This window comes from Garra rufa, chromosome 8 (assembly GCF_049309525.1).
Source record: "Garra rufa chromosome 8, GarRuf1.0, whole genome shotgun sequence".
Lineage (NCBI taxonomy): Eukaryota > Metazoa > Chordata > Actinopteri > Cypriniformes > Cyprinidae > Garra > Garra rufa.
In genome coordinates this window covers 39,025,381-39,097,469 of record NC_133368.1, presented here as the reverse complement: position 1 = coordinate 39,097,469, position 72,089 = coordinate 39,025,381, and the positions used below count along the sequence as shown (strand labels likewise).

Genomic DNA, 72,089 nt, shown 5'->3' with positions numbered 1-72,089 from the left:
TCACTAGTATGATTTTAGCATGACTAGCATGACTAGCAAGTGACTAGCACGATTCTAGCATGACTAGCAAGTCACTAGCATGATTTTAGCATGACTAGCATGTCACTAGCATGATTCTAGCATGACTAGCAAGTCACTAACACGATTCTAGCATGACTAGCAAGTCACTAGCATGATTTTAGCATTACTAGCAAGTCACTAACACGATTCTAGCATGACTAGCAAGTCACTAGCATGATTTTAGCATGACTAGCATGTCACTAGCATGATTCTAGCATGACTAGCAAGTCACTAGCATGATTCTAGCATGACTAGCAAGTCACTAACACGATTCTAGCATGACTAGCAAGTCACTAACACGATTCTAGCATGACTAGCATGTCACTATCATGATTTTAGCATGACTAGCATGTCACTAGCACAATTCTAGCATGACTAGCAAGTCACTAGCACAATTCTAGCATGACTAGCAAGTCACTAGCATGATTACTAGCATGACTAGCAAGTCACTAGCATGATTTTAACATATATAGCAAGTCGCTAGCATGATTTTAGCATGACTAGCAAGTCGCTAGCATGATTTTAGGATGATACTAGCATGACTAACAAGTTACTAGCATGATCCTAGCACGACTAGCAAGTCACTAGCATGATTTTAGCATGACTAGCAAGTCGCTAGCATGATTTTAGCATGACTAGCAAGTTGCTAGCATGATTTGAGCATGATTAGCATACTGTTAGCATGACTTAGATAGAAAGATAGATGAGCTTGAATGAGTTTGAATGGATTAGAAATATAGTTTATAGAAGGGAAGCTTGATTGAGTCTCAAAGGATTCTGGGAGTTTAAATTTGAATTTTGACAGTTGGAGTTTGAAAAGTCTTGGCTCATTTGAACATTCCGTCAATGTAAGTCAATGAGATTTTATCCCAGTTTTAATCGGGATTTTTAGGAAAACCGTAAGCCTGATTAGTTAGAAAAGATATAGCAACTCGAGTCTGACCAGTCTGAAGATCTGGGCTAAGTTTGGAGTTTGAAGAGTTAAAGCTCTAGGAGGAGATACAGTCAGAAATTTAGGATAGGAAGAAGAATAATAATAACTAGATAAAAAAGTTCGTCAAGACAAACTTTGAAGTTGGCTTGAGAAAGTCTGACCAGATAGTTTAAAATAATTTTTAAAGTTTGTAAAAGTTTTAAAAGTTTGACTTTCAGTCTGAAATAGTTTGAAGTTTTCAGCAGTTTTAAAGCTTGAAGATTGAACATATAGATAGATAGATAGATAGATAGATAGATAGATAGATAGATAGATAGATAGATAGATAGATAGATAGATAGATAGATAGATAGATAGATAGATAGATAAAAAAAGTTTGAAAAGTTTAATAAAGTTTAAAGAAGTAAAAAAAAGGTTTAAAGTAGTTTAAAAAGTTTAAAGAAGTTTAAAGAAGTTTAAAGTTTAAAAAGTTTAAAGAAGTTTTAAAAGTTTAAAAAGTTTAAAGAAGTTTAAAAAGTTTAAAAGTATAAAGTTTTGAAAGTTTAAAAGCAAGTCGCTAGTATGCTTCTAACATGTATCTAGCATGACTAGCATGTTTGCTAGAATGACTAACCAGTTGCTAAGGTACCCAGGGTGGTTGCTAGGGTGTTGCTATGCGGTTGCTAATGTACCCGAGGTTGTTGCTAGGGTGTTGCTATGCGGTTGCTAGGGTACCCATGGTGGTTGCTGAGGTGTTGCTATGCGGTTGCTAGGGTACCCATGGTGGTTGCTAAGGTGTTGCTATGCAGTTTCCATGGTAACTGGGGTGGTTGCTAAGGTGTTGCTATGTGGTTGCTAAGGTACCTAGGGTGGTTGCTAAGGTGTTGCTATGCGGTTGCTAGGGTACCTGGGGTGGTTGCTAAGGTGTTGCTATGCGGTTGCTAGGGTACCCGGAGTGGTTGCTAAGGTGTTGCTATGCAGTTGCTATGGTACCCGGGGTGGTTGCTAAGGTGTTGCTATGTGGTTGCTAAGGTACCTAGGGTGGTTGCTAAGGTGTTGCTATGTGGTTGCTAAGGTACCTAGGGTGGTTGCTAAGGTGTTGCTATGTGGTTGCTAAGGTACCTAGGGTGGTTGCTAAGGTGTTGCTATGCGGTTGCTAAGGTACCGGGGTGGTTGCTAAGGTGTTGCTATGTGGTTGCTAAGGTACATAGGGTGGTTGCTAAGGTGTTGCTATGCGGTTGCTAAGGTACCGGGGTGGTTGCTAAGGTGTTGCTATGTGGTTGCTAGGGTACCCAGGGTGGTTGCTAAGGTGTTGCTATGCGGTTGCTAGGGTACCTGGGGTGGTTGCTAAGGTGTTGCTATGCGGTTGCTAAGGTACCTAGGGTGGTTGCTAAGGTGTTGCTATGCGGATACTAGGGTACCCAGGGTGGTTACTAGCATGTTTCTAGCATGTTGCTGGCATGATTAGCTAGTTGCTAGCATGATTTTAGCATGACTAGCAAGTCGCTAGCATTATTTTAACATGATTAGCAAGTCGCTAGCATGATTTTAGCATGACTAGCAAGTCGCTAGCATGATTTTAGCATGACTAGCAAGTCGCTAGCAAGATTTTACCATGACTAGCAAGTCGCTAGCATGATTTTAGCATGACTAGCAAGTCGCTAGCAAGATTTCAGCATGACTAGCAAGTCGTTAGCATGATTTCAGCATGACTAGCAAGTTACAAGCATGATCCTAGCATGACTAGCAAGTCACTAGCATGATTCTAGCATGACTAGCAAGTTACTAGCATGATTTTAGCATGACTAGCATGTCACTAGCATGATTTTAACATGACTAGCAAGTCACTAGCATGATTTTAACATGACTAGCAAGTCGCTAGCATGTCACTAACATGATTTTAGCATGACTAGCAAGTCACTAGCATGATTTTAGCAAGACTAGCAAGTCACTAGCATGATTCTAGTATGACTAGCAAGTCTCTAGCATGATTTTAGCATGACTAGCAAGTCACTAGCATGATTCTAGCATGACTAGCAAGTTACTAGCATGATTTTAGGATGACTAGCAAGTCACTAACATGATTTTAGCATGATTAGCATATTGTTTGCATGACTTAGAAAGATAGATGAGTTTGAATGAGTTTGAATGGATTAGAAATATAGTACATAGAAGGGAAGCTTGATTGAGTCTCAAAGGATTCTGGCAGTTTAAATTTGAATTTTGACAGTTGGAGTTGAACATTCCATCAATGTAAGTCAATGAGATTTTTTTCCCAGGTTTAATCGGGAATTTTAGGAAAACCGTAAGTCCGATCAGTTAGAAAAGATATAGCATATCGAGTCTGACCAGTCTGAAGATCTGGGCTGAGTTTGGAGTTTGTAGAGTTAAAGCTCTAGGAGGAGTAGCAGTCAGAAATTTTATATAGGAAGAAGAAGAATAATAATAATAATAATAAGAATAAGTTTAAATAGAATATCAGTAAGTTGGCTTTCTCAAGCCAACTTAATAATAAGAATAAGTTTAAATAGAATATCAGTAAGTTGGCTCTCTCAAGCCAACTTAATAATAATAACTAGATATGTACATTTCCTGAAGAAAATGTGAGTGGTGCTTGCAGTGGCAAAACTCGGCCCTCGGTTGCTAGGGTGATGTAATTGGTTGCTAGGGTGTGGCTATGAAGGTCACTACATATAGGCCGAGTCCAAACCCACAAACCTCTATGACTTTCTGATCCAAAGATATATCACAAATTGTATGGCAATGTTAGTCTATAGGAGATTTTGCCCAAATTTCTCACCCGCTTTACGATAATCATAAGCCCGATCGCTTCAAAAAGTCATAGCACACCTCTCCTCAATGAGCCGGTCGATTTGAGACGTCATTCATGGGTCTATGACAAACGGTGTGGGACGAGTTACCCTCCGAAGTTCCTATGGGCCTGCATGAACATTCTGCCAATGAAAGTCTATGGGATATTTTTGGCTACTTTTTTGTGTGCTGTTTGAACATCGTAGGTCCGATCGCTTAGAATAGTCATAGCACACCTCTCCTCAATAAGCCGCAACATTTGACATCTCATTCATGTGTCTACGGCAAACGGTGCCGAACAAATTACGCACCGAAGGTCCTATGGGCCTGTGTGTGTGTGTTAGAAAGTGACAGCTGAGATTCAAATTCACACACATTCTGCTATTGTAAATCAATGGGATTTTTAGCCCGCTTTTTCCTTCGCTGTGTGAACATCGTAGGTCCGATCGCTTAGAAAGGTCATAGCACACCTCTCCTCAATTAGCCGGTCGATTTGAGACCTCATTCATGAATCTACGACAAATAGTGTGGGAGGAGTTACGCGCCGAAGTTTTGTCAGGGCGAACAGTAATAGTAATACTAGATATGTACATTTCCTGAAGAAAATGTGAGTGGTGCTTGCAGTGGCAAAACTCGGCCCTCGGTTGCTAGGGTGATGTAATTGGCTGTTATGGTGTGGCTATGAAGGTCAATACTTATATGCCCAGTCAAAAGAGCCCACCCACAAGCCCCTATGAGTTTCTGATCCAAAGATATGATCTCACAAGTTTTATGGCAATGTTAAGCCTATAGGTGATTTTGCCCAATTTCTGAACTGCTGTATGATAATCGTACGCCCGATCGCTTCAAAAAGTCATAGCACACCTCTAATACTAGAGATTTACATTTCCTGAAGAAAATGTGAGTGGTGGCACTCGGTTGCAAGGTGATGTAAAGTGACTGCTAGGGCGGTGACTATGAAGTTATTGAGTATTTATTGGCTACTTGATAGGCCGAGTCAAAAGAACCCACTCACAAGCCTTCAAGACTTTCTGATTCAAAGATATTAATTTTTGAGAAAGCTGTATTAGGCGCATTGAAGATGATGAAGAGTAACAACACAACCAAAAATTTAGTGAGTAAATTACTTAAGAATCTCATATTCTTATAGTACATTATACATTAAATGCTTCTCAGATTTCTGCATCATGTCCAATTCACAGCATGCAGTTATGTCCCAATCAATACAGCTGCCAAATCGAAAACAAATGCTTTTAGCCTTATTCATTATGTGATCATATGAAAATTGTTTAAATTAGACATAAAGGTTATTCTTCTACACTATCGCCAATTCTACTTTTTCTTACACAGAGCTGTCTGTAAAAAAAAAAAAAGAATTTAGAAGAATTTAGCCTAAATCTTTATTTTAAAAAAATTACATCCTGAAGGTTGTGAATACATGTGGCAGAGCATACCTTACTTACCTTAAAATAAATGTTTTTTTATTTATTTTAATTATTCCTTTTCTTAATGTGTGTATTTACCTTGTCCACTCTTTATTAAATTCTTTGCCTTAATTTTGTAGTATTGTCTGTGAATGAATTACTGATAAAATGGCACACAATGTAATGTCAGTCAACTCTTCAATAGTATTACGAAAATAATGTTACAAAGAGACATGATGGATAAATCAGTATTTTCACAATTTATTTTTGGCTACATTCGCCATGGGGAAAATGGCTGAGGTAAAGTAAAGTTTGGTAGAATAGGATAAGGAAAGAAAGAGAGGAGGAAGAGCTGTGGCAGAAATTCAGTGTGATGACTTCCTTTGTATAAAAGAAAAAAAAAAGAAAAAAAGAAAAAAAAAACAATGTTCATCAAAGGCCACATAAAGTATAAAAATCCTGGACATATTTGATGCCACAACTTTGTGAAGAAAGTTCAAATTCAGCAGTTCAAAGCCTACTGGATTTGATCTTTCAAACACTGGGCAATGTTTTTTAAAAATATATCATTTCCCAAAGGGGTCAAATGAACTTGATCGTGCAAAAAATGACCAGGATCGCTATGCTTTATCTGACAATGATGCACAATGCCTCCACCAATAGAAAATACAAAGGAAGCCATCACACTGTTTATAAAGCGCCGGGCTTTGTCCATTTTTTGGGGGTGTGCAGACCTCCACTGGCATCGCTGGGTGATGGCAGAGAAGATGACTTTCATCTGCGGGAACTTCCTGTGGAGGTCTTGCAAGTCCTTCTTGATTACTGCGACCAGCTTCACACTCTTGATGTTTCCGAGGTCATTTCCGCCACAGTGAATCAAGAGGACATCTGGCACAGCTCTTCCTCCAAGGCACTGATGGAAGTAGGGGAGGAGGTTTCTCCAAACCATGCCTCCGTAGCCAAACCACCGGACGTGGGCATCTAGACCAAGATTGGTCCCGGTTGTCTCCCTCGCACGTTTTTCCCCACGGCGAATGTAGCTGTCCCCAATAATGTATATTGTGGGTCCTGTTGATTATAAAATAATATTAATAAAAACAGTATTACCTTTCTAAGAAATTTTATGATGATGTGTTTTTTTTTTTCATATTTTACAAATCTATGGTATGCTTTATGTTAGGAATACTCAAAAGTTTCATTTCGTCTGTGTTTTTTTTTCTTAGTTTTGTGATATTTAATGTAGTTTTCTATACTTTCTTCTTAATACATAATTTTACATCCAATGATTTTTAAGCACACGTTTTCATTGCCACATCACCGGTACTTTATTTTGAAGTAATGACTTGGAACCTGATGTACATAAAACACTGAAATACTCCAGAATTCAAAGGTGTTGTTAAGGTCAGCCGGAATGCTTCAAGTAAAAAACTTTATGAAGCTCTTTTCAATTGATATTAGTGATGTAGCAGCACTTTTTTTTAAATCACACATTAAACCATAATAGATTAAACCTTCTTAATAATAGACATATGCAGTTGTGGTTGTTTCTGAATGGATTAAATATAGCTGGGACAACAAATAACTAATACAACTTATGTTTGCTTATATCATTCTTAAATTAACAGTTACTTGTACTTACTTTTGGCCTCTGTGGACGTAACGTTAATTGATGATGCCATTTCTTCTCCTAAAATAAAGATAACAAAAATTAAACCAACAAGCCACTCAAATATATTTAGTTTAAATGAGAAAAATTAATTCATGTGCTCGCTGTAAACTGTATGATTTTTTGTATCAAATTAGCCTGCATGAACTAAAGATCGTTTGCTATCCCACACATTGTGGTAAACTAATGTTTATTTTAAATAATAAAAAAAATAGCGTATACCATAGTCTTTTTTTTAATATCTACTATTTCATTTCTTTTTTTTTCTTTTGTTCACCAGCCACTTACTTGTATTTATTTCGGGATAAACGTGCTGTTAATCAGTGGTGTCATGAGAAATCCAGTCCCCACCCAGAATCAAGTGTCCATTAGGACCCAGAGTGATCTTACTGGTTCAATTGACCATATGCACGAATTACTTCCTTGTTTACTCAAGCCAGCTAAGTCATTTCCGGTCAACTGTACTGTGGCGTAATATGAGCGCACTTTGTTCGTTTTCTCTACATAATACATTCACAATCGAAGAAAAGTGTTGTTTGTCTAAGAGGAACAAACGTCCATGTACACCGTTTCAAGAATGAAAAATGCCAGTTTAAAAAAATACGGGAGTAAATCGGCTAAATATGCGCGAGTCATTGCTATGATTGACAGTAATAACCAGACCAAACAAATGACAAGCTGATGTCAAAAAAGAGCTTAAATGATTCAGACTAATTTCACAGTAACAGAACTACAGCAGTAGCAAGTTTGTGTTGGTTAAATATAGGCTATTAAATAGCTTTTACAGTTCAAGATAAAACTTAAAAGATGTAGTTATTAAATTTTATAAAATATTTCAAATTCATATTGATTCATATTGAGTGCATTATTTAATCATTATACCATCAATAATACTACAATTTATTATACTAGTAATTTTATAATAAATCAAAAAGCAAGACGTCTTGAAAAATATATAGGGATTTTAAAAGTCAGCTTCACAATAAATAATCCTCTGCTGCCATCTATTGGTTATATGGGTAATTCCATAAATAGACGTTGTTTTCCGTGAAAAGCCATTTTTTTCCGATGCCGTTTTTATGAATGAAAAGTGAGTCCCTGAAGTACATTTTATTTCACAGCTGTAGAGTTAGAAAATAAAAAAGGCTTTAAAATATTGCAAGATTTTAAAAATGTGTTCATGACTATGAAGGCAAGTTAGTGATTATCTAGAATACGATTAAGATGTCCTTGAAGAGAAGTATCGCTAGCTAGTTAACGTTAGCTTAAACAGGTTATGATAGTGTTTAGCTGTCAGCATTTAAATGTACAACTATGCAGAATTGCAGATACAGAGAGTAGGGGATTGCCAGGCTCCGCATTTAAATGTTGTTAAATAATATGAATCTGAATGTTCTTGCCGCTAACATTGTTTATAATGTTGCAATTATAATTTTTCTCAGTTTCTGATAAGAACGAGGCAGTAGATGAGTCTCAATAGTGTCCACCTAATATATAGCACATAGAATATGAGCTTCAGCGGAAGTTTACGAGCTGGCTTATCTTTATGCGGAAGTTCTAAAGAACGCTGCGTGCATAAGGTCAATTGACTTCTAATTGGTATTATTTTTAGCGCCTGATTAGAATTCCTGCAAAACCACGTTATATTTTATATAGTAAAAAATGCATTATAATGAATAGAATATACATTTAACATAAGTACAATGGATGTATTATAAATAAATGAGCATTTATTAAATCTTTCATATCGTCTCCTAACTGAAAAGACATTTACAGAAGCTGTCAGACGGCTGATGGGACTCTCTGAACGGCAGCGCGAACATCTCGGTGACGCGGTGACCATCTCACATTATAGATCACGATCCAGGTCATTTATATAGGGTTTTAAACAACGAAGCAGACTAATTCACACATATTTGTGAATCGGAATATCAGATAGTTCACGACATGGTAAGCATGTGTGTGAGTATTCTGAATAAAAAAGGAAAAACGGATTAAAAGCGATCTTTTATACAGTGTAATTGTGTCTGTGTTGTACCAAGTGACAAGCTTGTGGCGTCGCCATGGAAACAATAATGACGAACGACTAAAATAATGTTCGCTTAAAAAATCACTCCCTGCGGTATGCCAGAATATTTTAAATTTACCACTGAAAGGGTTAAAAAAAAAGCTTGCCAGATGGCAGCATCGAAGCCGGGTCGACCACTTCATAGAGACTAGTACGGGCGTCTTAATCCTAACCCCACAAACACTCCGTTATCGGATTTTCGTTTAACTTATAATTAATCAATAAAAAATAAATACATACATCAATAGTTTTAACAATATTTTACTGAAAATTGTCAGTCACTCACTGCTATATCAAGTGATGAGAGGTCCACTAAGGTCCCCTGGTAAACAAACCTGGTTCTCCAAAATGCTCCAGAGACTTGGGAAAGAAGGCATGAGATAGAGCCAGCTCCTGGATGTCATGGTCTTGAGATTGGTGGAGTCTCAAAAGTTCACAAAAGTCTGTGAACAGGTTCCATAGTGAAAGTGTGATTCTATTAACTGTACAATCATGTAGAAACATTTATCTTTTCTTTATATATTGAGCACAAAGTGAAAGTAAAGCGGACGTTTGTTCAGATGAGACAAGGCAGGTTATAAAAATGTAATGTTGCTTAATTTAGAACCACAAACCTGCATAACACTTGTATTATTTCTGCCATAGAATGACAGACTAAATATAGCATGTGCAGTACTAGCATGCAGTTCAACATGAGTGACATATAAGCAGTGAATGATCTTCCTCTTAGCTATAAAAGCAATCCAAGAAGTGAAAACTCAAATGATTAATGACAACCTCTCCAGATCAAATAAGAGTGTGATTTTTTCAGGTTTAGAGACTAAAGTTTGCTTATTGGATATTCAGACATATTGTGGTCTTGAAGTAGATAAGTACACAAAGTTAATTTGCACAATTAATAATAAAACAATAAATAAATGTACACTTAATGTGGTCTTCATTTAGAGACATGTATAAACCTTATTTAAAATTTAGTTCTTACCATCTCAATGTACCATTCAATAAAGACAAACAGGCTTGATTTGCCAATTCACCTAAAATGTTTATTAAAATTATTAAAAAAAGCACCTGTTGTGCCAAATCCTGTCCACCAATCCTGATCCCAGTCACACATCTAGATCCTAAAGTGTTTTATTGACTACCAGTAAACATTATTTCAGTGAAGTCATTTAAATATTATACCCTTATTGTATTACCACTATTAAAATTATAAAAGTGAAAACCGAAATATTACTGTTGCAATGCGACAATTGTACTGTCTAATATAAAATATGAATATATCACCATTTTACTTTACAGAATTATAAAATAAATTTATGTTACTCAATATATAATAAAATATAACTAAGCTTTAAATCGTAAAACACTTATTTTAAACATCATGTTTATAATTATATATATATATATATATATAGAGAGAGAGAGAGAGACAGTTACATATAAATTAATAAAGATATATACATAGTCACATAAATGTAAATACATGCAGATGCTCAGATAGATACACATTATATTATTATTATAGAATTATAGAATTGCAGCTGGTTTAGTTTTGATAATCGCCATAACATGGTTCATTTTTAATTTTTAATAATTGTGCAGTCCTATATTTAATTTAATACTAATTAATTATTTACACAATTTTAATCAACTAAAAACCCCTGTTTTGGAAGCCCTAGTTGGAAAGGACCCGAGAAAGAGACAGGATCTGGCACAACACCCCCAGTGAGCAAGCCAATGGCGACAGTGGCAAGGAAAAAACTCCATAAAGTCAGGAGGTAAAAACCTTGAGAGGAACCCGACTCAACAAAGGGGGACACCCATCCTCCTCTGGCATGGCGCAGACATTGCAAAAACACATTAATTTAACCTAATATATGGAATATTAATATATTTAAAAATAAGCCAATTATGTAAATCAATTGACCTAATATATGAAATATTAATATATTTAGAAATTAAACCAATTATGTTGTATGGTCAAATAATTTCTAAACATATTAAGATTAACTGGTCATTAACTGGTCATCCGATTATTAGATGAGGATCGCCCCTCATCTAGTCACTGGATCTGACTCGTCTTGCAGGCTGGATGTCCTGTGATAGAGGAAGTATAACAGATGTGATACCGTTAGTAAATATATTTGAATTGTTTTGACTCATCAAGACTTACGAAAAACAAAGTTTGAAAGACAGGTGTGATTTGTGTTCCAGGAGAACCGTTTACACTTTAAAATTCTAAGATCAGAGTATAATAAAAATGGACTGAAACACTAGATTTTACTAGAAGTATTTATGAACTTACATCAGTGCTTTAGTATGCTTATTTCTCTGCTTCTTCTGTCTTCAGCATTGGCCTTACTCCTGTCTTCAGTGCCATCAACTACTGATCCCATCCTGTAAATAATAAATGAATAATGGGATCATTATCATACACAAATACTAATAAACTAGTAAATAAAAGTAAATTCACAACTTAACTCTACAGAAAGACACTACTAATTTTTATGTAGTCACAAAACAATCTTCCAAACTTCTAAACCAATTCTAATCTTATGCTTACCACAGATGCCGGTATTCAGATGCTGTCATCATTAGTGTTGTAGCACACTTGATCTTCTCAGGCATTCTGACTTCAACTGCACAACTGCTGGAAAACATCAACATCAAAATGAGATTAGGATTAACATTTTCCTACAAATGTGGTTATGATGTGCAGTAGTACAGTGATTGAATCAAAATGTTTAAACACTTAGCTTGGATGGTATATTGCAGAGTAGCATCCAGTCTTGGACAGGACTGCTATTGTCTCTTCCTGCAACTTTACAGAAGGGCACATATTAATGACAGAATAACAGTGAACTGCATATAATACGTTTAGTACAGATTGTCGAACAAATTCAAGTTAAAACTTCTAATATAATATTGTCTTACTACCTCCCCCTTTACCTTGCTATCTTCATGTTAGTGCTGTTACTCACTTACTGCTTCCCTGGAGCTCACTGTATCTTGTCTATCGCTGGTGCTGCTGCCAGTGTCCTCCCTGAAGCTGCCAGTCTACTTCTATCTTCGTCCTTCCTGCAGCTGTAGGTACTGCTCTTGTATCCTGGTAGCTCAGCGCCACAAAACCTCAAGACGACCATACGTCTCACCACAACTCAACCATACGAGCCAACCCGTTGGCTAAGGCTGTTCTGAGCCCACTGGCACCGTTAATGAATGCACAGTGCCACGGTTCCGTATGGCCTAACACCAAAACTCAACCATACACGCCAACCCGTTGGCTAAGGCTGTTCTGAGCCCACTGGCACCGTTAATGAATGCACAGTGCCACGGTTCCGTATGGCCTAACACCAAAACTCAACCATACACGCCAACCCGTTGGCTAAGGCTGTCGGAAAGCCCAACCCGCACCGTTAATGCATGCTTGGTCCCAACGGTTCTGTATGGCATAACACAAACACAACCATGCAAGCCAACCCGTTGGCATTACACTGCAAAACATTTCCCAACGACAACCAAAACAAAACCACCTATGTCAAACGCAAAACACAGTACACAGGATTGTGGTAACTGTGGTAGCTCTGTATAACACCCGACTGAAGGCAGAGGTCCGGATTCGAAATGAAGATATGATCGAGTAGTGTGTGTTTGTCCGTCGTCGCTGTTGTAATCAGTTGAGTGTACCCTCGAGCTTCAAACAACTCCAGAATAGGTTTTTTCCCAGTGTGCAGGAGGTCCTCATTAAAGTCTCCACAGATGATGACAAGGTCGTCGTGTGCGAGGTCAAGATAATCCAGCATACCCTTCAGGTTAGTCAAAAAATCACCAATGTTGTACTGTGGCGGCCTATACACAGCTACGATGGCTGCCTTTATTGGCGAATCTAATTTGATGACAACGAACTCCAGATCGGTCACATTTTGTATATATTGCCGGGGCTGAGCTGGAATGTGCTCCTTGCAATATATTGCGACTCCACCTCCGTTCTTCTTCCCAATGTCTTGATGCGTGGAGTAGGAGACGTGTCTGTTGCGGGTAAATAGGTTATATCCGTCCAATTGGAGATCCGATGAAGTAGACGATCCGGACAGGTGTGTTTCCGTCAGACAGAGAATATCCGCGTGACGCAGCTCATGATGCCATCTGATGTCCTCAATGTGGGGTCCAAGTCCTTCTGTGTTGTGGTGAATGATGGTGAGGGTATGTTCCTGCCTGTTCTCCCTAACGTGCCGCAGAAGTGGCATAATTTCTTCGACTGGTGCTGTCCTCATGGCCTGCAAAGAGGCTGTGATTTCAGGATTTGCATATATCTTCTTCTCGTCGAAGTCTGTGATGTGTAATCCATGTAGGGAAGTGGTTCTGCTAAGGGCAACGTAGGCCATTCCTGGCTCAAAAATCTTCTTCAAGGACACTACTGCAGACTGCATCGTCATGCCTTGAACTTTGTGGGCTGTGCAGGCGTAAGCTAACTTGATGGGAAACTGACGACGAACCGCTCCTTTCCTCAGAGTCTCTTCGGATCTCTCGATGTAGACCAAGACGTCTTCTTCACCTCCTACTTTTTTGCGGTGTTTCTGGCCGGCGTTTGGATTGTCGAGTTGAAGGCCTAGCATCTCCACTGTGGCGAATCCATCCTTCTGTTTGGTGACGATGTTTGCAATCCTGCCAAAACATCCGTTGACGATTCCGTCTTCTACGTCCAGATTCCTGGTCACCATTACACGAACTCCCACGGCAACTTCTATGGTGTCAAGTAAGTTGTCCTTTTTTCCAGTGGCGGGTTTGCGTAGTCTCTTCATCCCTCCTGTTGTGGGGTCTTTCCTGTAGTCTTCGGCATCAATTGTTATGATGTCAGTGTAAAGGGCCTGCACAGTCTCGGTATTGAACTTGAGGACTTCTTTGTTGGTGGCGAATATGTGCAGAGCTTCACGCGGACAGTCTTCTGAATTTTTCACAGCTTGGAGTAACAAAGCTCTATCGTCTTCCCTGAGAGGTTCGTCCTTCGGCTTTGCTCGCAGTCTGTTCAACAGCTGAGCGAAAGCGAGGTCTTCTTTCTGGCGCATGATCTCTGTCAGGGTGACGATTTGAAAATTGTCCTTCCAGAAGTCCAGCACATCCTCTTCAAACACGCACAGCGGTTTGGCTTTACCTGTCGGGGGCAGCTGATAATAATCCCCTACGGCGAGACAAGAGATCCCTCCAAAAGGCTTCTTGCTGCCTTTGATCTGCTGAAATCTCCAGTTGATGTAAGCAAACATGTCCTTTGAGATCATGGATACCTCGTCGATGATAAGGATCTCCACGTCGCGTAAAGCTGCTCTCACTTCATCAAGGGAGTTTCCAAGTCCCTGGTATGGTGGCTTCAGACTCCGTGGCAGCTTTAAAAGGGAATGCAGCGTTTTACCGGAGATGTTGAATGCTGCCGTTCCAGTAAAAGCAGACAACAGCACCGTAGGCACTGAGAGATCCCCTTCTTCCCGGAGTCGAGGGAGTTGTCGCAGAATCTTGGTTGCCTCCGCGTGTACGCACTTGATGACGTGTGACTTCCCACAGCCAGCACCGCCTGACAAAAAGTAAAAAAACTGCTCTGGATTGTGACCCCACACACGCTTCTGACACCACTGGCGGACAGCGTAAAAAATGGCTGCCTGCGTCTCGTTTAGACTCCTGAACATCCTCCTGACAAATTCAGCAGTCATCTGTGGTGCCTCTATCTGTGGTACGACTCCGTCTCCATCTCCACGAAGAATCTGGTATTCCGGGACATCGTCTTGTTCATCTTCTTCTGGATCGACGTCTTCTCGTTCCGCTATGCACTCCAGGCGATCTACGTCAACTTCAGGCGCAAAGGCGGTCCAAGCATTCTCAGGTGGTCCTTCCCGCTGCAGCTGTTCGAATGCTTGATCCACCTCTTTGCTGTGTTTTTCATAGTTCTCCTGGTGTGCTTTGACTATGGCGCAGACAGGCATCAGGAGCCCGGGGTGTGCCGGGAGTTCAACAAACGCACCTTTGTAAAACTCCTGATAAGTTGGATATCGCTGGGGTTTCAGCTGTTCGTTGAAGCGATGTGGCACATAAAGTTTCACCAGTCTTCCGTAATGCTTTTCCGGTTGCTTCTCCTCCGAAAACCGAGCATACCTGATGATCGCAGCCTTACCAACAGTCCTCTTCTGAATGAAGCCCATACCGTTGAGCAGTCGGAGGACATTCTTTCCTTGAGTTTGCCGACCATACACAACACGGTAATTGGAGACGAAGTCCGCCAGACACATCATCTCGAACTCCAGTGTTTGAGGCCTTGCTCTGTATTTGTCTATCATACCTGACATCCAGACATCCTCTGAATCAGGATCTTTGTTGTGCAGGGCACTAAGGGGCAAACTCATCTTCAGGGCGTCGTCATCCGTCGGTATAAACACAACGTTTCGCGAACACTTCTTCATTGGTAAGCTGCATGTTCTTGCCACAGACTCCTGAGCGCTCACCTGCCTGTGTTTGGAATAGGCCTGCATTATGTTCTTCATTTCGTCCTCTTCGTTCACGTTGCTTTCGCGAACACCCTTGATGACGCTCTTCAGGAAATCATTCATTTCGTGCTCTGGCTTGGAAATGTAAGACAGCATGTACATGATACAGCTGTAAGAGTCCAGAACAAACTGAATGTCCATGTTGGCGTTCCATGCCCTCAGCAGATCTGGGTTGTATCCATTCACCCAAGCCTCCTTTGGATCACGCTTCAGCAAAATCACACTCGAAGTGCTCAATGCCTCAACGTAACCATTGTAATCCTTCATGGACAGATTACATTTGGCCAGCAGGTCTGACAAGCTGTCAAAGGAGGCCTGGGGATCATTTAACAAATCCCACACCGGCTTGAGTTTCTTCCTCGCGTCGTTTATCGCTTTTCGGACAGCTTCCTGTCTTGCCTTCTTTCCGTCTGGGCGGTTTGGGTCTTCGTCCTCCTCTTCCTCAGGACGCGGTGGTCGTGGACGGGTGATGGTGGTCTCAGAGACGGGGAGTTTAGGGAACCCATACCTACACAACAGGTTTCCTTTCTTGCAAGATTTGGAGTGCTTCCTGCTGTGAAGTTGAACTTCGGTGACGATTTTATGAAGCTCGGGGTCGGTGGTAGGGTCCGGCAACTGGCAGGAAACGTAACGGTCAATGAAGTCACACACTTCTTTATCAGACTGATTTTCGAACTCTGGCGCCCCCTTCACCCAGGCCAGCAGATGAATATGAGGGCTTCCTCTGGCTTGAAACTCGACTCGATAAAAGTAATCCTCGACTTCACCGATGGGTTGAGCAGGTGACAAAAGCAGATGAGTCATTAACGCATCCACCCGTTTCTCAAACATCCGCATGACGGTGACGGGGTTGCTTCGAAGGATTTCACATTTCGTCGTCCAGTCAAGCTCCGAAAAGTCAACCTCTTCACCTTGCTGAGCCTTGATTGCCGTTATCACTTCCGGCCATCTCATTTCGGCTGCACTAAAAGTGCAAAAAAAAGTTGGAGTCCCCAACTGCCGGATCATGGCCTGTAGATCTCTCAACGTTTTCTCCCAGTAAGATGGAGTGCCCCTCAAGGGTTGCATGAACCTTGTGGCGTCACGGCTGTGGACCAGCCTTTCGACCTCACGATCGTCCTGAAGAAGCTTGTTGGAGATCCTACGTCCATCTCTCGTAACGGGTTTGCCTTTTCGCAACTGGATAGACATGCTGTTTCTAGCCATGTGCGTTTCAGTGACAAACTGTGCAAAGAAGAGATAACTCTGGTCTTTGGCGAAACGAGTATCCACGCAGAACAGTCTAGCATTGAAGTACATGCTCGGTGACAATGCAACTTGTCGCGCCTCATCAATTGTGTTCTGTCCAGTGCAAAATTGGACAGGGAAAGACATGGCTTCCAACTTTGGAATCCGGAAAAATCCGACTGGCTTTTTCCCTTGAGCAGGCGCAATGCTGAAAATTCCCTCGCCGTACGACAGCAAGTCCTGTCCAATGTCAAGTGGCTGCATGCATGTGTCCAGAGTGAGTCCAGGCCTGAGTTCATCCTTTTCCTCAGTGCTGACATTCTGGTCATCCTGTTCAGAGGCAACAACTTCCTGTTTCTCCGCTGTGTCATCCAGCTCATCATCAGGGACAAGTTCAAATGTGGCAGCTTCACTTATCACAATGTCCCTGTACTCTGAATGCGTAGCTTTCAGTTTCCTTAAAGCGGCTAGCACATTATGCATATTCACCGTATGGAAGTGTTGGTATCCTTTGAACTTGATGTGCCTTTTCAGCTTTACCTGTAGAAGCTGGGACTCACTGCTAGGCCGTGGCAGACAGTTGACTGTTTGCTCCACCTCAGAGGGAACACACACAACAGCACCATGCACTGCTCTTTGCTGTCCTTTGGGCAATGCAACTATTTTTGCAAAGGGAACAATCCTGGCAATTAGCTGTCGCTCAAGCACGTTCAGTTCGAGTAGTTCTGCAGGGATGGGAGGCAATTCAAGTTTGTTTGCCACTGCAATAGAGGGCATAAATCCTCTCTTCAGATGAGTGTCACAAGTGTGGCAGATCCATTCCTGTCTTCTCTCTCCTGGAACTGCACAAGGAACTGTGCAGGCACTGTCACAAGCATGAACATATTTTCCGGTTAAGCAAGAGGCTGCAACAAGAACATTCTTGACGTATTGTGTTCTATTGCACACCTTGACTTGATTCGGAAAAAGAGTCCTGTGACACACTGTGCAGACGTAAGTTGGACCATGAGCAACTTGACACCGAAATGCAGATATGGCCTTTTGTACCAAGCTGTTGGACATGTCAGAATTGGGTGTGTCCTGGTTGGAAAGAATATATGGCCTGTATTTTCTTTTTATCCCTAATGCACATCTCAGCTTGTGAAGAATGTGGAATCCAGCATCAGCGAGACACCTCTGTTTCTTCTGGAGAGTACAAAGTAGAATGTGATGTGACCTAAAGTCTGCATCACTTGTGTATCTTCTGGCCATGTAGTCTTTCATTTTCTTCTGGAAAGGAGCATCAGTGTGGTACCTCCTGACCATGTAGTCCTTCATTTTCTTCTGGAAAGGAGCATCAGTGTGGTACCTCCTGACCATGTAGTCCTTCTTCTTCTTCTGGAAAAACGCATCTGTGTGGTACCTCCTGACCATGTAGTCCTTCTTCTTCTTCTGGAAAAAACCATCAGTGTGGTACCTCCTGACCATGTACTCCTTCTTCTTCTTCTGGAAAAAAGCATCAGTGTGGTACCTCCTGACCATGTAGTCCTTCTTCTTTTTCTGGAAAAAAGCATCAGAGTGGTACCTCCTGACCATGTAGTCCTTCTTCTTCTTCTGGAAAAATGCATCAGTGTGGTACCTCTTGACCATGCATTCCTTCATTTTCTTCTGGAAAACAGCATCAGTGTGGTACCTCTTGACCATGCATTCCTTCATTTTCTTCTGAAAATCAGCATCAGTGTGGTACCTCCTAACAAAGTAGTGCCTCTTTTTGTTTCTGACAACAAGATCTTGATTACACTTCTTGGAGACATGCATTTTCTTCATTCGAAACTGCAAACTGGTGGCATACTTCTCTTTCTCATATTCCCTTCTTTTTTGTTCTCGAATTTCAAAATGTGGAGTTGTGTTCTCAGGTCCTGTACACTGTTTAGCCATTTTACGCATTTCTTTTTTTCTTCGCTGTTTGCTTGTTTTGATGACATTTATGACACCTCTGTTTTTGTCTTGTGCAGAAACAAGATTTTCAGCGATCTGGATTCCAGCATTTCTTTGTGGATTGGGCAGAGATGATGTTACTTGTGAGAGTGACTCACAAGCTGAAGATGACATGGTTCTCTCTGACTGTTGCTCCATTTCAAATGAAACAGGCATGAATTCATAGCCAGCTTGATCACCATGACACTGAAAAAGATAAAGTAGTCTGTGAATCATGTAATTCAGATTGGTGAAAGTTTGCATAACTGCAGTTCCATCAGGATGTGGCAAACCTTCAGCAGTTCTGGAATGTGAATCAAAATATCCATATCTTCCAGATCTGTCTCTAAATACAGCAATACACTCTGGAGGAACCATAAGAAGTGCATGGCTGACATCTGTTGAGAGACACTGAAGTCGTTCATTAAGAGGAATCCACCAGCCTTCCATTTCAGGAGTTCCTCTGGCTCTCAAGTATCCCCTTAACACTTCTGACTTTTGGATGTTGTAGGTGTAGTTAGAAGTTGTGATGCTTACAGGTACTTCATCCATGCTTAGATGATCCTGTTCAAATCTTTCTTCAGCAATAAGTTGCATTTTAATGCCGACATATAAAGCATCACCCTCCTCTAGCACTCTGTCAAGATCAGGCTGTTTGAACAAAGTTCCCTCACTGTGGTAAGCAAGGAATGTCAGAGCTATACATGTGCATTGATGATTTCTTGAGAAAACATCATACCTAGTATCACTCTGGCAATGAGATGCCTGCAAAGATATAATTCTAGGCATGCTGTTGCCACCATCTGCCTGTCTATCAGAATATTGAGCAACATCTTTACTGTCACTTGCCAGTCCTGCCAGGTCTACCTTCATCCAACGAACTTTTTGAGCCTGAGATCTCCTTCCTTTCCGAGGCATCCTTTAAAAGAACAAGAGGAAATACAAGAAAATAAACATGAAACACAAGATAAAATAATGCACGACATATCTGTACAAACCATTAATTAGAGATAAATAATTTGGTCAAAGAGTTGGGAATTCTCCAACTCCGCTAGCAATTTAACAATAGGAATTGTGTAAATGAGATGCTCTCTCTGCAAAGATGCTCTGAAAACACCATCATATGCTGCATGTATGTAAACAAACCAGTGCTAATCATCTGTTCTGTTTTGTTTTCAATAATATTAATAATAATAATATGCAGTTGATGTGATGTGAAATGATTTCTTAAATAAATGTTTAGCAAACAACTGTCACCTTTGCTTCATTATGAGTACGAACAGAATCTCACAGTCAACAAGTGATGTCTTCAAAACTCATCTTACACAGGATATTTTAAAATAATAGTCACTTACTTCACAAAATGCGGACGCAATACAACCTGCAAAGTATTCTCAAGAAAAAAAAAACAAGTTGGTTAATTGACAAGAAAAAGAACAACTTACAAATACAGTTATTTTTGTTTTTTTTTCAATGAAAAGAACAGTAGAAGATAAAATAAACTGAATCTGGTGTTAATACGAACAAACTTTTTTCCCAAAAAAAAAAGAACAGTAGCAGATTAAACTAATTATTAACCTAGCAGTAAAATTAACGTTTAAAAGAACAGTAATATTTGAACTCAAATTGTAAAATTAGTATTTAAATTTTTTTTTTTTTTTTTTTTTTTTTTTTTTTGTAGGTAGGGGTTGGGGTAGGGGGACGGGGGGGTTAGGACAAAAAATACAGATGAACTGCTGCTTGGAAAAGGAAATCCAAAACCTGAAAAAGAAAGACATATTAGGCAACTATAAAGATAATCAGATTGAAAAGAAAAATACAGAGCATGATTAAGGCCTTTTGCACACTAACCAGGTGTTCAGCTGCAGAGAAAAATGTAGGTCGTGCCCCGAATAAATGGTCTGCAACACAAAAACAAACAAACAAACACACAGGTAAAGATAAATACCTTTCTATGTGAAATTAGATCAATATTCAACATCTAATTAAAAAAAATCAATATACAAAGGCATCCATACGTTCAGACTTTCAATATAAATGAATTACATACTGAAACCTAAAGCTGACATCTATCACCCCCATTTTTGAACATAGTGCACTTTCATGTCTATCCAAACTTAAACACAAATACATTCTGTAATATGAATTAGCAGTACAATCTCCATTGTAATACAATGTCAAATTTTAAAATGGGTTTCAAAAGATGAACCATTTTAAACTTTTATTTGATATATAATTTACTTTGTTCATCTTCGGAATAGGGATGCTCATATTGACCGTTTAACCGTTAACCGTCAGTAAGAATTTAATCTGATTATTACTATCAGTTAAACGGTTAAAAAATAATAATAATAATAATAATATATATATAAGTTTGCTGCATGGTGAAAGAAAAAATAATGTTTACTCGCGGGCGCGTGTAAAAGTGCGGCTGTCCAGACATATTTCGTTGAGTAAGCACCTGCTTTACCTTCTCTTAGTTTGTGTAACTCGTGTAAGTAGCCTATGCAACACGATGGCAATGGCGATATTGGGTTATCAGAGAGTGAATCCATGAATAAATGTATTCAAATTCTGAATTAATTATAGTCTAAAAAGTGTGCGCTCCACTTACAATCACTGGAAAGCTGTCACTCATACATTACTGTAGTTAATCACAATCTCACAAAGTTAATAAAAAGTAATAAAATAACCTTTACTCTGTACAATGAATCTCTTATTTACATCATGTCTACACTTTCTTTGTTTTAATGAGAGAGTTCGTGGAGGTATAGAATTCAGCAGAACTGAAACCGGCACTTTGAGTGGTGAGAGGATCGTAACATAGCCGCCTCTGATTGGCCATTGCTATAATGTAATCAACAGAAATGTCTGTGATTGGCTATTGAACGCTGTGAAAACACGTTTCTCCACATATGACTAGTGGATGAAAAGACCCGAACCGCAAATTGAAAGGATTTTTGTGAAGTGTTTTTGTCACGGATCTAAGAGTTAACAGACAGCGTCCCAGTCTATCCGTGTAGTGTCCACATGTTAAAAACGGAGGTATAAGCTGGCCTGCTATATGTTTTTATGTCCGACGAGAAGAACAAGACCGGTACCTTTCTTCAAAGCGCATAGAAGGATTCAGTGTGTTTTAGTTTTGTCATCTTAATTAGGTAGTTATTTAATTTATACATATTTAGTGTAGGCCTATTTATATTATTCTTTTTTTTTTTCATTCTGATTTTCTCTGTTCTCAGAAGAGCTGCTCATGCGTGATAATTTGAGCATATGAATGCAGTTTTTGTTGTTGCTCTGTATGCTGCTGTTTGCACGTTAAAATAAAACATTTGCTTGTATTTTTATGTATCATCACAGATACTCGTGCATTCTATTTTTATTTTAAACTAATGTATTATTCTAATTTTATCAGTTAACGGTTAATGATCGGATAACGAGCAGCGGTTGTCGGTCAGGAAAATTAACCGAAATGAGCATCCCTACTTCGGAACATAAATAATATTTTTTATGAAATCCAAGAGCTCTCTGGCCCTCTCTGAGAAAGGGTACTACCACATTCAAAGCCCAGAAAAGTACCAAGAACACAAACAAAATAGTCCACATCAGTGGTTCGACCGTAATTTTATGAAGCTACAAGAATACCTTTTGTGTGATTAAAAACAAAACTAAAATAATGACTTTATTCAACAATTCTTCTGCTCTGAGTCAGCCTAGCGCCATATTGTAGAGTATCACAGTGCACATGCTTTCCTCTAAACATAAACAAAGCGTGGGGCACATGTGTTCTACGTCAGCAGTATGTATTGTTTACATCCAAGGAAAGTGCGCTCATGCATCATGATACTCTCCAAGATAGTGTTAGGCTGACGAAGGCGATGTGAAATAAAGTTGTTATTTTAGTTATCTTTGTGCATAAAAAGTATTCTCGTGGCTTCATAAAATTGCTTCACCACTGATGTCACATGGGCTATACATGACTGACATTCCCCACTTTACAGAATTCCACAATTATGTGAAATGGAGAATACTGTATGCCCCAATGATTAATATTGCTTTGTCACATGTTTATATTTTAGCCATAACAAAAAACCTACCAGATATTGTGCAGTGGAGAGTTGTAGTGCTCGTAATGCTGTAATATGAAAAGAAAAATAAAACATCAGGCATAACTTGTTCAAATCTGTTGACCCTATAAGCTACAACTACTGTCAAGTTTCCCAATTACCTTCATTAAAATGTCACTCAGTTCTCTGATAACAATAAAAGATTTCACATTTTCTTGAACATGCATAGTGCACCTTTAAATGTTTTAAAACCAAATAATGCAACAAACCTCAAGAATTGCTCAGGAGATAAAGCTCAATGATCAATCTAAAGAAAGAAAGAAAGAAAAAAATAATAATTGAATGTTTGATAATGGGAATGACAACTACAACTTTTAGTACAGTCATGGACAAAATTATTGGCACCCTTGGTAAATATGGGCAAAGAAGGCTGTAAAAATAAATCTGCGTTGTTTCTTCCATTTGCATGAAAAACAGCTTTGATTCCCCCCCCCCCCCTGCATGCCTGATGAGGTTTGAGAATATATGGCAAGTGATATTAGACTATTCCTCCATACAGAATTTCTCCAGATCCTTCAAATGTTGGTGCTCACTCTTCTTCAGTTTATCCCGCTGATTTTCCATAGGATTCAGGTCAGGGGATGGTTATGGCAGAATATTGATTTTGTGTTCAGTGACCAGTTTTTGTGTTGTTTTTGATGTTTGTTTTGAATCAATGTTGTGATGGAAGATCTAACCATGACCCATTATAATATTTCTAACTGAGCAAGTCAGTTTTACCTTTTTTTATCTGTTGGTATTTGATATAAAACATGATGGCATGTATCTGAACAATATGTCTAGGACCTTTGGTTTAAAATTAGGTCCACAAAAAAGAACATCTGGTCATATATTTAAATGTGGACATGGGGCACTTTTTTATCCCTGTGTGCACCAAAACCTTTAATGTGTTCTAGCTCCAAAATAAAATAAAAATTCTCATTTCATATGGCAATAAAAGCCAGTCCTGGCTGAAGTTCCAGTATGGTAAATTAATACGGTGGAGTTTGTTTTTGCATGAGAGCAGATTATTTGTTTCTTGAACAGTGTCTGAAATGACTTGTTGTGATGGAGGTGCAGTTTTCCTTTATTTTTATTTTTTTCCTGATACTAAAATTCAACTGATTTCTGCAATTTTCCATCTGTGATCTTTGAAGAGTATTTGGGCACTTAAATTGTTCTCTTTGCTGCACATTAAGATAATATTGACACACATCATGTTTCAAGCAGATTTTTAACATCTCCAGTCCATAAAAACTTCTTAATTATTTCCCTGATTTTGGAAATGAGATTATTTAATGTTTTAAGTATTTTCTTAAAGCCACTTTGTATTGTGTAAAGATCAACAATCTTTTGCTGTACATCAGAAGTATATTCTTTGGTTTTACCCATTGTGATGAATGATTAGGTTGGTTTGGGCTTTGTGTTACTAAAATTTATTCATCTGTGCACCAAGACATCATGACTGGACAACATCATGTTTCCAGTCACCTTGGTGTGCTAAGAAATAGGAAATTTCAATGGAAATATATTTAGGAGATAATTTACTCATAAGAATTTCTAAGGGTGCCAATAATTGTGGCCAGGGTGTATTTGAGAAAAACCTTTTTTCATAAAGTTATATTCCACCTCACTTTAAATTGTTTAACTTTAATGAAATGTTTGAATTTTGCATAATTTTTGACTAGAAGAGCTAAAGGAGAAACAATGCAGATTTATTTTTACAGCCTTCTTTGCCCATATTTACCAAGGGTGCCAATAATTTTGTCCATGACTGTATACCTCTTCTATGTCTTAAACTAGACATGCTAAATATAAATATGCTGTCTATGTCCAAATATATGTTTGTGGCACATTTTATATATACTTTTAGGCACATATATAATTAATAAACATAAAAAAATTATCAGGACACAAAAAAACTTAGATAACACCACATCTACACAACATAGAGGAAACCGCAGCAATAATTACAAACATTTAAGGCAACTAAAACAAATTACACACTGGAGGCCAAAACATTAAAATATTTAAGAACATTTTATTTATTTATTAAAAAAAAAAAAAAAAAACTTACTCACCAAAGCTGCATTCATTTGATAACAATAAAAACTGTAATATTGTAAATTATTATTACAGCTTTAAATTTAAATTTTATTATAATTTTAAACCTAATTTATTTTGGTGATGGCAAACTGAATTATAATTTGCCACTGGCCATTATTAAATTTGTCAGTATATTGTTATTATCAATGTTGAAAACAGTTGTGCTGCTTCATATTTTTGAGAAACTGTGAATCATATTTATTAACTTTGGGTTATTGATGCCTTTATTCAGCAGACATGAATTGAATTTTGTATTCAAATAATACTGAAAAAAATGCATCACAGTTTATCACAAAAGTATAATTTTACACACAATATTAAGCAGTAGCCACAAGTATTTCCAACACTGATGATAATAAATGTTTCTTTGTAATAATTACATTAAATGATTTATTTCTGATTTAATTTATATATAAATTATGTTGAAAAAGAAAACAATATCGCTGTTTTGACTGTATTTCTCATCTCATAAATGCAGTTTATGAATAACAACATACAAAATACAAATTCAGCTTGCTCTTCCTATGCATTCGGTGTGCATGAACAGATCGAATTTAAGTTTTAAATTCTTGACACATTCATTACTGCAAATAAACAAACTGTTAGCACAAATCGTCCGACGATTCACACTTAAAAGTTTCACATTTCATCTTGCTGACTCAAAACCGCGAAAATTTACCATTATAAAGTATCCTAATTATATTCCATTTATAATCCATGAAAAAATATGTACTTAAAAAAGTAGCTGACACCGCATCTAGACTGTATCTCAACAACATTTTCTGTGGCCAAAAATAAACATATTTCGTGCTCATTCAGGCTCTAAGCTCCAGCCGCCCGGACCCGCGAGCGAGAGGAAATGGGTAAACCCCACGCACGGACTACGTGTGTGAGTCTGAGACACGTGTGTGTACCGTACGCAAGCGGCGCGACAAAATACAGTGAAACCCATTATAATCAGTGATGCTGTCTATACTGGATGCGGCGAGACAAGAAAAATCCCAGACAGTAAACTGCTATGTATTTAGTGCTCTCACACAAAGTTAAATGATTTGCATCGGTCGCTTTGCCGCATCCAGTGTACAGACTTTAACTGTTGCGGTGCAGCGTGACAGCTCTCGCGTTCGGAGTAGACACGGTCAGACACAGCAATCAGCGTGCAGTTTCAGATCTTTGTGTATTCTTGCCTGGTGGATGAGTGAAAAGCCACTATATAGATGTTTATGGAACAGCAGAAAATATTAGCATTAATCGCGGCCAACACGCAGCATTAATCAGGCTTCACGGATTTCAACAGCCACCTCAAACCAAATCATTTCTTCAAACGGTTAATATTTTGAATTAATACTGTCCTGAAAGTACATTTAAGGAGGACAAATAATATACACTACCGATTTCCAGCAGCATAATGGTCCATCTCTGCTAAAATACCTAAACACAGCACTCTTGCTCAGGCAATATTGCTCTAATAATCAGAATTAGCTAATATGCACATAAACTTCAAACAACAATAGTCTACACCACTTGGGCAGCATGTTTGATTACTTAAAATTCGTTATTCATGCAGAAGCTGGAAAAATAAACCGTCGCTACTCACCTCTGGAGAATTCTGGAACATCAGCCGTTCATCTCTCTTCTATGGCTGTATTACTCAGCCAATCAGCACCAAGAACTTCAGCTGAGCAGCCAATAGTCATGCAGCCTTACTTTTCTATCCATATATGGAAGAGAGAGCCCATGGTGACAGTGGCTTTTTTTTAAATCATTAAATTATATCAATTAAAGGTTCCACACAAAAACATTTAAACATAGTTAAAATAAAATATTTCTCTCTTTGTTTTTAAGATCACCATGAGTCATATAATGGCATTCTTTAATAATGAGATCTTTAAAAAGAATACTTTTAAATTGTCAAATTCATTAAAATATAGAGACAAAATTTAATACATTTTTTGATTAACTGTATTTTTATTTTTTATATTTTATACTTTTAAGGAAGGAGAGTCATTACAACCAGAAATATTATATACTTTAAATAATAAATATTAAAATATTAAATTTCCACATCTAATGGAGACAATACCAAGGAACTTTAAAATATGTTTGGATATACCTTTCCTATATACCTATGTAATGATACAGATATGTAAAAAAAAAAAAAATGTAAAAAAAATGTGTGTGTGTGTGTGTGTGTATATGTATATATATATATATATATATATATATATATATATATATATATATATATATATATATACAATGCCTTTCAAAAGTATTCATACCCCTTCATTTTTTTCACATTTTGTTTTGTTGCAGCATTATGTTAAACTGCTTAATTATTTTTTTCCACATCAATTTACATCTCATACACCATAATGACAAAGCACAAAACAGGTTTATAACAGCTTAGCAAATTTATTAGAAATAAAGAACTGAAAAGATCCTGTTGCATAAGTATTCATACATTTCTGGGACACTCAAAATTTAGCTCAGGAGCATTCATATTGCTTCTAGATGTTCCTACATTTGGAGTGGAGTAAAACTGTGGCAAATTCATTTGAATGAGTCTGATTTAGAAAGGTACACACCTCTCAGGTCTAACAGCTGAAAATGCATATCAGAGCAAAAACCAAGATAACTGCCTGTAGAGCTCAGTGACAGACTTGCGTTAAGGCAATGATCTAGAGAAGAGTTCAGAAACAAATCTGCTGCATTGAAGGTTGAAATTTGCAAATCTGTTTTTTGCTTTGTCATCATTATGGTGTATGGAGTGTAAATTGATGTGGGGAAAAACTAATTTAAAGCAGTTTAACATAATGCTGCAACAAAACAAAATGTGAAAAACACGAAGGGGTATGAATACTTTTGCAAGGCACTGTATATATATAACTATACACATCATTAAGAATGACAGTTTTGTAGATTTCATTAAAATTTTACAGGTATGTGCCAAAAAATTAGAATATCATGGGAAAGTCCATTTATTTATATGTTTTCCTGTAGCTCAGCGGTTAGAGCACGGCAGTAACAATGCCAGAGTCATGGGTTTGATCCCAGGGATTGCAAGTACTTTAAAAATGTTAAGCAATGTAAGTTGCTTTGGATAAAAGTGTCTGCTAAATGTAAATTTCAATAAATTGTTTCAAATAATGAAACTTGTATGTTATATTAATTCACTACACAGAAAGTGAAATATTTCAAGCCTTTATTTGTTTCAATTTTGATGATTATGGATTAAAGACAAAAAAAAAATCCAGTATTTCACAATAATTATTGAAATAAATGGACTTTCCCTCGATGTTCAAATTTTTTGTCACATACCTGTATACACTAACACACCAGTTTTTTTTTTAATATATAATTTCCCTTGTCCAATAAATGAACCCCATCATGTTTTTGTCATAATCAATACACAAATGTTATTCATGTACTGGTCCATAATGCTGCTCATGAACTTTCTAGCCTTTTTACTGTTGTATTGCTGCTAAAGTTCTGGGTGGTTGCTTGAATGTTTTTTTTTTTTACTTTATTTTTATACATTAACAAATTACAAACATTCAGCTACAAGAATAAACCAAAAACAACAAAAACAACAACAACAAAAAATTTAAATAATACCAATAATGATGATAAATAAATGATAATAATAATTAAAAAAAAAAAAACACAATTACTACAACAATAACAAAACCCCTGACAGCATTTTAAAGATCAAGTAAATAGGTTTCAATTAGTGCCCAAGTCCGATGGAAAGTGTCTGATTTCAACTGCAAATCTGCAGTCATTTTCTCAAATATATATATCTGGTTCAATCTCTGCATCCATTCTGTTAGAGTAGGTTGGCGGGTCTTCATCCAGTTCACTGTAATTATCTTCCTCGCTGTTATTAATAATATATGTAGTACAAATAGATGAGAATTACTGTACTGATCAGGGGGAAAGCCATCAAGCAGAAAAAATACTGGGTGCAGTGGTATGTCATATCCTAAAACTTTACTAATCTCCCTTTTAACCTCCTGCCAATACAATTGTATTTTGGGACATTCCCAAAATATATGAACATAGTCCCCTACCTCTCCACACTCCCTCCAGCATTGTGATATTTGTAAAGAACTATCAAATTTGGCGACCACTAATGGAACTCTGAAGAACCTCATCTTCATCTTCCAATCAAATTCTTTCCATATTTGACTGGTTATACCCTTATGGCAACTGGTGCATATTTTTTCCCACATCTCATCCTCTATTATAGTGTTTAACTCTAATTCCCAATTTCTTTTGATATAGAGGGAGTTATCAGATTTATCCTGCATTAATTTTCTGTATAAATGGGCTACATGATTTTTAGTTGGTAGGCCATGTTCAATAATGTCTATGAAATATTTTTCTACATTTGTTGGAGATCTTTTAATTATATCCCATTGTTTGTGGTTTGTGATAGTTGCTTGAATGTTATAGGTAGCTTGTTGCTAGTGTGTTGTAGGAAGTTGATATGCAGTTGCTGGTGTAATCTCGGTATTTGCTACATTGTTGCTAGGGTAATCTGGGTGGTTCTAAGGCAGTTTCTCGGGCGCTCTATACTAGAGCTAAAAGACTGTTGCCAGGGAGTTGCTAGGCAGTTGTTAGGGTATTCTGGGTGGTTGCTAGGATTTTGTGAGTGGTTGCTATGGTGTTGCAAGGGTATTGCTAGGCAGTTGCAAGAGTATTCTGAGTGGCTGTTAGATGGTTGCTAAGATGTTCTGAGTGGTTACTATGTCTCTGTTATGTGGTTGTTAGGGTGTTTTAAGTGGTTGCTAAATGGTTGTTAGGGTGTTTTGAGTAGTTGGTATGGTGCTGCTAGGTGTTTGATAGGCAGTTGCTAGGGTACCCAGGGTGGTTGTTAGGGTGTTGCTATGTGGTTGCTAGGGTATTCAGAGTGGTTGCTAGGGTAACTGGGGTGGTTGCTAGGGTGTTGCTATGCGGTTGCTAGGGTACCCGGGGTGGTTGCTAGGGTGTTGCTATGTGGTTGCTAGGGTGTTGCTATGCAGTTGCTATGGTACCCGGGGTGGTTGCTAGGGACGTTGCTAGGGTACCCGGGGTGGTTGCTAGGGTGTTGCTATGCGGTTGCTAGGATACCTGGGGTGGTTGCTAGGGCCGTTGCTTGGATACCCAGGTAGGTTGCTAGGCAGTTGCTAGGGTACCCAGGGTGGTCGCTATGCAGTTGCTAGGGTACCCGGGGTGGTTGCTAGGGCGTTGCTATGCGGTTGCTAGGGTACCCAGGGTGGTTGCTAGGGTGTTGCTATGCAGTTGATAGGGTAACCAGGGTGGTTGCTAGGGTGTTGCTATGTGGTTGCTAGGGTACCCAGGGTGGTTGCTAGGGTGTTGCTATGCGGTTGCTAGGGTATCCGGGGTGGTTGCTAGGGCAGTTACTAGGGTACCCGGGGTGGTTGCTAGGGTGTTGATATGCGGTTGCTATGGTACCTGGGGTGGTTGCTAGGGCCGTTGCTAGGGTACCCAGGGTGGTTGCTAGGGTGTTGCTATGTGGTTGCTATGGTACCTGGGGTGGTTGCTAGGGCCGTTGCTAGGGTACCCAGGGTGGTTGCTAAGGTGTTGCTATGCGGTTGCTAGGGTAACCAGAGTGGTTGCTAGGGTGTTGCTATGTGGTTGCTAGGGTAACCAGGGTGTTTGCTAAGGTGTTGCTATGCGGTTGCTATGGTACTTGGGTGGTTGCTAGGGCCGTTGCTAAGGTACCCGGGGTAGTTGCTAGGGCATTGGTAGGCAGTTGCTATATGTCAAAGATCATTACTATGGAGTGTTATAAAGGTCTTTGATTGATTAGCCCTTAGCTAATTGCTATTAGCATGCAGCCATTGAGTGCTAGCATGTGTAGCATGTTGAGAGTTTGCTAGCATGAGTCAAAAGTAGCAACTCCCATGTCTATGCGACATTCTAATACAAAGATATAGGTCTTGCTAATTGGTTGCTAGGGTACCCTGTTTGGTTGCTAGGGAGTGGCCAATGAAAACACTGTAAAGTGTAGTTGCCAGTATGAGTGATATAAACCAACCCCCATGTCTCTGTGACATTCAGGTCTGAAGATATGCCTGTGTGGATTCGGGTTGCTAGGGTACTCTGTTTGGTTGCTAGGGAGTGGCCAATGAAAACACTGTAAAATGTAGTTGCCAGTATGAGTGATATAAACCAACCCCCATGTCTCTGTGACATTCAGGTCTGAAGATATGCCTGTGTGGATTCGGGTTGCTAGGGTACTCTGTTTGGTTGCTAGGGAGTGGCCAATGAAAACACTGTAAAGTGTAGTTGCCAGTATGAGTGATATAAACCAACCCCCATGTCTCTGTGACATTCAGGTCTGAAGATATGCCTGTGTGGGTTTTGGTTGCTAGGGTACTCTGTTTGGTTGCTAGGGAGTGGCTAATGATGATACTTTAAAGTCACCTTGCCAGTATGAATGATATAAACCAACCCCCATGTCTCTATTTCATTCAGATGTAAAGATATGCCTGTGTGGGTTTGGGTTGCTAGGGTGCTTGATAATGGTTGCTAGGGCGTGGCTAGAATGTGTCATTGGTGAGCCATGATTGGCCCGAATCAAACGAGCCCACCCCCAAGTCTCTATGACACTGTTATCCAAAGATATCCATATGGGTAATTACAATAGCAGTCTATGGGATCAGTTGCTAGGGTGCTGTAAATGGTTGTTAGGGCGTGGCTTGACTGCTTCACAGTGATCTGGAGAGTCTGATTGGTTGTCTGAGTAAAATGAGCCCGCCCCCATGTCTCTATGACACTGTGATGCAGAGTTATGTTCAATGCAAAATCCCTATGTAAATTACCATAGAAGGGAAAACGCATGTGTTTCATGGGCCGCCCCTCACCATGGTAAGTCAATGGGGCAAATTTGGATGGCTCTAACACCCCTGGGCTACAACTTATACCCCATTGAGAGGTGTGTTCTCGCACAGCTTGATAGCCTCTCCAAATGTGGCGAATCACGTGTTTCTGTGAAATTCTCGCTCTGCGCTACGTCCCGTCAAAATTTGCCGCAATGCATTGTCAATACGATTTTAAGGGCCGCTTTTGCCCCCCGTGTGATGTCATCGTACCCCCGATCGCTTATAAAAGTCATAGCACACCGAGTCTATATAGGACGCACGATTTGACGCCCGTTTGGAGGGGCTGTGACAAAAACTGCGGGACGAGTTACGAGACAAAATTTGTACGGAATCTATAAAAAGAAGAAGAAGAAGAATAATAATAAGTATGTGAGATAGTAATAGTGATGCTTTGCCTATGGCAAGCACCACTAACTAGATATGTACATTTCCTGAAGAAAATGTGAGTGGTGCTTGCAGTGGCAAAACTCGGCCCTCGGTTGCTAGGGTGATGTAATATGTTGCTATGGTGTGGCTATGAAGGTCACTGCTTAAAGGCCGAGTCAAAAGAGCCCATCCACAACCCTCTATGAATTTCTGATCCAAAGATATGATCTCACAAAATGTATGGCAATGTTAATTCTATAGGAGATTTTGCCCAAATTTCTCACCCGCTTTACGAGAATCGTACGCCCGATTGCTTCAAAAAGTCTTAGCACACCTCTCCTCAATAAGCCGGTCGATTTGAGATGTCACTCATGGGTCAATGACAAACGGTGTGGGACGAGTTACACACCGAAGTTCATATGGGCCTTCATGAACATTCTGCCAATGAAAGTCTATGGGATATTTTTTCCCACTTTTTCGTGCTCTGTTTGAAAATTGTAGCTCCAATCGCTCCGAAAAGTCATAGCACAGCTCTCCTCAAAAAGCCGCAACATTTGAAACCTCATTCATGGGTCTACGGCAAACGGTGCCGGACAAATTACGCACCGAAGTTCCTATGGGCCTGTGTGTGTGTGTGTGTATGAGAAAGTGACAGTTGAGATTCAAATTCACAGACATTCTGCCATTGTAAATCAATGGGATTTTTTAGCCCGCTCTTTCCTCCGCTGTGTGAACACCGTAGGTCCGATCGCTTAGAAAAGTCATAGCACACCTCTCCTCAATGAGCCGGTCGATTTGACACCTCATTCATGGATCTACGACAAACGGTGTGGGAGGAGTAGCGCGCCGAAGCTTTGTCAGGGCGAACAGTAATAGTAATACTAGATATGTACATTTCCTGAAGAAAATGTGAGTGGTGCTTGCGGTGGCAAAACTCGGCCCTCGGTTGCTAGGGTGTTGATATGCAGTTGCTATGGCACCCATGATGGTTGCTAGGGCCGTTGCTATGGTACCCGGGGTGGTTGCTAGGGTGTTGCTATGCGGTTGCTAGGGTACCCAGGGTGGTTGCTAGGGCCGTTGCTAGGGTACCCGGGGTGGTTGCTAGGGTGTTGCTATGCGGTTGCTAGGGTACCCGGGGTGGTTGCTAGGGTGTTGCTATGCGGTTGCTAGGGTACCCAGGGTGGTTGCTAGGGCCATTGCTAGGGTACCCAGGGTGGTTGCTAGGGTGTTGCTATGCGGTTGCTAGGGTATCCAGGGTGGTTGCTAGGGCCGTTGCTAGGGTACCCAGGGTGGTTGCTAAGGTGTTGCTATGCGGTTGCTATGGTACTCGGGTGGTTACTAGGGCAGTTGCTATGCGGTTGCTAGGGTTCTTGGGTGGTTGCTAGGGCCGTTGCTAAGGTAACTGGGCTAGTTGCTATAGCGTTGGTATGCAGTTGCTACTTGTCAAAGATCATTACTATGGAGTGTTATAGAGGTCTTTGACTGATTAGCCCTTAGCCAATTGCTATTAGCATGAAGCTATTGAGTGCTAGCATGTGTAGCATGTTGAGAGTTTGCTAGCATGAGTCAAAAGTAGCAACTCCCATGTCTATGTGACATTCTGATACAAAAATATAGGTCTTGCTAATTGGTTGCTAGGGTACTCTGTTTGGTTGCTAGGGAGTGGCCAATGACGACACTGTAAAGTGTAGTTGCCAGTATGAGTGATATAAACCAACCCCCATGTCTCTGTGAAATTCAGGTCAGAAGATATGCCTGTGTGGCTTTAGGTTGCTAGGGTACTCTGTTTGGTTGCTAGGGGGTGGCCAATGACGACAATGTAAAGTGTAGTTGCCAGTATGAGTGATTTAAACCAACCCCCATGTCTCTGTGACATTCAGGTGTGAAGATATGCCTGTGTGGCTTTGGGTTGCTAGGGTACTCTGTTTGGTTGCTAGGGAGTGGCCAATGATGACACTGTAAAGTGTAGTTGCCAGTATGAGTGATATAAACCAATCCCCATGTCTCTGTGACATTCAGGTCTGAAGATATGCCTGTGTGGCTTTGGGTTGCTAGGGTACTTTGTTTGGTTGCTAGGGAGTGGCCAATGACGACACTGTAAAGTGTAGTTGCCAGTATGAGTGATTTAAACCAACCCCCATGTATCTGTGACATTCAGGTGTGAAGATATGCCTGTGTGGCTTTGGGTTGCTAGGGTACTCTTTTTGGTTGCTAGGGAGTGGCCAGTGACGACACTGTAAAGTGTAGTTGCCAGTATGAGTGATATAAACCAATCCCCATGTCTCTGTGACATTCAGGTCTGAAGATATGCCTGTGTGGCTTTGGGTTGCTAGGGTACTCTGTTTGGTTGCTAGGGAGTGGCCAATGACGACACTGTAAAGTGTAGTTGCCAGTATGAGTGATTTAAACCAACCCCCATGTCTCTGTGACATTCAGGTGTGAAGATATGCCTGTGTGGCTTTGGGTTGCTAGGGTACTCTGTTTGGTTGCTAGGGAGTGGCCAATGACGACACTGTAAAGTGTAGTTGCCAGTATGAGTGATATAAACCAACCCCCATGTCTCTGTGACATTCAGGTCTGAAGATATGCCTGTGTGGCTTTGGGTTGCTAGGGTACTCTGTTTGGTTGCTAGGGAGTGGCCAATAACGACAATGTAAAGTGTAGTTGCCAGTATGAGTGATTTAAACCAACCCCCATGTCTCTGTGACATTCAGGTGTGAAGATATGCCTGTGTGGCTTTGGGTTGCTAGGGTACTCTGTTTGGTTGCTAAGGAGTGGCCAATGACGACACTATAAAGTGTAGTTGCCAGTATGAGTGATATAAACCAACCCCCATGTCTCTGTGACATTCAGGTCTGAAGATATGCCTGTGTGGCTTTGGGTTGCTAGGGTACTCTGTTTGGTTGCTAGGGGGTGTCAATGTTGATTGGTGATTGGGCGTTTGCTGCCCCGACTCAAAGGAGTCCGCCCCCATGTCTCTATGACACTCTGATCCAGAGATATGCATCTGGGCCCTTATAATGGAAGTCTATGGGATCAGTTGCTAGGGTGCCCTAAATGGTTGCTAGGGCGTGGCTTGACACCTTCATGATGATCCGGAGAGTCTGATTGGCCATCTGAGTAAAATGAGGCCGCCTCCATGTCTCTAGGCCAATGTGATGCTGAGTTATTCCCAATGCAAAATCCCTATGTAAATTACCATAGTAGGAAAAACGCATGTGTTTCATGGGCCGTCCCTCACCATAGTAAGTCAATGGGGCCACTTTGGGGCGCTTTTGCGCCCCAGGGGTGCAACTTATACCCCATTGAGTGGTGTGTTCTCGCACTGCTTGATAGCCTCTCCAAATGTGGCGAATCACGTGTTTCTGTGAAATTGTCGCTCGGCACTACGTCCCGTCAAAGTTTGCCACAATGCATTTTCTATGGGACGTTTTTGGGGCGCTTTTTCGCCCCGTGTGATGTCATCGTACCCCCGATCCCTTATAAAAGTCATAGCACACCGAGTCTATATAGGCCGCACGATTTGACACCTGTTTCGAGGGTCTACGTCAAAAACTGCGGGACTAGTTACGCGCCGAAATTTCGCAAAGAAGAATAATAAGAAGAAGAAGAAGAAGAAGAAGAAGAATAATAATAAGTATGTCGAATAGTAATAGTGATGCTTTGCCTATGGCAAGCACCACTAATAATAAGCACGCACAACAGTAATAGTGATGCTTTGCCTATGGCAAGCACCACTAACTAGATATGTACATTTCCTGAAGAAAATGTGAGTGGTGCTTGCGGTGGCAAAACTCGGCCCTCGGTTGCTAGGGTGATGTAATTGGTTGCTATGGTGTGGCTATGAAGGTCACTACTTATAGGCCGAGTCAAAAGAGCCCACCCACAAACCTCTATGACTCTCTAATCCAAAGATATGATCTCACAAATTTTATGGCAATGTTAGTCTATCGAGATTTTGCCCAAATTTCTCGCCCGCTTTACAATAATCGTACGCTCGATCGCTTCAAAAATTCATAGCACACATCTCCTCAATAAGCCGCAACATTTGACACCTCATTCGTGGTTCTACCGCAAACGGTGCCGGACAAAATACGCACTGAATTTCCTATGGGCCTGCATGAACATTGTGCCAATGAAAGTCTATGGGATATTTTTGCCCGCTATTTCATGCGCTGTTTGAACATCATACGTCCAATCACTGCGAAAAGTCATAGCACACCTCTCCTCAATAAGCCGCAACATTTGACACCTCATTCATGGGTCTACGGCAAACGGTGGCGGAAAAATTACACAACGAAGTTCCTATAGGCCTGTGTGTGTGTGTGAGAAAGTGACAGTTGAGATTCAAATTCACAGACATTCTGCAATTGTAAATCAATGGGATTTTGTAGCTCGCTTTTTCCTCCGCTGTGTGAACATCATAGGTCCGATTGCTTAGAAAAGTCATAGCACACCTCTCCTCAATGAGCCGGTCGATTTGACACCTTATTCATGGATCTACAGCAAACGATGTGGGAGGAGTAGCGCGCCAAAGTTTTGTCATGGCGAACAGTAATAGTAATACTAGATATGTACATTTCCTGAAGAAAATGTGTGTGGTGCTTGCAGTGGCAAAACTCGGCCCCTCGGTTGCTAGTGTGTTGATATGCAGTTGCTATGGCACCCATGATGGTTGCTAGGGCCGTTGCTATGGTACCCGGGTTGGTTGCTAGGGTGTTGCTATGCGATTGCTAGGGTACATGGGGTGGTTGCTAGGCTAGGGTGTTGCTATGCGGTTTCTAAGGTACCCGGGGTGTTGCTATGGCCGTTGCTAGGGTACCTGGGGTGGTTGCTAGGGTATCAGGGGTGGTTGCTGGGGCCGTTGCTAGGGTACCCAGGGTGGTTGCTAGGGTGTTGCTATGCAGTTGCTAGGGTACCCGGGGTGGTTGCTAGGGTGTTGCTATGCGGTTTCTAGGGTACCCGGGGTAGTTGCTAGGGCCGTTGCTAGGGTACCCAGGGTGGTTGCTAAGATGTTGCTATGTGGTTGCTATTGTACTCGGGTGGTTACTAGGGCAGTTGCTATGCGGTTGCTAGGGTACTTGGGTGGTTGCTAGGGCCGTTGCTAGGGTACCCGGGGTGGTTGCTAGGGTGTTGCTATGCGGTTGCTATGGTACCCGGGGTGGTTGCTAGGGTGTTGCTATGCGGTTGCTAGGGTACCCACGGTGGTTGCTAGGGCCATTGCTAGGGTACCCGGGGTGGTTGCTAGGGTGTTGCTATGCAGTTGCTATGGTATACGGGATGGTTGCTAGGGCCGTTGCTATGGTACCCGGGGTGGTTGCTAGGGTGTTGCTATGCGGTTTCTAGTGTACCCGGGGTGGTTGCTAGGGCCGTTGCTAGGGTACCCAGGGTGGTTGCTAAGGTGTTGCTATGCGGTTGCTATGGTACTCGGGTGGTTACTAGGGCAGTTGCTATGCGGTTGCTAGGGTACTTGGGTGGTTGCTAGGGCCGTTGCTAAGGTAACCGGGCTAGTTGCTATGGCGTTGGTATGCAGTTGCTACTTGTCAAAGATCATTACTATGGAGTGTTATAGAGGTCTTTGCCTGATTAGCCCTTAGCTAATTGCTACTAGCATGAAGCTATTGAGTGCTAGCATGTGTAGCATGTTGACAGTTTGCTAGCATGAGTCAAAAGTAGCAACTCCCATGTCTATGCGACATTCTGATACAAAAATATAGGTCTTGCTAATTGGTTGCTAGGGTACTCTGTTTGGTTGCTAGGGAGTGGCCAATGACGACACTGTAAAGTGTAGTTGCCAGTATGAGTGATATAAACCAACCCCCATGTCTCTGTGACATTCAGGTCAGAAGATATGCCTGTGTGGCTTTAGGTTGCTAGGGTACTCTGTTTGGTTGCTAGGGAGTGGCCAATAACGACAATGTAAAGTGTAGTTGCCAGTATGAGTGATTTAAACCAACCCCCATGTCTCTGTGACATTCAGGTCTGAAGATATACCTGTGTGGCTTTGGGTTGCTAGGGTACTCTGTTTGGTTGCTAGGGAGGGTCAGTATTGATTGATGATTGGCCGTTTGCTGCCCCGACTCAAAGGAGTCCACCCCCATGTCTCTATGATACTCTGATCCAGAGATATGCATCTGGGCCCTTATAATGGAAGTCTATGGGATCAGTTGCTAGGGTGCCCTAAATGGTTGCTAGGGCGTGGCTTGACACCTTCATGATGATCCGGAGAGTCTGATTGGCCATCTGAGTAAAATGAGCCCGCCTCCATGTCTCTAGGCCAATGTGATGCTGAGTTATGCCCAATGCAAAATCCCTATGTAAATTACCATGGGTTTTCATGGGACGTCCCTTTACCATTATAAGTCAATGGGGCAAATCTTGGGGGACTCTTGCACCCCTGGGGTACACCTTATACCCCATTGTGAGGAGTCTCCTCGCACAGCTTGATAGCCTCTCCAAATGTGGCGAATCACGTGTTTCTACGAAATTCTCTCTTGGCGCTACGTCCCGTCAAAGTTGGCCGCAATGCATTGTCTATGGGATTTTGGGGGCGAACAAAATTGGGCTGTGACATCATCGTACCCCCGATCGTTTTTAAAAGCTACCAAAATTTTTTGCTCAATGGGCCGCACAATTTGACGCCCATTTCGAGGGTCTACGACATAAACTGCGGGAAGTAATTTTTTTGCATAAAGGGGGCGTTTGCGCCCCAGGGGTACAACTTTTACCCCATTGCGAGGCGTCTTCTCGCACAGCTTACAAGCCTCCCCAAATGTGGCGAATTGCGTTTTTCTACAAAATTCTTGCTCGGTGCTACGTCCCGTCAAAGTTGGCCGTAATGCATTGTCGTTGTAAATTTTGGTGTGGTTCCTTGCCCCGTGTGACATCATCGTACCCCCGATCGCTTATAAAAGTCATAGCACACCGAGTCTATATAGACCGCACGATTTGATGCCTGTTTCGTGGGTCTACGACAAAAACTGCGGGACTAGTTACGCGCCGAAATGTGTACGGAAGAAGTGGAATAATAATAATAAGTATGTCGAATAGTAATAGTGATGCTTTGCCTATGGCAAGCACCACTAACTAGATATGTACATTTCCTGAAGAAAATGTGAGTGGTGCTTGCAGTGGCAAAACTCGGCCCTCGGTTGCTAGGGTGATGTAATTGGTCACTAGGGTGTGGCTATGAAGATCATAGGTCACTACTTATAGGCCGAGTCCAAACCCACAAACCTCTATGACTTTGTAATGCAAAGATATATCACAAATTGTATGGCAATGTTAGTGTATCGGAGATTTTGCCCAAATTTCTCACCCGCTTTACGATAATCGTACGCCCGATCGCTTCAAAAATTCATAGCACACCTCTCCTCAATAAGCCGGTCGATTTGAGACGTCATTCATGGTTCTATGACAAACGGTGTGGGAAGGGTTACACGCCAAAGTTTCTATGGGCCTGAATGAACATTCTGCCAATGAAAGTCTATGGGATATTTTTGCCCGCTTTTTCTTGCGCTGATTGAACATTGTAGCTCCAATCGCTCCGAAAAGTCATAGCACACGTCTCCTCAATAAGCCGCAACATTTGACACCTCATTCATGGGTCTACGGCAAACGGTACCGGACAAATTACACACCGAAATTCCTATGGGCCTGTGTGTGTGTGTGTGTGTGTGTGTGAGAAAGTGACAGTTGAGATTCAAATTCACAGACATTCTGCCATTGTAAATCATTGGGATTTTTTAGCCCGCATTTTCTTCTGCTGTGTGAACATCGTAGGTCCGATCGCTTAGAAAAGTCATAGCACACCTCTCCTCAATAAGCCGGTCGATTTGAGACATCATTCATGGGTCTATGACAAACGGTGTGGGACGAGTTACACTTCGAAGTACCTTTGGGCCTGCATGAACATTCTGCCAGTGAAAGTCTATGGGATATTTTTGCCCACTTTTTCGTGCGCTGTTTGAACATCGTAGGTCCGATTGCTCTGAAAATTCATAGGACACGTCTCCTCAATAAGCCGCAACATTTGACACCTCATTCATGGGTCTACGGCAAACGGGACCGGACAAATTACGCACAGAAGTTCCTATGGGTCTCTGTGTGTATGTGAGAAAGTGACAGTTGAGATTCAAATTCACAGACATTCTGCCATTGTAAATCAATGGGATTTTTATAGCACGCTTTTTCCTCCGCTGTGTGAACATCGTATGTCCGATCGCCTAGAAAAGTCATAGCACACCTCTCCTCAATGAGCCGGTCGATTTGACACCTCATTCATGGATCTACGCTAAACGGTGCGGGACGAGTTACGCGCCAAAGTTTTGTCAGGGCGAACAGTAATAGTAATACTAGATATGTACATTTCCTGAAGAAAATGTGAGTGGTGCTTGCAGTGGCAAAACTTGGCCCACGGTTGCTAGGGTGATGTAATTGGTTGCTAGGGTGTGGCTATGAAGGTCACTACTTATATGCCGAGTCAAAAGAGCCCACCCACAAGCCTCTATGACATTTTGATCCAAAGATTTGATATCATAAATTGTATGGCAATGTTAGTCTATTGGAGATTCTGCCAAATTTTCTCGCCCGCTTTACGATAATCGTACGCCCGATCGCTTCAAAAATTCATAGCACACCTCTCCTCAATAAGCCGGTCGATTTGAGACGTCATTCATGGGTTTATGACAAACGGTTCCGGACGAGTTAGACGGCGAAGTTCCTTTGGGCCTGTTTGAACATTCTGCCAATGAAAGTCTATGGGATATTTTTGCCCGCTTTTTCGTGCGCTTTCTGAACATCGTACCTCCAATCTCTCCGAAAACTTATAGCACACTTCTCCTCAATAAGCCGCAACATTTGACACCTCATTCATGGGTCTACGGCAAACGGTGCCGGACAAATTACGCAGCGAAAGTTCCTATGGGCCTGTGTGTGTGTGTGAGAAAGTGACAGTTGAGATTCAAATTCACAGACATTCTGCAATTGTAAATCAATGGGATTTTTTAGCCCGCTTTTTCGTGCGCTGTTTGAACATCGTAGGTCCGATTGTTAAGAAAAGTCATAGCACACCTCTCCACAATGAGCCGGTCGATTTGAGACCTCATTCATGGTTCTACGCCAAATGGGGCGGGACGAGATACGTGCCGAAGTTTTGTCAGGGCGAACAGTAATAGTAATACTAGATATGTACATTTCCTGAAGAAAATGTGAGTGGTGCTTGCAGTGGCAAAACTTGGCCCTCGGTTGCTAGGGTGATGTAATTGTTTGCTAGGGTGTGGCTCTGAAAGTCACTACTTATAAGCCGAGTCAAAAGAGCCTATGTCTTTCTGATCCAAAGATATGATCTCACAAATTGTATGGCAATGTTAAGCCTATCGGAGATTTTGCCCAAATTTCTCACCCGCTTTACGATAATCGTACGCCAGATCGCTTCAAAAATTCATAGCACACCTCTCCTCAATAAGACGGTCGATTTGAGACGTCATTCATGGGTCTACGACAAACGGTGCGGGACGAGTTACGCGCCGAAGTTCCTATGGGCCTGTGTGTGTGTGTGTGTGTAAGAAAGTGACAGTTGAGATTCAAATTCCCACTCATTCTGCCATTGTAAGTCTATGGGATTTTTTTTGCCCACTTTTTTGTACGCTGTGTGAAGATTGTAGGTTCAATCGCCTAGAAAAGTCATAGCACACCTCTCCTCAATGAGCCGGTCGATTTGACACCTCATTCATGGATCTATGACAAACGGTGTGGGACGAGTTACGCGCCGAAGTTTTGTCAGGGTGAACAGTAATAGTAATACTGTTTGCAAGTGGCAAAACTCGGCCCTGTACCCCATGATGTCTGTATTATGATGTGGAGCTGAGATATGGCTTCCTTATGTTGCTATACGGTTTCTAGGTTGCTCTAAATGATTGCTAGGGTGTGGGTACACATTTACCATGGTGATATTTACAAAGTGATTTCCCACCTGAGTCAAAAGAACCCAACCCCATGTCTGTACGATGTTCTGGTGCTAAGATATGGCTTACTGATGTGATTGCACTTAATGCAAATAGCAATGAGTTCTATTTACATTAAGTGCAAATAAGTATAGATCTTATTTACACTGTTAAAATAGCAGGATTTTCTATTATTTATAATACTTCTTGCAAAAAGGCCTAATTATCTGCACATCAGTATTGTAGTACATTAAAACAGTATGCAGTAATTATGTTTTGAGTGTAAATGATAGTTTTAATTCAACTTATTAAATGGATGCTGTCTTATTTGGGACAATAAGCCCTCTCTACACCTACCCTAACACTAATGAATACTTTATTTTTAACTTTTCGATTATTTTCTTCATTTTTATTCAAAATAAATGTCTTTCCCATATGATATGAGATTTGTAAAGGGAGAAAAAAAACTTGCCAGAAGGCAGAATCAAACCCGGGTCGACCACGTCGAAAAAAGTTCTACGCGCGCTTTACCCGCAACACCATAGAAGCTGAAGTTAAACAGCCATTTTTTGTAGTGTTGACCAGCCACATCACACATCGGTGGGCCGAGTTTTTACAAATAGACACTCCGTTTTCGGGTTTTCATTTAGCTTATAATTAATAAAAAATAAAGAAATGCATTAATAAATAGTTTTAACACAATATTTTAGAGAAAATTGTTCTAGTTGTCGGTCACAGCTATATCAAGTGGGCTGAGAGGACAGCTGAGGTCACCTGTTAACCAAACCTGGGTCTCCAGAATACTCCAGAGACTGGGGAAGGAAGGCACGAGATAGAGCCAGCTTCTGGATGTCATGCTCTCAACCTTTCAGCACTCCAATGAGGACCTTTAAGCAATTTCAGCACCAATACCACAATACTTTTTTCCGGAGAAGATGAACAAAGCCAGGAACTTAATACATGACTGACATTGGTGGAGTGTTCATCAATAATAAAGATATAACAGAGAAGAAAAGTAAACTGTTCAGGTTGAATGGGGTTCAATTTTCAGACAATGGAAATGATATATATATATATATATAATTTTTTTTTTAAACCTTGTAAGTGCTATTAGTACATAAAAAAATACTATATAGTACTCAATATCTGAAGGTCATCAAAGTGGTCCTAAGACAAGAATAGGCACTCTTTTTGCTTTTAGGACAAATTTGATGAAAGGTTTTGATCCACTTTAAATGTTGACTACTATATATCTACAAAATTATGTTTGTCATTCGTTTTCAGTGAGGTGCATATATGATTAAATAAATGTGCATCAATTTAAAAAAAACAAACATTGCAATATTGCAGATTTGACTCACCACAAAAGTTTGTGAACAGGCTGCATAGTGAAAGTGTGATTCTATTGGCTGTACAATCATGTAGAAATGTTTATCTGTTTGTTATGTATTGAGCACAAAGTGAAAGTAAAGCGGACGTTTGTTATCATATGTGACAAGGCAGGTTATAAAAAATGTAATGTTGCTGAATTTAGAACAACAAACCTACATAGTACTTGTATTATTTCTGCCACAGAAAGACAGACTAAAAATAGTATGAGTAGTACTAGCATGCAGTTAAACATATGAGTGACATATAAGCAGTGAATGATCTTCCTCTGAGTTATAACAGCAATCCAGGAAGTGAAAACTCAAATGATTAATGATACCTGTGCAGATCAAGAGTGTGATTTTTGCAGGTTTAGAGACTAAAGTTTGCTTATTGGATATGCAGACATATTGTGGTCTTGAATTAGATAAGTATCAGTTAATTTGCAGAATTATAAAACAACAATAAATAAATATTTACACTTAATGTGGTCTTCATTTACAGAAATGTATAAACCTTATTTAAAAGTAAGTTCTTACCATCTCAATGTACCATTCAATAAAGACAAACAGACTTGATTTGCCAATTCACCTAAAATGTTTATTAAAATTATTAAGAAAAGCACCTGTTGTGCCAAATCCTGTCCACCAATCCTGATCCCAGTCACGCATCTAGATCCTAAAGTGTTTTATTGAATACCAGTAAATATTATTTTAGTGAAAGCATTTAAATATTATAGTCTTATTGTATTACCACTATTAAAATTATAAAAATGAAAACAGAAATATTACTGTTGCAATGTGAAATTGTACTGTATAATAAAATAAAATATGAATATATGACCATTTTACTTTACAGAATTATAAAAAATATATTAATATAATATATAACATATGTTACTCAATATATAATATATAAAATATAATATAGCTAAGCTCTAAATTGTAAAACACTTTTATCATTTTAAACATCACTGAAGTATTATTTTGAATTAATTATTAATTGTTATGTTTATAAATTATTTAGCATATATATATATATATATATATATATATATATACAGACAGTTACATATAAATTAATAAAGATATATACAGTCACATAAATTGATGTAGATACATGCCGATGTTTAGATAGATACACATTATATTTTTAGACAGGTATATACACTTATACAGTGTTTTAATGAATTGCAGCTGTTTTAGTTTTGAGACATTACATGGATTTTTTTTAATTCTGAATAATTGAGCAGCCCTTTATATTTAATTTAATATTACCTAATTATTTATACAATTTTAATCAACTCAAAAACGCCTGTTTTGGAAACCCTAGTTGGAAAGGACCCGAGAGAGACAGGATCTGGCACAACACCCCCAGTGAGCAAGCCAATGGCGACAGTGGCAAGGAAAAAACTCCATAAAGTCAGGAGGTAAAAACCTTGAGAGGAACCCGACTCAACAAAGGGGGAAACCCATCCTCTTCTGGCATGGCGCAGACATCGCAAAAACACATTCATTTAACCTAATATATGGAATATTAATATATTTAGAAATAAGCCAATTATGTAAATCAATTGACCCAATATATGAAATATTAATATATTTAGAAATTATACAAACATATAACAATTATGTTATATGGTTAAATAATTTCTAAACATATGAGATTAACTGGTCATCCGATTATTAGATGAAGGAAGTTGACTACTGAAGCATCGCCCGCCATCTAGCCACTGGATCTGACTCGTCTCACAGGCTGGATGTCCTGTGGTAGAGGAAGTATAACAGATGTGATACCGTTAGTGAATTCATTTGTATTGTTTTGACTCCACAAGACTTATGAAAAACAAAGTTTGAAAGACAGGTGTGATTTATCTTGCAAGAGAACCATTTACACTTTAAAATTCTAAGCTCAGTGTATAATAAAATGGACTGAAACACTAGATTTTACTAGAAGTATTTATTAACTTACATCAGTGCTTTAGTATTCTTATTTCTCTGCTTCTTCTGTCTTCAGCATTGTCCTTGCTTCGGTCTTCAGTGCCATAACCAACTGGTCCCATCCTGTCTATAATACATGAATAATGGGATCATTATCATACACAAATACTAATAAACTAGTAAATAAAAGTAAATTCACAACTTAACTCTACAGAACGACACTACTAATTTTTATTTAGTCACAAAACAATCTTCCAAACTTCTAAACCAATTCTAATCTTATGCTTACCACAGATGCCGGTATTCAGATGCTGTCATCATTAGTGTTGTAGCACACTTGATCTTCTCAGGCATTCTGACTTCAACTGCTGAAAAACATCAACATCAAAATGAGATTAGGATTAACATTTTCCTACAAATGTGGTTATGATGTGCAGTAGTACAGTGATTGAATCAAAATGTTTAAACACTTAGCTTGGATGGTATATTGCAGAGTAGCATCCAGTCTTGGACAGGACTGCTATTGTATCTTCCTGCAACTTTACAGAAGGGCACATATTAATGACAGAATAACAGTGAACTGCATATAATACATTTAGTACAGATTGTCGAACAAATTCAAGTTAAAACTTCTAATATAATATTGTCTAACTACCTCCCCCTTTACCTTGCTATCATCATGTTAGTGCTGTTACTCACTTACTGCTTCCCTGGAGCTCACTGTATCTTGTCTATCGCTGGTGCTGCTGCCAGTGTCCTCCCTGAAGCTGCCAGTCTACTTCTATCTTCGTCCTTCCTGCTGCTGTAGGTACTGCTCTTGTATCCTGGTAGCTCAGCGCCACAAAACCTCAAGACGACCATACGTCTCACCACAACTCAACCATACGAGCCAACCCGTTGGCTAAGGCTGTTCTGAGCCCACTGGCACCGTAAATGAATGCACAGTGCCACGGTTCCGTATGGCCTAACACCAAAACTCAACCATACACGCCAACCCGTTGGCTAAGGCTGTTCTGAGCCCACTGGCACCGTTAATGAATGCACAGTGCCACGGTTCCGTATGGCCTAACACCAAAACTCAACCATACACGCCAACCCGTTGGCTAAGGCTGTCGGAAAGCCCAACCCGCACCGTTAATGCATGCTTGGTCCCAACGGTTCTGTATGGCATAACACAAACACAACCATGCAAGCCAACCCTTTGGCATTACACTGCAAAACATTTCCCAACGACAACCAAAACAAAACCACCTATGTCAAAAGCAAAACACAGTACACAGGATTGTGGTAACTGTGGTAGCTCTGTATGACACCCGACTGAAGGCAGAGGTCCGGATTCGAAATGAAGATATGATCGAGTAGTGTGTGTTTGTCCGTCGTCGCTGTTGTAATCAGTTGAGTGTACCCTCGAGCTTGAAACAACTCCAGAATAGGTTTTTTCCCAGTGTGCAGGAGGTCCTCATTAAAGTCTCCACAGACGATGACAAGGTCGTCGTGTGCGAGGTCAAGATAATCCAGCATACCCTTCAGGTTAGTCAAAAAATCTCCAACGTTGTACTGTGGCGGCCTATACACAGCTACGATGGCTGCCTTTATTGGCGAATCTAATTTGATGACAACGAACTCCAGATCGGTCACATTTTGTATATATTGCCGGGGCTGAGCTGGAATGTGCTCCTTACAATATATTGCGACTCCACCTCCGTTCTTCTTCCCAATGTCTTGATGCGTAGAGTAGGAGACGTGTCTGTTGCGGGCAAATAGGTTGTATCCGTCCAATTGGAGATCTGATGAAGTAGACGATCCGGACAGGTGTGTTTCCGTCAGACAGAGAATATCCGCGTGACGCAGCTCATGATGCCATCTGATGTCCTCAATGTGGGGTCCAAGTCCTTCTGTGTTGTGGTGAATGATGGTGAGGGTATGTTCCTGTCTGTTCTCCCTAACGTGCCGCAGAAGTGGCATAATTTCTTCGACTGGTGCTCTCCTCATGGCCTGCAAAGAGGCTGTGATTTCTGGATTTGCATATATCTTCTTCTCGTCGAAGTCTGTGATGTGTAATCCATGTAGGGAAGTGGTTCTGCTAAGGGCAACGTAGGCCATTCCTGGCTCAAAAATCTTCTTCAAGGACACTACTGCAGACTGCATCGTCATGCCTTGAACTTTGTGGGCTGTGCAGGCGTAAGCTAACTTGATGGGAAACTGACGACGAACCGCTCCTTTCCTCAGAGTCTCTTCGGATCTCTCGATGTAGACCAAGACGTCTTCTTCACCTCCTACTTTCTTGCGGTGTTTCTGGCCGGCGTTTGGATTGTCGAGTTGAAGGCCTAACATCTCCACTGTGGCGAATCCATCCTTCTGTTTTGTGACGATGTTTGCAATCCTGCCAAAACATCCGTTGACGATTCCGTCTTCTACGTCCAGATTCCTGGTCACCATTACACGAACTCCCACGGCAACTTCTATGGTGTCAAGTAAGTTGTCCTTTTTTCCAGTGGCGGGTTTGCGTAGTCTCTTCATCCCTCCTGTTGTGGGGTCTTTCCTGTAGTCTTCGGCATCAATTGTTATGATGTCAGTGTAAAGGGCCTGCACAGTCTCGGTATTGAACTTGAGGACTTCTTTGTTGGTGGCGAATATGTGCAGAGCTTCACGGGGACAGTCTTCTGAATTTTTCACAGCCTGGAGTAACAAAGCTTTATCGTCTTCCCTGAGAGGTTCGGCCTTCGGCTTTGCTCGCAGTCTGTTCAACAACTGAGCGAAAGCGAGGTCTTCTTTCTGGCGCATGATCTCTGTCAGGGTGACGATTTGAAAATTGTCCTTCCAGAAGTCCAGCACATCCTCTTCAAACACACACAGCGGTTTGGCTTTACCTGTCGGGGGCAGCTGATAATAATCCCCTACGGCGAGACAAGAGATCCCTCCAAAAGGCTTCTTGCTGCCTTTGATCTGCTGAAATCTCCAGTTGATGTAAGCAAACATGTCCTTTGAGATCATGGATACCTCGTCGATGATAAGGATCTCCACGTCGCGTAAAGCTGCTCTCACTTCATCAAGGGAGTTTCCAAGTCCCTGGTATGGTGGTTTCAGACTCCGTGGCAGCTTTAAAAGGGAATGCAGCGTTTTACCGGAGATGTTGAATGCTGCCGTTCCAGTAAAAGCAGACAACAGCACCGTAGGCACTGAGAGATCCCCTTCTTCCCGGAGTCGAGGGAGTTGTCGCAGAATCTTGGTTGCCTCCGCGTGTACGCACTTGATGACGTGTGATTTCCCACAGCCAGCACCGCCTGACAAAAAGTAAAAAAACTGCTCTGGATTGTGACCCCACACACGCTTCTGACACCACTGGCGGACAGCGTAAAAAATGGCTGCCTGCGTCTCGTTTAGACTCCTGAACATCCTCCTGACAAATTCAGCAGTCATCTGTGGTGCCTCTATCTGTGGTACGACTCCATCTCCATCTCCACGAAGAATCTGGTAATCCGGGACATCATCTTGTTCATCTTCTTCTGGATCGACGTCTTCTCGTTCCGCTATGCACTCCAGGCGATCTACGTCAACTTCAGGCGCAAAGGCGGTCCAAGCATTCTCAGCTGGTCCGTCCCGCTGCAGCTGTTCGAATGCTTGATCCACCTCTTTGCTGTGTTTTTCATAGTTCTCCTGGTGTGCTTTGACTATGGCGCAGACAGGCATCAGGAGCCCGGGGTGTGCCGGGAGTTCAACAAACGCACCTTTGTAAAACTCCTGATAAGTTGGATATCGCTGGGGTTTCAGCTGTTCGTTGAAGCGATGCGGCACATAAAGTTTCACCAGTCTTCCGTAATGCTTTTCCGGTTGCTTCTCCTCCGAAAACCGAGCATACCTGATGATCGCAGCTTTACCAACAGTCCTCTTCTGAATGAAGCCCATACCGTTGAGCAGTCGGAGGACATTCTTTCCTTGAGTTTGCCGACCATACACAACACGGTAATTGGAGACGAAGTCCGCCAGACACATCATCTCGAACTCCAGTGTTTGAGGCCTTGCTCTGTATTTGTCTATCATACCTGACATCCAGACATCCTCTGAATCAGGATCTTTGTTGTGCAGGGCACTAAGGGGCAAACTCATCTTCAGGGCGTCGTCATCCGTCGGTATAAACACAACGTTTCGCGAACACTTCTTCATTGGTAAGCTGCATGTTCTTGCCACAGACTCCTGAGCGCTCACCTGCCTGTGTTTGGAGTAGGCCTGCATTATGTTCTTCATTTCGTCCTCTTCGTTCACGTTGCTTTCGCGAACACCCTTGATGACGCTCTTCAGGAAATCATTCATTTCGTGCTCTGGCTTGGAAATGTAAGACAGCATGTACATGATACAGCTGAAAGAGTCCAGAACAAACTGAATGTCCATGTTGGCGTTCCATGCCCTCAGCAGATCCGGGTTGTATCCATTCACCCAAGCCTCCTTTGGATCACGCTTCAGCAAAATCACACTTGAAGTGGTCAATGCCTCAACGTAACCATTGTAATCCTTCATGGACAGATTACATTTGGCCAGCAGGTCTGACAAGCTGTCAAAGGAGGCCTGGGGATCATTTAACAAATCCCACACCGGCTTGAGTTTCTTCCTTGCGTCGTTTATCACTTTTCGGACAGCTTCCTGTCTTGCCTTCTTTCCATCTGGGCGGTTTGGGTCTTCGTCCTCATCTTCCTCAGGACGCGGTGGTCGTGGACGGGTGATGGTGGTCTCAGAGACGGGGAGTTTAGGGAACCCATACCTACACAACAGGTTTCCTTTCTTGCAAGACTTGGAGTGTTTCCTGCTGTGAAGTTGAACTTCAGTGACGATTTTATGAAGCTCAGGATCGGTGGTAGGGTCGGGCAACTGGCAGGTAACGTAACGGTCAATGAAGTCACACACTTCTTTATCAGACTCATTTTCGAACTCTGGCGCCCCCTTCACCCAGGCCAGCAGATGAATATGAGGGCTTCCTCTGGCTTGAAACTCGACTCGATAAAAGTAATCCTCGACTTCACCGATGGGTTGAGCAGGTGACAAAAGCAGATGAGTCATTAACGCATCCACCCGTTTCTCAAACATCCGCATGACGGTGACGGGGTTACTGCGAAGGATTTCACATTTCGTCGTCCAGTCAAGCTCCGAAAAGTCAACCTCTTCACCTTGCTGAGCCTTGATTGCCGTTATCACTTCCGGCCATCGCATTTCGGCTGCACTAAAAGTGCAAAAAAAAGTAGGGTTCCCCAACTGCCGGATCATGGCCTGTAGATCTCTCAACGTTTTCTCCCAGTAAGATGGAGTGCCCCTCAAGGGTTGCATGAACCTTGTGGCATCACGGCTGTGGACCAGCCTTTCGACCTCACGATCGTCCTGAAGAAGCTTGTTGGAGATCCTACATCCATCTCTCGTAACGGGTTTGCCTTTTCGCAACTGAATAGACATGCTGTTTCTAGCCATGTGCGTTTCAGTGACAAACTGTGCAAAGAAGAGATAACTCTGGTCTTTGGCGAAACGAGTATCCACGCAGAACAGTCTAGCATTGAAGTACATGCTCGGTGACAATGCAACTTGTCGCGCCTCATCAATTGTGTTCTGTCCAGTGCAAAACTGAACAGGGAAAGACATGGCTTCCAACTTGGGAATCCGGAAAAATCCGACTGGCTTTTTCCCTTGAGCAGGCGCAATGCTGAAAATTCCCTCGCCGTACGACAGCAAGTCCTGTCCGATGTCAAGTGGCTGCATGCATGTGTCCAGAGTGAGGCCAGGCCTGAGTTCATCCTTTTCCTCTGTGCTGACGTTCTGGTCATCCTGTTCAGAGACAACGACTTCCTGTTTCTCCGCTGTGTCATCCAGCTCATCATCGGGGAGAAGTTCAAATGTGGCAGCTTCACTTATAACGATGTCCCTGTACTCTGAATGCGTAGCTTTCAGTTTCGTTAAAGCGGCTAGCACATTGTGCATATTCACCGTATGGAAGTGTTGGTACCCTTTGAACTTGATGTGCCTTTTCAGCTTTACCTGTAGAAGCTGGGACTCACTACTAGGCCGTGGCAGACAGTTGACTGTTTGCTCCACCTCAGAGGGAACACACACAACAGCACCATGCACTGCTCTTTGCTGTCCTTTGGGCAATGCAACTATTTTTGCAAAGGGAACGATTCTGGCAATGAGCTGTCGCTCAAGCACGTTCAGTTCGAGTAGTTCTGCAGGGATGGGAGGCAATTCGAGTTTGTTTGCCACTGCAATTGAGGGCATAGATCCTCTCTTCAGATGAGTGTCACAAGTGTGGCAGATCCATTCCTGTCTCCTCTCTTCTGGAACTGCACAAGAAATTGTGCAAGCACTGTCACAAGCATGAACATATTTTCCGGTTAAGCAACAGGCTGCAACAAGAACATTCTTTACATATCGTGTTCTGTTACACACCTTGACTTGATTCGGAAAAAGAGTCCTGTGACACACTGTGCAGACGTAAGTTGGACCATGCTTAACTTGACACCGAAATGCAGAGATGGCCTTTTGCACCAAGCTGTTGGAAACAGGCTGGGTTGTCGCATCAGAATTGGGTGTATCCTGGCTGGAATGAACGTATGGCTTGTACTTCCTTTTGATCCTCAATGCATTTCGTAACTTATAAAGAATGCGAAATCCTACATCTGTGAGAAACTTCTGTTTCTTATGGAGAGTACAAAGAAGAATGTGGTGAGACCTATACTCTGAATCACTTGCATATCTTCTGGCCATGTAGTGCTTCATTTTCCTTTGGAAAAGATCATCAGTGTGGTACCTTTTGAACACATAATCCTTCATTTTCCTCTGGAAAGGAGCATCAGTGCGGTACCTCCTGACCATGTAGTCCTTCATTTTCTTCTGGAAAGGAGCATCAGTATGGTACCTCCTGACCATATACGCCTTCATTTTCCTCTGGAAAACAGCATCAGTGCGGTACCTCCTGACCATGTACGCCTTCATTTTGCTCTGAAAAAGAGCATCAGCCTGGTACCTCTTGATTATGTACTCTTTCCTCTTTTTCTGGAAGTGAACATCAGCGGTGTACCTTTTGTTCATGTACTCTAACTTTTTGTATCTGGCAAATGGATCCTGATACTTCTTTTTAGTAACCTTAATTTTCTTCTCCCGAAACTGCAAATTGGTGGCATATTTCCCTCTCTCATATTCTCTTCTTTTTTGTTCTCGAACTTCAAAATGTGAATATGTTTTCTCAAGTCCTGGTTGTTGCTTTTGATGCACAATTTTACGCATCTCTTTTCTTCTTCGCTGCTTGTTTGTTTTTACAACCTTTATGACACCTTGGTTTTTGTCATCTGTAAGAACAAGATTTTCAGGAATATTGTCACCAACATTTTGTGGTTTTGGGAGAGATGGAGTTACTTCTGATGGTGACACATAAGCTGATGATGAGCATGGTTCCTCAGACTGTGGCTCCATTTCAAATGCAACAGGCATTAATTCGTAGCAAGTCTCAGCACCACGGTTCTGAAAAAGCAGACATAGTCTGCTGATCATCTGACTCAGTAGACTGAAAGTGAGCAAAACTGCAGTTCCATCACCAGTTGGATGTGGGAAACCTTCTGCCGTTCTGGAATGTGAATCAAAATATCCATACCTTCCAGAAGCATCTCTGAACACAGCAAAGCACTCTGGAGAAACCATAAGCAGTGCATGGCTGACATCTGTTGAGAGACAGTGAAGTCTTTCATCAAGAGGAAGCCACCATCTTTCCATTTCCGAAGTTCCTCTGGCTCTTAGATATCCCATCAACACATCTGACTTTTGGACGCTGTAGGTGTGGTTAGAAGTTGTGATGCTCACAGGTACTTCACGCATACTTAGATGATCCAGTCGGAATCTTTGTTCAGCAATAAGCTGCATTTTAATGCCGACATACAAAGCATCACCCTCCTCTAGCACTCTGTCAAGATCAGGCTGCTTAAACAAAGTTCCCTCACTGTGGTATGCAAGGAATGTCAGAGCTACACATGTGCACTGATGATTTCGTGAGAAAACGTCATACCTTGCATCACTCTGGCAATGAGACGCCTGCATGGATAGAATTGTAGATGTATTGTCACCATCTTCGCCGTGCTGTCCATTAGAAAACTGATCAACGTCTGTCATTCTAGTCTGTCCTGTCAGATCTAACTTCGTCCAACGAATTTTTTGAGCCCGGGATCTCCTACCTTTCCGAGGCATCCTTCAAAAGATCAAAAGACAAAATATGAGAAAAACCAAAGACAAGTTATCCATGACATACATGAACAACACATTAATTATAAAGAAAAAACTTGGTCAAGTTGAACATCCTCTGTTCTGTTTGGTTTTCAATTAAATAAAAGCAGATTATTTAAATAATAAGCAGCTGATTTAATGTGTCTCTTAAATAAGTGTTAAGCAACTGTCAACTTTGTTACAAATTTGAACAGATCTCTGATTAAAAATTACTGTAAAATGGTTTTAGTGCTACATTAAAAAAATAGATGTATTTAATAGGGGTATGACGAGACACTTATCTCATTAAACACAAGACTGGGCTCACAAGAACGAGACGAAACAAGATTTCTAAACTTTTTTTTAAAGAAATCCTCAATGATGAAATATATAGGATTTTTATTTTATTTAACTGAAAAATACAAAATGCATGTGCATTTTGATATGAACTTTACGAAATTAATATTTTATTTTAATTATATGCTGTTTTAAACATGTAAACTTAAGCTGCATGATTTATTGATTAATTGAGCAGCTCTAATGTAAACACTGCAAAATGTTTTGTGAATATATGGTCACGTTCTAATGAGATTGTCACATCCCTAGTACTCAAACATTTTACAAAATATTTTCAAATAATAGCCACTTACTTTACAAAATGCTGAAGCGATACAACCTGCAAAGTATTCTCAAGAAAAAAGCAAGTTAGTTAATTTACAATAAAAATAACAACTTACAAAAATGGCTATTTTTTCCCCAAAGTAAAGAACAATAGCAGATGAAAAACAGATGATTAACCTAGTATTAAAAGGAATGAACTTTTAAAAGAACAGTAGTAGTGGAACAAATAAGTGAACAGTATTTGGATTTTTTTTTTTTTTTTTTTTTGGGGGGGGGGTAGAGTGGGATGAGAGGAGGGTTTGGGGGGGGGGGGAGTGGGTGGGAAGAACAATACAGAAGAACTGCTGCCTGGAGAAAATCGAAAACCTAGAAAAGAAAAGGCATATTAGGCAACTATAATGATTATAGTATTTGAAAAAAAAGACAGAGCATCATTGAAGCCATGGTCACACTAGACGTTTCGTTCCAATCAAACACAGGCGAGCACATCAGATGGGAAACGCAAAGCTTGGAGAACTCTGAACTGCGAATTCATATTACGTGAGACCATGTGACCAACAGCAGGCCGATACATCACAGCATAACCTAATACCTGAATAAAAAGAACATACATTTAAAACTGCAGTGCAGGGGAAAAGTATAGTAGATTGTATGTTAGATGTATTATTATTTGTTATGTGTTGAATTTAACTTTTTAAATAGACGCTCCAGAGCATGACGTCATAACATGACCGTTGCAGAATCCGAGGGGATTTCACATGCAAGTCTAGTGTGACTGTGGCTTTAGGCATTTTGCACACTAACCAGGTATTCAGCTGCAGAATAAAATGCAGATCGTGCTCAGAATTGATGGTCTGCAAAACAAAAATAAACAAAATTAAAAATACATACCTTTGTAAGTGAAGTTATTAATATTACCATTTAGTGAAAAAAAATAAAAATAAATAAACTTCATATGCAATATTTTTCAATATGAAACTATCAATTAAGTTTTTTGTGCAGTGTGTTGTTTTTAAACATTGTAATCTTGATTTAGTTTTTTTTTTTTTTCCATCTACTGTGTGGTAACATCACATGCTAGTCACAGGTTCTGAAGTGCTATGTTCATATTTTAACCATATCAAAAAAACATACCTGAAAACGTGCAGGAGAGATATAGTGCTCGTAATGCTGAAATATGTTAAGAAAAGTGAAATGTCAGGCATAACTTAAAATCTGTTGACCCCATATATAACAACTACTGTCAAGTTTCCTATTTAGCTTCTTTCAAAACATCAATTAGTTCTCTGATTCCAATACAACATTTCATATTTTCCTCATCCTGCATAGTGCACCTTTTAATGTACTACAACCAAATAATGCAACAAACCTCAAGAATTGCTCAGGAGATGAAGCTCAATGATGAGTCTAAACAAAGGGGGAAAAAATTAACAAATGAATGTTTGACAGCACACAAAAGTCACAGTTAACAACAACAAAACACAGGTCTATGACTTTCAGTATAGCCTACCATTTTATGACTTAAACCAGAAAAAAACGTAATGTTATACTTAATATAATTATTTAAAATGCCATGTCAAAATAAACACTATATTGCCAAAAGTATTGGGACACCCCCTTCTAATGAACAGGTATGACTACTTCAATAATTTCCATAAGTACAAATCTTAATGATATTCTAGGAAATTATGTGCTTCTATTTTTATAGCAACAGTTTGGACAGAAAACCTTTTCTATTCTAACATGACTACACCTCTGTTTATAAGGCAAGGTTCAAAATGAAATGATTCAGTCAGTGTGGAAGAAACATTCTAATCCCAACTGAACACATCTTTAAATGCAGACCTTGAGCCAAAAACTTATCACCAAACATCAATGACTTGTACATGTGGCTACAGTCATTTTAGACAAAACTGTTGCAACAGGGATAGAAATACAATTTTTAAATAAACGAATCATGTTTTCACCTTTGTTGCCACAGTTTTGGAAGGGGAGTTTTCTGTTCTAAAAAAGGATTGTCTCAATAATTTTGTCCATATAATATAGGTTCAAGTCATTGGTGTTTGGTGATGAGTTTTTGGCTAAAGGTTTGCATTTAAAGTCACTCCAAAGGTGTTTAGCTGGGATTAGGACTTGGCTTTACTTGGCTGATTCAATCATTTCTATTTAACCTCGCCTTATACACAGAGGCATTGTCATGTTAGAATAGAAAAGGGTCCTGTCTAAACTGTTGCTATAAAATTAGAAACACACATTTCCGTAGAATATGATTATATGCTTAAACATTAAGATTTGTACTCATGGATATGACTAAAGTAGTCAAACATGTTTATTAGAATGGAGTGTTCCAATACTTTTGACAATATAGTGTATATATATGGTAAATTTTAAAATATACATTCAGGCACAGATATAATTAATAGGCATATGAAAAATATATTAAGACACAGACAACACATTAGATCAGAGATATAATATATTGATGTATAATATAATAATAATAATTTTGTGCAATATAATAATATACTGCACAAAAGCCAGTTCAATATTTACCAACACTAAAAGCAACTACAAAAAGACTTTTATGCTCACCAAAGCTGCATTTATTTGATAAATTCAGTGAAAACAGTAATATTGTGAATTCTTAATACAACTTTTACAAATTTACTTTCTATTTTATTTTTTTATTTTTTTTATTTAATTTATTTTGGTAAAGGCAAACTGAATTATCATTGGGCATTACTTTGCTCCTGCAGCTTTATATCACATGTAACAGTATTTAACAATGTTGCATAAAATATTGTACTTTAAATCTTAAAACATTTAACTTTGTATTTAAAGAATACTATAAAAATGCATCAGTTAATCACAAAACTATACAATTATATATACACAATACAAAAAATGCAATTTTTCACACAATATTAAGCAGTAGCATGTTACAAGACTGAGAAATGTTTCTTCGTAATAATTACTACATTAACTTTATTTCAGATTTATAATTTATATAGGTGAAATGATGTTCAAATTGTAATGATATTTTACAATATCACTATTTAACTGTATTTCTCATCAAATTAATGCAGCTATGGTTACCAGTGTATGAATAACAACAAACAAAATACAAATTTAGCTTGCTCCTCCTTTGAAGATCAGAATTAAGTTTTAAATTCTTGACAGCCTCTCTCCTCCCTAAAGCTTTCATTATTCAAATAAATAAATTGTTAGCACAAATCGTCCACAATTCAAACTTAACTGCTGACTCAAAGCCATGAAAAAAAATACTATAAAACAACGTATATTAATTATAATACGATTATAAATTCTAGTACATAAATAAGTAGCTGGCATTGCATCTATTGTCTCTCAACAATATTTTCTGTGGCCAAAAATCAACAGATTTCGCGCTCATTTATGCTCGGAGCGCCAGCAGCCCGGACTCGCGACCGAGACGAAACAGATAACAATAAGCCCCGTTAATATCGACATCACACGCACTCCGTGTGAGAAACTGACCCGATTAGCCAGTACTAACCTGTCAGACACGGCGGTCAGCGTGTAGTTTCATAGCTCTGTCTATTATTACCTCTTGGATCAGTGAAAAGCCACTATATAGACGTTTATAGAACAGCAGAAAACACTTCACGGGGTTAATTAGGCCTCCCGGGATTCTAATGCCTCTCACAGCCACCTCAAACAAAAGTATTTCTTAAATAGAGCGTTAATATTATGAATCAATACTGTCATAAAAGTACATTCAAGGAGGAAAAATGTATATAACGTTAACAGTTAACGTACACCGTCGAGCTCCAGCGGCCTTTTGACTAATCTATGCTAAAATACCTTAAAAACAGCATTCTTGCTAAAGCAATATTGCGCTAAGATTCAGCAATGCACATAAACCAAATTTTAAACGACAACAGTCTACACCAACATATTTTATTTAATAAAACTCGTTATTAAAGGCAGCAGTTAGAAAAACAGCCACTATTACTCACCTCAGGAGAATTCTGGAACATCTGCTGTTCGTCTCGTTTATCGCTGAATTGCTCAGCCAATCAGCACCGCGAACTTCAGCTGCAGCCAATAGTCACGCAGCCTTACACTTTTATCCATGTATGGAAGAGAGGGCCCATGGAGACAGTATTTTTTTTTTTTTTTTATTGTACAAGCCCATTTTGTTTTAATTATTAAAGTATATTAATTAAAGGTTCCACATACTAAAAGGTTAAACAGTTAAATTAAAATATTTCTATCCTTGTTTTTAACATCAGAATAAGTTATTTAATATCATTCTTTAATATTGATTACTTTAAAATTAATACTTTAAAATTGTTATAGTCATTACAATAAAAAGACAATATTTAATAAATTTCGTGATTAACTTTATTTTTTATATTTTCTAAGTAACAAGAATTATTAGAACCAGAAATATTAAATTATTTAAATATATAAATATTAAATTCCCACCTAAAATGGAGACACAACCACTGATCTATATAATGACTATATAATTCTCTATTATAGATCAGTGGACACAACTTTAAAAAATAACTTCAAAATATTTTAATTAACATGGCATACCATGCTATACATACAGTGGTATGCGAAAGTTTGGGAATCCCTTGTAGAATCTGTGAAAATGTGAATAATTTTAACAGGATAAGAAAGATCATACAAAATGCATGTTATTTTTTATTTAATACTGTCCTGAGTAAGATATTTTACATCAAAGATGTTTACATATAGTCCACATTACAAAATAATAGGTGAAATTATTAAAATAACTGCCTGCAAAAGTTTGAGAAACCTTAGTTTTTATTCCTGTGTGTGGTTACCTGGATGATCTACGATTGTTTTTTTTTTTTTGTTTTTTTTTTGTAATGGTTGTTCACGAGTCTCTTGTTTGTTCTGAACAGTTAAACTGAGCACTGTTCTTCAGAAAAAAATCCTTCAGGTCCTGCAGATTCTTCATTTTCCAGCATCTTTTGCATATTTGAACCCTTACCAGCAGTGACTGTATGATTCTGAGATCCATATTTTCACACTCAGGACAACTGAGGGACTCAAACACAACTATTAAAAAAGGTTCAAACATTCACTGATGCTCCAGAAAGAAACACGATGCATTAAGAGCCGGGGGGTGTAAACTTTTGAACAAAATGAAGATGTCCAATTTTTTCTTCTTTTGCTGAAATATAATTTTTTTCCATTTAGTACTGCCTTTCGTTAGCAACAGAAGATATTTGCATGTTTCCCGGAAGACAAAATTAAATTAAAATTAAAAAAGTTTCCATCTGGAGCATCAGTGAGTGTTTGAACCTTTTTTAATAGTTGTGTTTGAGTCCCTATATATATATATATATTAGGGCCGGGACTCGATTAAAAAAATTAATCTAATTAATTAGAGGCTTTGTAATTAATTAATCGAAATTAATCGCATTTTAATCGCATATAAATATTTGACCTGAGAACAGTGAGAAGTAAGTTTTTTCATATGGATTTTTAGTATACCATTGAATAATGACTGAATACATAAACTTAAGCAACAAAATATTGTTTATTTTTGTTCAACCAAGTCCAACAGACCAGTGCAATATTGCCATTAAGTGTAGCAATAGGATACAGTGTTTCCCCTAGGTTTCCATACTTTTTTTCTCTCGGTACTTTACCCTACTTTGTGTAATAACGAAAACATTTATTTCAGTGAAAACATAAATCCAAAACTCTCTATTTTAACATTTTGAACAATAGGGCTTTAAAATCTTTTGCCTTTTTTTTTTTTTAAAAGAAATTCTTGTGTTTTATTTTTTCTCATAATCAAATGAAAGCATAAACATTTATTTATTTTTAATCAAATGAAAAATAAACCTTTTTAATTTTTGGCAAACAAACAGAGGTTTGCTGTTAAAATCAATAAATAATAATTTAACATTTAAATAATAATCGTAGTACATGTTAAGTGGTTAATCATGTTGTTTTATTTATTTTTTATCATATATATTGTTTTTTGTCAATTATTTAAATAGGAATATTGTTCTGTTACATGTTAAACCGTACTTTTATTTTGACAGGTTGCCGTGAAGTTTCTGTGTGTAAAGTATGATATGATGCTAGTTTTCTCAAATGAAACGGTAAAAGTGACACTGACAGTAGCTTTGGAGATTGAGTCTATCTGTTCATGTGAGATGCAAATGCCAAAAATTAACGGGAGCATCACGTGTGCAGTAAAAAAAAAAACGTGTCTCTGCCATTCTAGAGGCAAACGGTACATGCAGGATTCATATTAAAACGGTCTTTTTGCATTTCAGTTTTCACAGACACTAGTCCATATCGCGATTTGAATTAAGTGACAGACGAACTTTTGATTTATCAATCCAAAAATCGACGAATTTACGTGGCATTCCGCGCTATAGTAGATTAGGTTTTTATGAATGGAGTCCGCGATCCAGTCCGTGTTTTCTTGGAGGAGACATTGTAAACGCGCCCCCCTAAGATAATGGTAGTGGAAACACTGGGATATTTAGAAATATACTAGCCTACATTTCAGAAATTCAGGTACCCTATAGGTAGGTAGACCTTCTGTAAAAGCATTGAGGTAATACTTGAGGCTCGATGTGCTGCGGTGATATGCGCATTCCTTTGTCTGAACGCTAGTTGGTGCTTCAGTATAACCGGTCCGCTGAAACTCATCCAGTGAGAAACGTTCCGCGGTGCAAAATTAAGTGCGATTAAAATGCGTTAAAAAAAATTAACGCGTTATTTTTGTGTAATTAATTAATCTAAATTAACGCGTTAAAGTCCCGGCCCTAATATATATATATATATATATATATAATTTCCCTAACTTTTATAATAAACGAACCCCATCATGTCCTCATTAAAATCAATAAACAAATTTTATTTAAATATTTGTCCATAACACTGATCATGAACTTTCTTGCCTTGTTGAACTTCCATTCCACACTCGCTGTTCAGTGATGCTGGAGAATATTGCTGTATTGCTGTTAAGGTGTTCTGGGTGGTTACTATGGGTGATTGGTAGGTTGTTGCTACAGCGTTATTAGGTAGTTGCTAGGGTGTTCTGGGTGGCTAGTAGGGTACTCTTGGTGGTTGCTATAGTGTTGCTTATTGGTTGCTAAGCATCATGCTAACATGATTAGCATGTTGTTAACAGAAAGTTAGCATGGTGTTAACATGATGCTAGCATATAAAGATGTAAACATGATAAGCATGATGCTAGCAACATGTTAACAAGCTTAGCATGATACTAGCAACATGACTAGCATGATGCTAGCCAAATGGTAACATGACTAGCATGATGTTAGCAACAGGTTAACACGATTAGCATGATGCTTACAATAAGCTAAGATGATTAGCATGCTACAAACATAAAGTTAGCATAGTGTTAACATGATGCTAGCATGTTTTTATAAAGATGGTAACATGATTAGCCTGATGCTAGCAACATGTTAACACAATTAGCATGATGCTTAGAACATGCTAACATGATAAGCATCATGCTAACAATATGCTAACATTAGTAGCATGATGTTAATAACATGACTACCATGATTCTAGCAACATGCTAGCATGATTAGCATGTTGTTAACATGAAGTAAGCATTGTGTTAACATGATGCTAGCATGTTTTTATAAAGATGGTAATATCTTTCGACACTATCTGACTCAATAAAAAAAAAAAAAAAAAAAAAAATATTTTCCTCTCTTTCCTGATCTTCCCTTTCTAGCCCGTACTCATCTAACAACGCCTGTCATATGGTATTTTTGAGCACTTCCTATGTTGATCTGCCTCCTTAGGATGAATCACTTGTTGTATTGTTGTATTGTAAGTCGCTTTGGATAAAAGCGTCTGCTAAATGAATAAATGTAAATGTAAATGTAAACATGATTAACATGATGCTAGTAACATGTTAACATGATTAACATGATGCTAACAAAATGCTAACATGATTAGCATGATGCTAGCAACATTCTAACATTACTAGCATGATGTTAGTAACATGACTAACATGATCCTACCAACATGCCACTATGATCAGCATGTTGTTAACAGTAAATTAGCATGGTGTTAACATGATGCTAGCATGTTTTATAAAGATGTTAACATGATTAGCATGATGCTAGGAACAAACTAACATGATTAGCATGAGGCTAACAACTTGCTTACATTACTAACATGATGCTATCAACATGACTAGCATAATGCTAGCAAAATGCTAACTTGATTAGCAACATGCTAACATGAGTAGCATGATGCTAGGAACATGACTAGCATGATGCTAGCAACTTGCTTACATTTCTAATATGCAAGGGCGTGGCTTGACAGCTTCTCAGTGATCCGGAGAGTCTGATTGGTTGTCTGAGTAAAATGAGCCCGCCCCCATGTCTCTATGACACTGTGATGCAGAGTTATGTTCAATGCAAAATCCCTATGTAAATTACCATAGAAGGGAAAACGCATGTGTTTCATGGGACATTCCTCACCATTGAAAGTCAATGGGGCAAATTTGGAGGGCTCTAACACCCCTGAGGTACAACTTATACCCCATTGAGAGGTGTGTTCTCGCACAGCTTGATAGCCTCTCCAAATGTGGCGAATCACGTGTTTCTGCGAAATTGTTGCTCGGCGCTACGTCCCGTCAAAGTTGGCCGCAATGCGTTGTCAATACGATTTTTAGGGCCGCCGTTAGGGTGTTGCTATGTGGTTGCTAGGGTACCCAGGCTGGTTTCTAGGGTGTTGCTATGTGGTTGCTAGGGTACCTGGGGTGGTTGCTAAGGCCGTTGCTAAGGTACCTAGGCTGGTTGCTAGGGTGTTGCTATGCGGTTTCTAGGGTACCCGGGGTGGTTGCTAGGGTGTTTTTATGCAGTTGCTAGGGTACCCTGGGTGGTTGCTAGGGCCGTTGCTAGGTACCCAGAGTGGTTGCTAGGGCCGTTGCTAGGGTACCCATGGTGGTTGATAGGGTGTTGCTATGCGGTTGCTAAGGTCCCCAGGGTGGTTGCTAGGGCCGTTGCTAGGGTACCCGGGGTGGTTGCTAGGGCCGTTGCTAGGGTACCCAGGGTGGTTGCTAAGATGTTGCTATGCGGTTGCTAGGGTATCCGGGGTGGTTGATAGGGTGTTGCTATGCGGTTGCTAGGGTATCCGGGGTGGTTGCTAGGGTGTTGCTATGCGGTTGCTAGGGTATCTGGGGTGGTTGCTAGGGTCGTTGCCAGGGTACCTGGGGTGGTTGCTAGGGTGTTGCTATGTGGTTGCCAGGGTACCCGGGGTGGTTGCTAGGGTGTTGCTATGCGGTTGCTAGGGTATCTGGGGTGGTTGCTAGGGTGTTGCTATGCGGTTGCTAGGGTACCCGGGGTGGATGCTAGGGCCGTTGCTAGGGTACTTGGGGTGGTTGCTAAGGTGTTGCTATGTGGTTGCTAGGGTACTCGGAGTGATTGCTAGGGCAGTTGCTAGGGTAGCCAGGGTGGTTGCTGGGGTACTTGGGTGGTTACTAGGGCCGTTTCTATGCGGTTGCTAGGGTACCCGGGTGGTTGCTATGGCCGTTGCTAAGGTACCCGGGGTAGTTGCTAGGGCATTGGTAGGCAGTTGCTAGTTGTCAAAGATCATTACTATGGAGTGTTATAGAGGTCTTTGCCTGATTAGCCCTTAGCTAATTGCTATTAGCATTTAGCCATTGAGTTTTAGCATGTATAGCATGTTGAGAGTTAGCTAGCATGAGTCAAAAGTAGCAACTCCCATGTCCATGCGTCATTCTGATATATAGATATCGGTCTTGCTAATTGGTTGCTAGGGTACTCTGTTTGGTTGCTAGGGAGTGGCCAATGACGACACTGTAAAGTGTAGTTGCCAGTATGAGTGATATAAACCAACCCCCATGTCTCTGTGACATTCAGGTCTGAAGATATGCCTGTGTGGCTTTGGGTTGCTAGGGTACTCTCTTTGGTTGCTAGGGAGTGGCCAATGACGACACTGTAAAGTGTAGTTGCCAGTATGAGTGATGTAAACCAACCCCCATGTCTCTGTGACATTCAGGTCTGAAGATATGCCTGTGTGGCTTTGGGTTGCTAGGGTACTCTGTTTGGTTGCTAGGGAGTGTCAATGTTGATTGGTGATTGGGCGTTTGCTGCCCCGACTCAAAGGAGTCCGCCCCCATGTCTCTATGATACTCTGATCCAGAGATATGCATCTGTGCCCTTATAATGGAAGTCTATGGGATTAGTTGCTAGGGTGCCCTAAATGGTTGCTAGGGCGTGGCTTGACACCTTCATGATGATCCGTAGAGTCTGATTGGCCATCTGAGTAAAATGAGCCCGCCTCCATGTCTCTAGGCCAATGTGATGCTGAGTTATGCCCAATGCAAAATCCCTATGTAAATTACAATGGGTTTTCATGGGACGTCCCTTACCATAGAAAGTCAATGGGGCAAATTTTGGGGGACTCTTGCACTCCTGGGGTACACCTTATACCCCATTGCGAGGTGTCTCCTGGCACAGCTTTATAGCCTCTCCAAATGTGGCGAATCACGTGTTTCTACGAAATTGTCTGTCGGCGCTACGTCCCGTCAAAGTTGGCCGCAATGCATTGTCTATGGGATTTTGGGGGCGAATAAAAATGGGCTGTGACATCATCGTACCCCCGATCGTTTTAAAAAGTTACCAGAATTTTTGGGTCAATGGGCCGCACAATTTGACGCCCATTTCGAGGGTCTACAACAAAAACTGCGGGAAGTCATTTTTTTGCATAAAGGGGGCGTTTGCACCCCAGGGGTACAACTTTTACCCCATTGCGAGGTGTCTTCTCGCACAGCTTACCAGCCTCCCCAAATGTGGCGAATCACGTGTTTCTGTGAAATTCTCGCTCTGCGCTACGTCCCGTCAAAGTTTGCCGCAATGCATTGTCAATACGATTTTTAGGGCCGCTTTTGCCCCCCGTGTGATGTCATCGTACCCCCGATCGCTTATAAAAGTCATAGCACACCGAATCTATATAGGACGCACGATTTGACGCCCGTTTCGAGGGTCTAGGACAAAAACTGCGGGACAAGTTACGCGCCAAACTTTGTACGGAAGAAAAATAATAATAATAATAATAAGCACGCACAACAGTAATAGTGATGCTTTGCCTATGGCAAGCACCACTAACTAGATATGTACATTTCCTGAAGAAAATGTGAGTGGTGCTTGCAGTGGCAAAACTCGGCCCACGGTTGCTAGGGTGATGTAATTGGTTGCTAGGGTGTGGCTATGAAGGTCACCACTTATAGGCCGAGTCCAAACCCACAAACCTCTATGACTTTCTGATCCAAAGATATATCACAAATTGTATGGCAATGTTAGTCTATGGGAGATTTTGCCCAAATTTCTCACCCGCTTTACGATAATCGTACACCCGATCGCTTCAAAAATTCATAGCACACTTCTCCTCAATAAGCCGTTCGATTTGAGACGTCATTCATGGGTCTATGACAAAAGGTGCCGGACGAGATACACATCGAAGTACCTTTGGGCCTGCATGAACATTCTGCCAATGAGAGTCTATGGGATATTTTTGCCCACTTTTTCATGCGCTGTTTGAACATTGTAGCTCCAATCACTCCGAAAAGTCATAGCACACCTCTCCTGAATAAGCCGCAACATTTGACACCTCATTCATGGGTCTACGGCAAACGGTGCCGGACAAATTACGCACCAAAGTTCCTATGGGCCTGTGTGTGTGAGTGAGAAAGTGACAGTTGAGATTTAAATTCACAGACATTCTGCCATTGTAAATCAATGGGATTTGTTTGCCCACTTTTTCCTCCGCTGTGTGAACATCGTAGGTCCGATCGCTTAGAAAAGTCATAGCACACCTCTCCTCAATGAGCCGGTCGATTTGACACCTCATTCATGCATCTACGACAAACGTTGTGGGAGGAGTAGCGTGCCGAAGTTTTGTCAGGGCGAACAGTAATAGTAATACTAGATATGTACATTTCCTGAAGAAAATGTGAGTGGTGCTTGCAGTGGCAAAACTCGGCCCTCGGTTGCTAGGGTGAGGTAAATGGTTGCTAGGGTGTGGCAGTGAAGGTCATAGGTCACTACTTATAGGCCGAGGTCAAGCCCACAAACCTCTATGACTTTCTGATCCAAAGATATGTTCTCACAAATTGTATGGCAATGTTAGTCTATCTGAGATTTTACCCAAATTTCTCGCCCGCTTTACGATAATCGTACGCCCTATCGCTTCAAAAATTCATAGCACACCTCTCCTCAATAAGCTGGTCGATTTGAGACCTCATTCATGGGTCTATGACAAACGGTGTGGGACGAGTTACACGTCGAAGTACTTTTGGGCCTGAATGAACATTCTGCCAATGAAAGTCTATGGGATATTTTTGCCCACTTTTTCGTGCGCTGTTTGAACATCGTAGCTCCAATCGCTCCTAAAAGTCAAAGCACACTTCTCCTCAATGAGCCGCAACATTTGACACCTCATTCATGGGTCTACGGCAAATGGTGCCGGACAAATTACGCACCGAAGTTCCAATAGGCCTGTGTGTGTGTGTGAGAAAAGTGACAGTTGAGATTCAAATTCACAGACATTCTGCCATTGTAAATCAATGGGATTTTTTAGCCCACTCTTTCCTCCGCTGTGTGAACACCGTAGGTCCGATCGCTTAGAAAAGTCATAGCACACCTCTCCTCAATGAGCCGGTCGATTTGACACCTCATTCATGGATCTACGACAAACGGTGCTGGAGGAGTAGCGCGCCGAAGCTTTTTCAGGGCGAACAGTAATAGTAATACTAGATATGTACATTTCCTGAAGAAAATGTGAGTGGTGCTTGCGGTGGCAAAACTCGGCCCTCGGTTGCTAGGGTGATGTAATTGGTTGCTAGGTTGTGGCTATGAAGATCATAGGTGACTACTTATAGGCCGAGTCAAAACCCACAAACCTCCATGACTTTCTGATCCAAAGATATGATCTCACAAATTGTATGACAATGTTAGTCTATCTGAGAGTTTGCCCAAATTTCTCACCCGCTTTACGATAATCGTAGGCCCGATCATTTCAAAAATTCATAGCACGCCTCTCCTCAATAAGCCGGTCGATTTGAGACGTCATTCATGGTTCCATGACAAACGGTGTGGGACGAGTGACACGCCAAAATTCCTATGGGCCTGAATGAACATTCTGCCAATGAAAGTCTATGGGATATTTTTGCCCACTTTTTCGTGCGCTGTTTGAACATCGTAGCTCCAATCGCTCCGAAAAGTCATAGCACACCTCTCCTCAATAAGCCGCAACATTTGACACATCATTCATGGGTCTACGGCAAACGGTGCCGGACAAAGTACGCACCGAAGTTCCTATGGGCCTGTGTGTGTTTGTGTGTGTGTGTGTGTGTGTGTGTGTGTGTGTGTGTGTGAGAAAGTGACAGTTGAGATTCAAATTCACAGACATTCTGCCATTGTAAATCAATGGGATTTTTTAGCCCGCTCTTTCCTCCGCTGTGTGAACACGGTAAGTCCGATCGCTTAGAAAATTCAGAGCACACCTCTCCTCAATGAGCCAGTCGATTTGACACCTCATTCATGGATCTACGACAAACGGTGTGGGAGCAGTAGCGCGCCGAAGGGTGTTGCTATGCAGTTGCTATGGCACCCATGATGGTTGCTAGGGCCGTTGCTATGGTACCCGGGGTGGTTGCTAGGGTGTTGCTATGCAGTTGCTAGGGTACATGGGGTGGTTGCTAGGGTGCTGCTATGCGGTTGCTAGGGTACCCGGGGTGGTTGCTAGGGTGTTGCTATGCTGTTGCTAGGGTACCCAGGGCGGTTGCTAGGGTGTTGCTATGCAGTTGCTAGGGTACCCGGGGTGGTTGCTAGGGCCGTTGCTAGGGTACCCAGGGTGGTTGCTAAGGTGTTGCTATGCGGTTGCTAGGGTACCCGGGGTGGTTGCTAGGGTGTTGATATGCGGTTGCTAGGGTATCTGGGGTGGTTGCTAGGGTGTTGCTATGCGGTTGCTATGGTACCCGGGGTGGTTGCTAGGGCCGTTGCTATGGTACCCGGGGTGGTTGCTAGGGTGTTGCTATGCGGTTTCTAGGGTACCCGGGGTGGTTGCTAGGGCCGTTGCTAGGGTACCCAGGGTGGTTGCTATGTGGTTGCTATGGTACTCGGGTGGTTACTAGGGCAGTTGTTATGCGGTTGCTAGGGTACTTGGGTGGTTGCTAGGGCCGATGCTAAGGTAACCGGGCTAGTTGCTATGGCATTGGTATGCAGTTGCTACTTGTCAAAGATCATTACTATGGAGTGTTATAGAGGTCTTTGCCTGATTAGCCCTTAGCTAATTGCTATTAGAATGAAGCCATTGAGTGCTAGCATGTGTACCATGTTGAGAGTTTGCTAGCATGAGTCAAAAGTAGCAACTCCCATGTCTATGCGACATTCTGATACAAAAATATAGGTCTTGCTAATTGGTTGCTAGGGTACTCTGTTTGGTTGCTAGGGAGTGGCCAATGACGACACTGTAAAGTGTAGTTGCCTGTATGAGTGATATAAACCAACCCCCATGTCTCTGTGACATTCAGGTGTGAAGATATGCCTCTGTGGCTTTGGGTTGCTAGGGTACTCTGTTTGGTTGCTAGGGAGTGGCCAATGACGACACTGTAAAGTGTAGTTGCCAGTATGAGTGATATAAACCAACCCCCATGTCTCTGTGACATTCAGGTCAGAAGATATGCCTGTGTGGCTTTAGGTTGCTAGGGTACTCTGTTTGGTTGCTAGGGAGTGGCCAATAACGACAATGTAAAGTGTAGTTGCCAGTATGAGTGATTTAAACCAACCCCCATGTCTCTGTGACATTCAGGTGGAAGATATGCCTGTGTGGCTTTGGGTTGCTAGGGTACTCTGTTTGGTTGCTAGGGAGTGGCCAATGACGACACTGTAAAGTGTAGTTGCCAGTATGAGTGATATAAACCAACCCCCATGTCTCTGTGACATTCAGGTCTGAAGATATGCCTGTGTGGCTTTGGGTTGCTAGGGTACTCTGTTTGGTTGCTAGGGAGTGTCAATGTTGATTGGTGATTGGGCGTTTGCTGCCCCAACTCAAAGGAGTCCGCCCCCATGTCTCTATGACACTCTGATCCAGAGATATGCATCTGGGCCCTTATAATGGAAGTCTATGGGATCAGTTGCTAGGGTGCCCTAAATGGTTGCTAGGGCGTGGCTTGACACCTTCATGATGATCAAGAGAGTCTGATTGGCCATCTGAGTAAAATGAGCCCGCCTCCATGTCTCTAGGCCAATGTGATGCTGAGTTATACCCAATACAAAATCCCTATGTAAATTACCATGGGTTTTCATGGGACGTCCTTTACCATTATAAGTCAATGGGGCAAATTTGGAGAGCTCTTGCACCCCTGGGGTACAACTTTTACCCCATTGCGAGGAGTCTTCTCGCACAGCTTGATAGCCTCTCCAGATGTGGCGAATCACGTGTTTCTACGAAATTCTTGCTTGGTGCTACGTCCCGTCAAAATTCGTCCCAATGCGTTGTCTATGGGATTTTGGGGCCGAATAAAAATTGGCTGTGACATCATCGTACCCCTGATCGCTTATAAAAGTCGGGGATCTACATTCCCGTATTGTCCACACAATTTGACGCCCATTTCGAGGGTCTACGACAAAAATTGCGGGACGAGGGGCGCGCCAAAATTTGAACAAAAGAGGGGCATTTGCGCCCCAGGGGTACAACTTACACCCCATTGCGAAATGTGTTCTTGCACAGCTTGACAGCCTGTCCAGTTGTGGTGAATCACGTGTTTCTACGAAATTCTGGGTCTGCGCTACGTCCCGTTAAAGTTGGCCGTAATGCATTGTCGTTGTAAATTTAGGGGTGGTATTTTGCCCCGTGTGACATCATCGTACCCCCGATCCCTTATAAAAGTCATAGCACACCGAGTCTATATAGGACGCACGATTTGACGCCCGTTTCGAGGGTCTACGACAAAAACTGCGGGACTAGTTACGCGCCGAAATGTGTACGGAATCTAGTATAATAATAATTATAATAATAATAATAAGTATGTGAGATAATAATAGTGATGCTTTGCCTATGGCAAGCACCACTAACTAGATATGTACATTTCCTGAAGAAAATGTGAGTGGTGCTTGCAGTGGCAAAACTCGGCCCTCGGTTGCTAGGGTGATGTAATTGGTTGGTAGGGTGTGGCTATGAAGATCATAGATCACTACTTATAGGCCGAGTCCAAACCCACAAACCTCTATGACTTTCTGATCCAAAGATATATCACAAATTGTATGGCAATGTTTGTCTATAGGAGATTTTGCCCAAATTTCTCGCCCGCTTTACGATAACGGTACGCCCGATTGTTTCAAAAATTCATAGCACACCTCCCCTCAATAAGCCGGTCTATTTGAGACCTCATTCATGGGTCTATGACAAACGGTGTGGGACGAGTTACACGCCAAAGTTCCTATGGGCCTGCATGAACATTCTGCCAATGAAAGTCTATGGGATATTTTTGCCCGCTTTTACGTGCGCTGTTTGAACATCGTAGCTCCAATCCCTCCGAAAAGTCATAGCACACCTCTCCTCAATAAGCCGCAACATTTGACACCTCATTCATGGGTCTACGACAAACGGTGCCGGACAAATTACGCACAGAAGTTCCTATGGGCCTGTGTGTGTGTGTGTGTTTGAGAAAGTGACAGTTGAGATTCAAATTCACAGACATTCTCCCATTGTAAATCAATAGGATTTTTTGGCCCGCTTTTTCCTCCACTGTGTGAACATCGTAGGTCCGATCGCTTAGAAAAGTCATAGCACACCTCTCCTTAGTGAGCTGGTCGATTAGACACCTCATTCATGGGTCTACGCCAAACGATGCGGGACGAGTTACGCGCCGAAGTTTTGTCAGGGCGAACAGTAATAGTAATACTAGATATGTACATTTCCTGAAGAAAATGTGAGTGGTGCTTGCTGTGGCAAAACTCGGCCCTCGGTTGCTAGGGTGTTGTTATGCGGTTGCTAGGATACCCGGGGTGGTTGCTAGGGCCGTTGCTTGGATACCCAGGTAGGTTGCTAGGCAATTGCTAGGGTACCCAGGGTGGTTGCTAAGGTGTTGCTATGCGGTTGCTAGGGTACCCAGGGTGGTTGCTATGCAGTTGCTAGGGTACCCAGGGTGGTTGCTATGCAGTTGCTAGGGTACCCGGGGTGGTTGCTAGGGCGTTGCTATGCGGTTGCTAGGGTATCCGGGGTGGTTGCTAGGGCCGTTGCTAGGGTACCCGGTGTGGTTGCTAGGGTGTTGCTATGCGGTTGCTAGGGTACCCAGGTTGGTTGCTAGGGTGTTGCTATGCAGTTGCTAGGGTAACCAGGGTGGTTGCTAGGGTGTTGCTATGTGGTTGCTAGGGTACCCAGGGTGGTTGCTAGGGTGTTGCTATGCGGTTGCTAGGGTATCCGGGGTGGTTGCTAGGGTGTTGCTAGGGTATCCGGGGTGGTTGCTAGGGTGTTGCTATGCGGTTGCTAGGGTACCCGGGTTGGTTGCTAGGGCCGTTGCTAGGGTACCCAGGGTGGTTGCTAGGGTGTTGCTATGTGGTTGCTAGGGTATCCAGGGTGGTTGCTAGGGTGTTGCTATGCGGTTGCTAGGGTACCCAGGGTGGTTGCTAAGGTGTTGCTATGCGGTTGCTATGGTACTCGGGTGGTTGCTAGGGCAGTTGCTATGCGGTTGCTAGGGTACTTGGGTGGTTGCTAGGGCCGTTGCTAAGGTAACCGGGCTAGTTGCTATGGCATTGGTATGCAGTTGCTACTTGTCAAAGATCATTACTATGGAGTGTTATAGAGGTCTT

At 41.0% G+C, this 72,089-nt stretch overlaps 1 protein-coding gene and 1 long non-coding RNA gene across 3 annotated transcripts; both read right to left on the bottom strand.

Annotated features, from left to right (window-relative positions):
• Window positions 1-9,959: 9,959 nt before the first annotated feature.
• On the bottom strand, window positions 9,960-22,792 carry LOC141340912 (uncharacterized). 2 transcript variants are annotated; one of them, XR_012356602.1, is made up of 7 exons: window positions 22,753-22,792; window positions 20,507-20,556; window positions 20,011-20,416; window positions 19,523-19,574; window positions 11,506-11,763; window positions 11,248-11,339; window positions 9,960-11,039 (listed from the first exon to the last, which is right to left on the bottom strand). XR_012356602.1 is itself a non-coding variant. In XM_073846027.1 (4 exons), the coding sequence occupies exon 1, from the start codon at window positions 15,737-15,739 to the stop codon at window positions 12,476-12,478; it is 3,264 nt and encodes a 1,087-aa protein (XP_073702128.1). In that variant the 5' UTR covers window positions 15,740-15,752; the 3' UTR covers window positions 9,960-11,039; window positions 11,248-11,339; window positions 11,506-11,763; window positions 11,924-12,475. The 2 variants fall into 2 exon arrangements, 1 of the variants encoding a protein (XP_073702128.1); XM_073846027.1 differs by lacking the exons at window positions 19,523-19,574; window positions 20,011-20,416; window positions 20,507-20,556; window positions 22,753-22,792 and adding an exon at window positions 11,924-15,752.
• Window positions 22,793-44,016: 21,224 nt separating this feature from the next.
• Window positions 44,017-53,539, bottom strand: LOC141341217 (uncharacterized). The gene is made up of 4 exons (XR_012356637.1): window positions 53,411-53,539; window positions 45,668-45,917; window positions 45,410-45,505; window positions 44,017-45,202 (listed from the first exon to the last, which is right to left on the bottom strand). It is a non-coding gene; the product is annotated as an uncharacterized lncRNA (long non-coding RNA).
• Between the last annotated feature and the right edge of the window lie 18,550 nt (window positions 53,540-72,089).

Coding starts and splice junctions, on each gene's coding strand:
- LOC141340912 (XM_073846027.1), bottom strand. CDS start 15,739: ATGAAGGATTACAATGGTTACGTTGAGGCATTGAGCACTTCGAGTGTG.